The sequence below is a fragment of a genome, unplaced genomic scaffold, assembly GCF_019419815.1.
Source record: "Pyrus x bretschneideri cultivar Hongxiangsu unplaced genomic scaffold, Pyrus_bretschneideri_v1 Contig45, whole genome shotgun sequence".
Lineage (NCBI taxonomy): Eukaryota > Viridiplantae > Streptophyta > Magnoliopsida > Rosales > Rosaceae > Pyrus > Pyrus x bretschneideri.
This window is the reverse complement of record NW_025999779.1, coordinates 2,658,813-2,721,642: the sequence shown is the minus strand read 5'-3', so window position 1 is coordinate 2,721,642 and position 62,830 is coordinate 2,658,813. Positions and strand designations below refer to the sequence as shown.

At 36.0% G+C, this 62,830-nt stretch overlaps 5 protein-coding genes and 1 pseudogene across 7 annotated transcripts; all 6 read right to left on the bottom strand.

The window, feature by feature from the left end:
• Positions 1–11,384: 11,384 nt before the first annotated feature.
• Positions 11,385–31,310, bottom strand: LOC103937540 (V-type proton ATPase subunit G1-like). Of its 3 annotated transcripts, none has more exons than XM_048567702.1 (5): positions 31,292–31,310; positions 13,269–13,296; positions 12,749–12,839; positions 12,111–12,211; positions 11,385–11,862 (listed from the first exon to the last, which is right to left on the bottom strand). In XM_048567702.1, the coding sequence occupies exons 3-5, from the start codon at positions 12,834–12,836 to the stop codon at positions 11,719–11,721; spliced, it is 333 nt and encodes a 110-aa protein (XP_048423659.1). In that variant the 5' UTR covers positions 12,837–12,839; positions 13,269–13,296; positions 31,292–31,310; the 3' UTR covers positions 11,385–11,718. The 3 variants fall into 3 exon arrangements, with proteins under 3 accessions (XP_048423659.1, XP_048423660.1, XP_009345762.1); XM_048567703.1 differs by lacking the exon at positions 31,292–31,310 and adding an exon at positions 20,574–20,604; XM_009347487.3 differs by lacking the exon at positions 31,292–31,310 and having other exon boundaries at positions 13,269–13,413.
• Positions 14,184–17,065, bottom strand: LOC125469803 (DNA-directed RNA polymerase II subunit RPB1-like). The gene is made up of 2 exons (XM_048567701.1): positions 16,799–17,065; positions 14,184–15,555 (listed from the first exon to the last, which is right to left on the bottom strand). Exons 1-2 carry the CDS (start codon positions 16,891–16,893, stop codon positions 15,087–15,089), a joined length of 564 nt encoding a protein of 187 aa, XP_048423658.1. The 5' UTR covers positions 16,894–17,065; the 3' UTR covers positions 14,184–15,086.
• Positions 18,652–20,565, bottom strand: LOC103934822 (probable aquaporin PIP2-5). The gene is made up of 4 exons (XM_009344583.3): positions 20,252–20,565; positions 19,485–19,780; positions 19,250–19,390; positions 18,652–19,039 (listed from the first exon to the last, which is right to left on the bottom strand). The coding sequence occupies exons 1-4, from the start codon at positions 20,550–20,552 to the stop codon at positions 18,920–18,922; spliced, it is 858 nt and encodes a 285-aa protein (XP_009342858.1). The 5' UTR covers positions 20,553–20,565; the 3' UTR covers positions 18,652–18,919.
• Positions 29,360–31,288, bottom strand: LOC103937542 (annotated as a pseudogene).
• Positions 31,311–46,078: 14,768 nt separating the features above from the next.
• On the bottom strand, positions 46,079–46,798 carry LOC125469800. The gene has a single exon (XM_048567682.1). It carries the CDS (start codon positions 46,617–46,619, stop codon positions 46,482–46,484), a length of 138 nt encoding a protein of 45 aa, XP_048423639.1. The 5' UTR covers positions 46,620–46,798; the 3' UTR covers positions 46,079–46,481.
• Positions 46,799–50,189: 3,391 nt separating this feature from the next.
• LOC103937543 (60S ribosomal protein L12) lies at positions 50,190–50,990 on the bottom strand. Its single transcript, XM_009347492.3, has one exon. The coding sequence runs from the start codon at positions 50,901–50,903 to the stop codon at positions 50,403–50,405; it is 501 nt and encodes a 166-aa protein (XP_009345767.1). The 5' UTR covers positions 50,904–50,990; the 3' UTR covers positions 50,190–50,402.
• Between the last annotated feature and the right edge of the window lie 11,840 nt (positions 50,991–62,830).

Genomic DNA, 62,830 nt, shown 5'->3' with positions numbered 1-62,830 from the left:
TAATTACAATTGAAAAATACTTACATGAAGGGACTCGGCCAACTCATCCCTAGGTCGAACATAAGCGTCTCCAAAGACATCGATCTCCGAGAATTTTGAATCCCTCTGAATAGAAAAAGATAAGAAAAATATTAGTACGAAAAAAAAAAATATTACCGACATATTAAATTTGAATATGAAAAGCTTTGTTATTACCTGCTGTTGCGCCTCTATCCTATATGAGATGGGCCTTAAACCCGAATGGTGGAGAAAAGTCTTCTTCTCCCGATTGATCTTGTTGGCTTTCGCCTTCTTTTGTTATACAAAAAATAAACGTATTAGTTCTAATTTAAATGAAATATAAAAAAATCAATAAACATTAGTAAGAAACGTATAATACTTTTAGACTTAATATGAAAAATGTACCACATAACCGGGCTCTTGAAAATTACTACAGAGCCAAACCCAATTATCTTCCTGATCCTTAAACTCCTTTTGCCAACCTTCCTCAAGAGCGATATGTGGATCATCAAATGTCTAAAAATATTGGTGCAGGTCGCTCTTCCACTGCTTGTACCGTTCAGCGAAGAGTCTGTTGACGTACGCCAACATATTGTCATTGATGTCATCGAAATTGTAGTTTGTCTACAATGTAACAAATTAATTACATACATTAAGTAATATAAATATATAAAATTTAAAGGAAAAGCAATAAAAAGGTAGGATACTTATCGACAAATAAGTGCTCACCTTCGTCCTCACCTCATATGTCATTGCCTTCCAAGACTTCCATTGTGTAGGGCAATAGGTTTGAAGGATGTGAGCAATGTTGTGGGCCAATGCACTATGCTGCTCCAGCGTTGGTGCGGCCTGATGTCGATAGTTGTATGCAATCGTGATATGTCCGTTGGCCACCCGGGTGGCCTTCGCCATCTTCAACTAGGGACAAGGTCCCCAGGTATTTTTCTTTGCTGAAAAAAATAAAAATAAAAAACAGTCAAACAAACACTACAAATTATACTGAAATTTCAGCAGAACCTCTGTCAAGCCCCGAACCCGGGTCGGCAATAAAAACTCAAATCCGAATCTGAAACATGAGTTAAAAGTTCAATAAATAAAAGGAAATTGACACGGGTTGGAAAAATAAACTCCTCTTATTAAAATAACTCCAAAATCCTTACAGGGTGTACAAAAGTAACAAACTAAAATCCTTAAAACTCTTATCTAACATAACCTCAGCTCATCTATCACTTGAGTATATGTAAAATAATAGGTAAGGGGTGAGCAACAACCACCGTCGCTCAATGAGTAGAGTATGTAATATGCCAGTCAAGCTTGCCATTTTAATCACACTATAAAATAGGATAATAATAGCAAATCTTTTGCCACATAATTACATATCACATCATCCCTTTACGTGTCCATTATATCCTTCATAAATTGTAACTCACCATGTGACCCTTAATAGCCATCTGCCCTAATGTCCCCGTGTGCAGTTTACATTTATCCTTCTGATTAATGCAACACTAAAGTTCTCATGCTCCATGAACATCTCAAGTAATTTCATATACAATATATATCCCATCATAAAACATTTACACAAAATCCAACATGCTTGACTTCAAATAGATAGAGATTTATAAATAGATAAAGCCCACAATAGTTTGTGGTTTTCGTTTATTGGAAAATAAAAAATAATTTGCAACACATTATATAAACCACTCACCTCAATTATTAGAACCTTGGCAAGACAACCCTCCTAACAAGATCAACCCATCTAACTCCAACTCTAAACTCGCTTTCTTTCTACGTGAACACCAACACTTTGCATGCTCTACATGCTGCCTTATTTCCAAAAAAAAAACATGGAGCAAAGCTCCTATTTATAGGTTAGGGAAGCCGGCAACAACTTAGATGCAATTGGATGGTTTTGACAGTCTCAAAGGCAAGGATAAACTGGTGTCCTAAAATCTTTCCACGCAGCCACTTTTTTATGAAGACTAAGCAACCTATATTGCTTATTCATCAGACCTATAATCCCACGTGTAAGAAATATAAGTGAATAAGCACTTAAACATATCCACCCTTGCCACTTCCAGGTTCCATGTTGCACCATTAATTACCAATAAAATTGGCATCTAAAAATCTAAATAAATATTTATTTTTAAAATACGGGATCTCACAATCTCCCCTAAAGTTATAACAATTCCCAAACCCTGGACATTGTAATGAATAATATATGATATCCAACAACAATCACAACAGTTGAATAAGCCAAATTTGGACCTAACGCACAGTTGCAGTATGTAAAATTTTTTATTGCACTTAATATATGAATAACTAAATTCACAAGGCAATAAAGGGAGTTATTTAACTTTACATTGTTGTGACCCCGAGGCATCAGTAGTGGATGTCGATGTTGTGTCAGGTGTGCGGGGGCGACGATGACCACCTTTGGTGCTAATAGGTAGCGCAACTGAAGAGGTTGATAATGTTGGCGCCTGGGAGACCCGGGGACCAATCGGATTAACCGCCTGGGGTCCATTTGTACAGGAGCAGTGGCGGCTAAAGTAAGAGGTGGGGGAATCAAACTGGGTGCAGTCGTCACCGCCTTACGATTTCTAATAATCAGCAACATCTGCAAGCAATGCCTCTTTCGGAAAAATAAAACGTGGGTTAATGAGTAAGCGTGGGTTAATGATGAATAAACAAATGATAAGGATTATATACCTTTTTATTAGATACATCCAACGATAGTTGATAGGACCAACAAGCAATGCCTCTTTCGGCAAGTGAATCATCACGTGGATCATACTTGTGAAGAAAGTTAGAAGGAATATCATCTCAAACTTGCATAAGACTTGGACAATGTCATAGCGCAATTGATTAACGTCTGTCTTTCGCAACGTTCTTGCCGTTAGTTGGGAAAAAAATCCGGACAACAACATGATTAACTACATAACATCTTCCGGCAATAGATGTCGAATACCCACAGGAAGTAGGCATTGCATAACCACATGGAAGTCATGGCTCTTTAGTCTAGCAAATTTACCTTCGTCAACATTCACATAATGCGTGATATTAGAAGCATACCCATCGAGAAACTTTACAGACAATACAAACTTTGAAAACTTTTTTTTGTCATTCAGTTTCATGGAAAAAAACGCAAGATCCTTTCTAGCTTTATCATTGTCCCTATTCATCCATAAACCACTCCATATGACCATTCTTTCCAAATCAAGACGAGCTTTGATTGCGTTCTTTGTCTTGCCCTCGATATCTAGAATGATGCCCACCAATGTGTCAAATACATTTTTCTCAACATGCATAACGTCGAGGTTGTGTCTCAAGTTTAGTTTCCACCAATACGGGAGCTCAAAAAATATAGACTTGTGCGTCCAGTTCATATGTATAGAAAGTCTGGTCCTACTCATTGTTTCCCGAATGGAGCAAATCCAAATGGTTAAGTTGTTTCAAAATCTGATCAACAAACCATTCTCTAGGTTTGAGGCGATGCTCTGTTTTTCTGTCGAACTCTTTATCCTTTTCCCGCTACTCGTGGTCCCATGACAACCATCTCCAATGACCAAGGTAACAAACTTTTTCGACGTGCCAACCAGATGTTATATTCTCCTTGCATACAGGGCATGCCATATAACCACTAGTACTCTACCCAGAAATCATTGCATATGCGAGAAAATCGTTCACAATCCACATATCTGCTGCCTGCAAAGTGAACATCTTCCTAGTACACTTATCATACGTGCGCACACTGTTTGTCCATAAATCATTTAGCTCATTAACCAATGGCCTTAAGTAAACATCAATTGACTTACCAGGATCCTCAGTTATAAAAAGAGTCATCATTATGTGTATTTTTTTTCAAGCATTTCCAAGGCGGCAAATTATATGGAAATACGAAAATCGACTAAGTGTTGTGGTGTTGGTTTAGAACCCCGAACATATTGAATCTATCAGTGGCAAGTCTCAATCTAATATTTCGGGGATCAGCATCAAACTCGGGGAAGGTTCAATCGAACTCTTTCCATGCCTCCCTATTTGCAAGATGCCTCATCACATCGTCGTCTACCCGTTTTTCCTTATGCCATCTCATGTTGGTGGCAATGTGCGTTGACATATACAATCGTTGCAACCTAGGTTTCAAAGGTAGATAACATATGACTTTTTGTGGGATCTTAGTCGTTTTATTCTGAGATGTCATTCTGAACCTCGACTAGTTGCATACAAGGCATTTATCCAATGCTTTATTCTCTTTGTAGAATAATACAATTGTTTTTGCAAGCGTGAATTTTTTCAAAACCCAATCCTAGACCATTTAACACCTTTTGCACATATCTATGGTCTTTTGGCAAACAATTGTCCTTTAGAAGCATTCTCTTGAAAACCCCCAAAAAGTAATCAAAACACTAGTTTGATATACGATACTTTATTTTTCCGTGTATTAGTTCCACAATGGCCATTAGAACTGATACTTTATTTTTCCGTGTATTAGTTCCACAATGGCCATTAGAACTGAAAAGCTCTCGCACCCCAGGTATAACTCTTGGTTGGTATTTTTTAATAGTTTTTCATATTGTTCGAACTCTGCACTGTCCATTGGTGTAGGCATGTCATCTTCCACTTCCTGATTGGAGTTTGTCGATGCAAATGGAAAAACATCATTTATAATATTCATCACTTGTTCATTAGGATCCATAATAGGTTCAACATTGCCCACTCTTCTGGTGTTTGAAGACAAAGTATTGTCTACTTGTTCCCCATGATGGTTCCATGTATTATAGGTCTCAACCATTCCATTCCTTACTAAATGAAATCAAACATTTTCAATTGTGTCCCTTAAATTGTTGTTAGACCTTCTACAAGGACACCGGATTCTAGTTGCACCCGGGTTGTGTGTATGTGCAAAGTCAATAAAATCCTCAATTCCATCCAAGTATTCATCCGCGCATCTATTCGGGTTTTGTATCCACATTTTGTCTATAATTCATGCAACCACAATAACAGTGCAACAATCACAACAACTTCATACAAATGATATTGTCACCTTATGCCTCTGGTAAGGACCCTATTCCATTCGGGAATGCAAAGTTATGTCACGTAATTTACGGCTACATCAAATTAGATTTCGACGTGGAGGAATTTTGGTAACATCTCGGTACAATTCTTCAAATGGACGAAGTAGATATGAAATACCTATGTGCCACCCGAAGAACGTACATAGATGACACCGAAATCCCCATAACCAAAATCTAATCCTTCAATCATAAACTACAAGCCATAACTGTGCATTTTCAAACTGTCTAAATAATGGGACAGTTCAAGAATCAATTGGACTGTAGTCATGCTTTCACATCCATGTGCGAAATTCAACTAATTCTCAAACGAGAAACTAAGTTTTACTGAAAAAAAAAAAAGTACAAAGTTAATTACAATTAACTTCATTCATCACAACACATATTTGTACGTCACGTAGAAATTTAACAATATAATATAAATATAATTTCACAACACAATATAAACATAACAACGTAATTTCAACATAATTTAATTAATTTTATATTTTTAAAAGATAAAACGAAGAAAATACCTTCTCAATCGTTCTCCACCAATCGCTAATCACACACAATAAAAAAAAAAACATTTATCAGACACACTGAGATAGCTCGATCAACCTAGAAAAGAAGATGGAAGAAGTATTAGATGATGAAATTGAGAGAAAATGAAAGTGACAGATGCCGGATTGAAGAAAAACGAAAGGGAGGAATGCAAAGGCTGATCTGCATTTTACTGCAGTTCTGCCCCTGTAGCTGAATCTAGATTATAAAGTGAACTTTTGGACGAATGATTTTATGCGACGAATACTGTGTTTGTTGCACAAATACACTTTGCACGACTAATATATCATTCTTCACACAAATCTACATTTTTTTTTCTTTTACTTTGTAATTTATTAATGTAAACAAGTTGCGCGACGAATACTATTTTCGTCGCGCAAAATGCATATTTTTATTTTAATTTTTTTCCGTTTTCTTTTTATCTAATGTAAAATTTTATTTTAATCTAAATAAAAAATTCAAACCTAATTAAACATTACCAAATTAATTAACAAAACTAATTTATTATCCCAAATACATATTACAATTAATGTAAATATTAATAGTCATCCACATAACATAAATTTATTAATTAAAATCAAATATAAAGTCCTAAAAATCTTATTTCATAAAAAAAATACAATATTCAACTTCAATCCTTCTCCTTCAGGGCAGCAGTACCTCACTCCGCATTCTACAGCACATCAAACTTCCACTAACGGAAATACTTCTTGAAAAGGTCATCTAGATACTTCCGTTGCTTCTCATCGGTTTCATCAACATCCATATGAACCTACATTAATGCCAATAGCAATACATTAGTAATTTAAAAAATACTAATTTTTAACAAAAATAATTATACATTATTTAATACAAACTTACCGATAACTCCCCCAGCATGGACTTTTTCAACTCCTCATGCTCCTTTTTCCAAGACTCAAACTTGGAAGAACATTCCCTTCGCATCAAACCCCCATTATCAAACCTAAGTTCGGCATACGCATCAACCATACTTTTGTCTTCAAAGTAGGGCATTTGCTTACGTCCGTACCTCTCTACTCGCAATACAACTTTCCTTTCGCGAGAGCCTTCTCCCGAATTGGCCATTACCTTTGAAACAAAATGTGAAAATTAGGGTTTTGAAATTGTGTTTATATAGCACTTGGAACACTTTGCGCGACGAACCACTTCATCACTCAAAATGCATCGTAAATGAGCAGTAAATGGGAGCGGTTGGAAGGCATCTAACCATTTCAGTGAAATTTTGCGTGACGAATATGTGGAAATTTTCATCACTAAAACATTTGGTGGCAAAACAAATTTTCCCGCGTTTTCTTGCGCGATGATAATAAGTATTCTTCGCGCGAAGTATTCTTGCGCGATGAATACTTTCGTCGCATATTTTTTTTCCCCTTTCCTACCATTTTTGCGCGACAAATATATTTTTTCGTTGCGCATGTGCCACTTAGGCTACGAAATAAAATTTCATCGCGCAAAATCTCCTTGTGCAAGCTATTTTTTCTACTAGTGACTTCATTAAAACTATCACTTACACCACCGGTTTATTATTGTCAAATTAACTCAGTTAATCAACCAAAAATTCAAATAGAAAAATGTTAAACACATATAGATGTTTGACATTGAAATTATTATCCAGACTCATAAATATAAGAATAATCACTTGCATAAGAAATGAAAAAAATATATATAAATCTTTCCTTTCCTTTACAATAAACTGTAAGCATGCCCTAGAGTAAGACATGTTTAAACATCCAACTGAAATAGTCCATTTGACAATATACCATTCATTCCAAAATTATGAAAATTTATACCAATTATTTGAAGTTGGGTCGTAGTATAGGATCTTAAACATGCTTTAAACCTACAGAAGTCATGCATGACCGAGAAAGAAAACGAAGCATTATATCATGAGCAAAATTTAAATATTAGTCGAATTTAGCCTTCTCTAATCTCCATTTGGACTGAAATTGTCTCTTTCCAACTTCAATCTATCAACTTCAGTGAAAATATTCCAGCTAAAATTGGCCTCTTGATAAAACTAAGTTTAACAAATTAATAAAACAGCCAAACTAAAACAAAGCATGCAGTTATGTTTTTACTTTCTTTAATCAAATACTTTTACATCATATAGACTAATCAGAAACTCTCTCATTGTACATGTTTGTCAAACAACATGAAACTGATAGCTATAAGGGGAAGAAAAACACTAATAAAAATAAATACTATTTCAACTAAATCTATACCCCCAACAAAACAAACCAAATGCACACTAACAATATCTATAACTATAAAAAAATTAAAACCAAACAGATATAACTAATGCATAATATCATTTCACTAGCAGAAAAAGAAAATTGACCTTTTGCATAGTTGCATTTAAAAAATGTAGAAAAGCAGAAGCACACCACTTATTTAAAAAGACAAAAAATTTATTACATCGAAACAATGACTATAAAGTAGTTAATGAAATCAAACACTCGTCAATCTCAATCACAAATGAACAAAGCTACAACGTATAGGTAAATTTGTAGTAACAACTACTTGACCTAAAAAATTTAAGAGTGCTACTGTGCCTAGTTTCTTATCTCCCCACCCCTCTTATGAATTGGTTCTATTACTCCTTATCAATGGAATTTTTTTCGGTGATATCAAGGGAAAGCTTGAGATCTCACAACTTTTTGAAAATTTCACTTTGGATCCCAGCTGGTGAGGGTTGTTGCGGGTTGGATTTGAACGAGAGAAGTTGTCGCTTGTGCGGTGGGAAGCACCAATACCGAGTAGTGGTCCCCGTAGTGGATATGGAAGAAGAAGAAGAAAAAGAATGGAAGGGGATGCAGGGGACGATCTGGGTAGGGTTTTGCTAGTATTCTTCCTCCTTTTCTTTTTTTTTTTTTTTTTTATTTTTTATCTAAACTTCTTCTTTATATAAATTTAAATTGAATTTATATTTTTATAGATGGATTTTTTTAAGGTCTTACTTTGGGTCCTTCAAAGTCATTTGGCAAGAGGATAAATTTGTAAACAAGAATATTTAATTTGAAGTGGGTGGGAAAATAAAACATGAGAGTGAGAGTCGCAACAATCTAATTTAAAAATATTTTAATAAAAACATGTAATTGACAATAATTAACACTTATTCCTTCTTATCTAAAAATATAAAATATAAAATTAATTTATCGTAACAACTATTTGAAAAACATTTCAATAAAAACGTGTAATTGACAATAATTAATACTTATTCCTTGTTATCTATTAAAATAAAATGACAAGACTAGATTAATGATGCACAAAGGGTTAACTACACCAACACCTTATGAGGTTTATCGAGTTTTCACTAAACCCCCTCATGTTCGAGACATTACACTAACACCCCTTCACGTTTTAATTCACTTTCACATAACCCCTTCAGTCAAAATTCTTCTAATAAATTGACAACTTTACCCTTATAACTAATTGCTTTTTTTTTTTTTTTTTTTGAACAAACGATATTATCTACACTAAGAGGGAGGGGTAGACTTAGCCTTACAATGGACTAGCAATAATATGGTTCAAATTCGCTATTAGCGAGAATTAAACCTAAGACTTCTCATTTACAAGTGAAAAGGAATACCCCTAGACCGTAGTACTAAGTGACCCTAATTACTTAATTAACAATAAAGAAATCTTTACAATTATATATAGAAAATGAAATTATTAAAAACTAAATTAAACATTAAGAATTGTCACAAAATATTTAATGCTTGATAACGGGGTGAAGATCTAGCAAATTACTATTGTTGTAGTTCTTCATCACAGAGTGGAGGCTGCGACCCAATTACCTTGCACAAAATATATATTCTCTTTGAACTCTAAATTTTTATACAGTTTAGTTTCTAAAAGTTTTACATCTACGTTTAGTTCTACCTTATGTTATACCCATTGCACACTTCGCGCCATATGAAATCATCAAACTTAAACGCTTAAACAACGTTCCAAAAGAATCCAACAAAAATTTCGAACAGATTTAGAGAGATGAGGTGTAAATGGAAGATGGAGTCAAATTAAGAGATGTTAAAGTGTTGGATCTGAAAATTGGGAAAACGGGTACGAACGCAAATGACTGTAGCAAATAAGAATCCACAATGCAAATGTGATGGTCTAAAATGAATCGATCTAATCCGCAACGGCTAAGCGATGCACATTGGCTGACCACAAATCTAATTTTACCCACGATGCAAGACTGGCTTTATTCGTTGGATTGTCAACGTCTTCTTGTCCCGTTATATCAGCTTTGTCGGCGAGGGGTGGTTGTTCTTCATTTTTTAGAGTTTGAATTTGTTGTTGAAGTTTAAAAAAAAAAAAAAAAAAAAAAAAAAAAAGAATTGTTGTTAAAGTTGGAGTGGTGGTTTGTGTGGTGGTTTTGGAAAACACACAAAGAAGGGTCCGAGGGGTGGCTAGGGTTGAAAAACTTGCAATGGAATCGAAGGGAGGAGATTTCATGGAGCGGTGGTTTTTCTATTTTTAATGTTTTATTTATATTTTTAATCTTTTTTTTCTATATATATTTATAAAGACTTTTGTATTGTTTATGTAATTAATTATAAGGGGAAAGTTGTCAATTTGTTAGTAGAATTTTGAGTGAAGGAGCTATGTGAAAGTGATTTAAAACTTGAAGGGGTGTTTGTGTAATATTTCAAACGTGAGAGGGTTTTGTAAAAACTCGATAAATCTCAAGGTGTGGTAGTGTAATTAACCCGATGCTACAAATATAGATAAACATATAAAATATACGTAGCCTCTCCGTATGGCTCACCCATATAAAACTGTTATAATGAGCCTCATCCGTATTAGATGACTAACACTCATTTCCAACGAATTTGTGAGAGGCCAACACCCATCTTTCCTCCTATCTTTGTAATAGATGCCTTCAACATGCGTATTTTTTTCCCCTTTTGATTAGAAGTAGTAAGCACAACTCTGGAACCAAGGAATATGTTACTATAACTAAACCAAAAGCATCTAGCCTTTCTACATGTACTCTTGCGCATGCGAAAGACCATTACGGTCGCTATGCGCTCCTAAGTTACATATGTTGAATCCACATATGCTCTTTAGAAAGCCCTTTTTATTATCCTCCAAGGACATGTGGTGGTTGGAAGGAGTGTAGCCTGTGTTTTACAGTAGTCTTTGGGAGGCATAACACAGTGGTGAGTCGCATGAAAGTGAGAGAGAGCGGTGGAATGGAATGGGATATATACAAGAACAAATAGGGTGAGAATAACAAAAATTAAGCAGGGACAAAATTAGAACTACGTTGTGCTTATGAACAGTAAACCAGTTCATTTTGAGATTTAGTTTAAATTAAATTTATTAGGAAAACTGCCGATAGAGAACATAGTGTTTTAGCTTATGTAGTGGTCGGCCTCCCTACAGCGCCCCCACCGGTACGCCTCACTTCGTTCGGAACGAAACAAGCAAAACCCAAGAACATCGATTCCCAGGAACCATGCAACCCATGGTTCCCTCGTTAGAGGATGTCACCATGAGTTTTCAGACTCCACGAATATCGTTTCCCAGGAACCTTACAACCTTACCGTTCCCAATAACCGGCTGATCAGCCAAGTAACGTTCAAAACCGTCTAGAACTTCAGAAACTGAGATGAGCTAACCACATACAGTACCGTGTCGTTGAAAATCTTAGATCAATCCAGTTCTGAATTCTTTGAAACGAAACTCCGGTACAAAATCAAATCCCCGAATCAATTGTTCAAAAGAGACTTGCAGCCGAACTTCATAACAATTGTTAAAATTGCATTCCACTCCTCGAAAAACTTGATAAGTTTTACATGAATGGTGCCAAATGAAGCCCTATTCCACTGACTAAAACAGGATACAATGTAACTAGTACCAAGTTTCACTCAATTGGCCCAACAATTTCTGCAACATTATTTTTTTCTTCCGAAAATGATACACATTAAGCTTATTTTCTGAACAAAATGCTCCACAACTTACTAAATAACCGATACGAGGATACCAACAAAAACACAAGTCCTAGGATGATGAATCAGGCACAAGAATAAAATCCTTGCAAAGAGTTTGAAATTACAATTTATCACCAATGGGATTAGTTTCTCACCGTCGTCACCTGCTTCAGGAGCATTTGCACAACCTCACTCGAAATCCTAGAGCCCTCTGTTGATAGGTGATTGATCTTTTCCGCAGTTTCATATTCAAGACGCTTCACATTAGCACCAGAATCTCCACTGCTCTGCTTGGTCACCACATGAGAGCATGGGGAAATGGCGTAATTAGTACAAATGTAACAAGTGTCTAGGAATAGCTTCGTGATAATAGAAACTGAAGAGAGGGGGGGGGAGGGGAAGACACCGACCGTATGTTCATGCTTGGTATGTTAGTTTTCTAGGAATTGCAAGAAACACAAGAAAATGACATTGGCAAGCACATTGCCAGACCAAATGAACATTGAACTTATAGGTTTCACCAACATATACATACCGCTTGAACTTTCTTCTGGAACTCCGACTCCACATGGGCACGGTATTCAGCAATCTCCCTCTCAGCCTCATCTTTGGCTTGCTTCAGTCTAGCCATTTTAGCTAACAGAAGATCAAACAGCAAAGCACTTAGAAAACAACTGAACAAGCTATTTTTTGGTGTAAAATTTAGGACTTCTCAAATCTAAGCACTTTATGACATCAGACTTTAGAGAAAAACACTTCAAACTCGATACCTCAGGCATAGGTGATGATTTTTTTCCTCCAATTGAGCTCTTGGTGTTTTTCTATAAAATTTACAGTTGTCGGGGTATTTTAAATAATTATAAGAAATTCAATGAGCATATTAGGACTGCACATTCATACATCATTCACCCAAATAACGGTCTCGATTCATATCTTGACAACACAATATATCACTGTTTAGAAAATAAAAATTGCTCTCCAATTAAAATCAAGAACTCATCTTTTCACACAATTTTGCAAGAGTCCAGTAAATATACACTGCAAACAATTCTGTTTGCAAGATGAAAATCCAGAAATTCACACATCAAGTATCTGAATTAAGGGCAGAAACAAACACCTAACCGATCAATATACAAAAGGGACCAATGAGAAAGTAAAACTACGAAAAATTACCACTTCGGGCGGCATTGACGATGTGCTGAGCTTCTTGCTCTGCAGCAAGCAACTGCTGAATTCCACCTTGACCCCTATTGGATGCCATTTTCTGGAAAAAAACTACAGTTGATTAAGACACTGAACAAAACCCAATTTACAAAAACTCAAACAAAATATAACAAAATCGTGAAAATCATAAATTTGAGCCACGAATGGCACATCAAAACAGTAATTGCACATTAAAATTATTCCTCTCAGAAAAAAAATATTCCTTTCCGCTTCTGATTACCCAATTCATACATTTACATTTACACATAATAATTAATCGATCTGGATGCAAATACATAGATCCAGTTATCAGACCAGTATACTGAATAAGTGATTCAATTCACAGTAACTTCAAACAGATCGGAGCTCAAAGTACCACAAATTTTCAAATTTCTCATAAGAATTCAAGAAACTGAAGTAAATTACACATAAATAGATCAAAGCAATTTCACATAAAGCAAATACAGACAGACTAACGCAAATTCAGTACCTTTAGAGAGAGAAAGTGGAAAGAGAGACAGAGACAGAGACAGCGTCGGTTTGAGAAGTGGAAGTGAAAGATTCAGAAGAATGCGGGGGCACAGATGCGATATGTATAAACGGAGATGACGGTGACAGACCTTGTTCCCGCATCCAAACGGTGACGTTAATGCGATTCACAATAGAATTGGGCTTCTGGGCTTATCTGAGCTGTACACGTGTACATCTAATCTCCAAGTCCTTTTTGGTCAAGTAAAAGTTCCAATCTTATGGGTGCACAACGTGAACCTTTTGAAGAAAATTTAGTTGAAAATTGGATTCCATCGTAAAATTAATTGGTAATATGTTTTTTTATTAATGTGAGATTTATTTTTAACACCAACACGTCCCTTCACGTGTGACGAATTTTCAAGCTTAACACGTGACCAACATAAATCGGATAACATATTGCACATGTAGCCATTGAACTTCACACGAGAAACAACTTGCTCTGATATCATGAAGAAAGTTGAGGTCCTACAATAAAACCAATTGGCAATATAGGGAGCAGTCCAACCTTTTACAAACTCATGCAAGGTCTCTCATCAATCTGTGATTAATTCTCAACACCTTTTAGGGTTTTTCTTCATAAGTTGGTGTAAATGCTTTACCGCATTAAGCATGGCTAGATTTCATTACATAGTTCATTACAATAATAGACTAATAGTACATGCAAATACCCGAGGAACAGCTAAGCAAAGTAATAAAATTACCAGGAAAAATGTTCGATTACAAAACTTGATGATCAACTATGAGTTCCGATGTAGAACAAATGTCTTGCATAAAGAATTTATGTATATGTCTATATACGAAAAGTGTACGCAATTGAGTGTAGGTGAAACCAAGTTGGACAGAGAGCAGAGGGAGCATTGAGGGGAGAGAAAAGTGCAGTCACATAGGATCTCAAATTTGGAAGGGTCCCTAAATTTTTGTCATCTAACATCATGTAATAGTGTTCCATATTTAAAATATTATTTTTGTTAGCACTTTAAACCGCATTTTTCACTTCTTATAAGAATGTTTCTTTTTCTTTCTAAATATAAAAACTTGGAGTACAATTAGATATTTTGAGTGTTAATAATAACACCTTGGAAAACGACAGTTTCTTAATTTTATAATATAACAACGTTATATATTCAAGTGAACTTTAAAGTTAGAGGTCTGATGTTTTTATTTTCGTGTTTGGTTATTTAAGATAAAATTGTTTTTGATTATTTAGTGAAGGTTATATTTGTAGCTCTTTTTACCTATCATTGAGGACATTTGTAAATATGCAATCAGTGAGTGCTAAAGTTTGTTTTGATTTTTTTTTTTTTAATAAACAATATTATCTATGCTAAGAGGGTGGGGGAGTGGGCTAAGCCTAACAATGGACTAATAATAATGTGGTTTAAATTCGCCTTTGACGAAAATTGAACATAGGACCTTTCACTTACAAGTGAAGAGGAATACGACTAGACTGTAGTACTAAGTGACTTTGTTTTGATTTAAGTGAATGTTTTCTAGTATCAATACATTATCGTACTTTTTAAAAACTTAAAACTATCTTAAGAAGACCCCTTTACAAATTTTTCACAAAACCTCCAAAATCAAAGACGGCATTGGCAAAGAGGTTCAGAGATCCTCTCTCTTAGCCAATTTTTACTCATAATCTGCTTTTGACTTACTATTCTTCTTCTTCTTGTACACAAAACCTGCCAATCCAACCAAGCAAATGGCCCTAAGCACAAAACCCGCCATTGTTGATTTGTTCTTATTCTAGTCAGAGAGTTATAAGCTTCATCAGATTCTAGCTCATCAAGCTCACCATTCTTATCCTCAGCTCTATAGTTGGAAGCCAATAGGGCTGAGGAGCCAAGTTTGGAGGAGAAGTCAAATCATTAGTATCCAAAAATCGAGAAGATCCCGTTTCAGAAGACAGTGGCGGAATTGGAGCTTGAATTGGACTGTAGCCATAGTAACTTTCAGGAGCCTGAACTTCAATGTATGAAGGAGCATAAGGGTAATCTTTGAGGTAAACGGGGGAAGGGGAAGTAGAGTAGTCTGGAGAGAGAAGCTGGTTGTTTTGAGATTCAGGGGCAAATGTGTCAATGTAAGGTTGTGGTGGTGGTGGTGGTGGATTGTATTCATCTGGATCTGTTGAAGAAGCCAAATAGCCTCTGGCTTCAGGAGAGGGGCTTTCGGGGTAAGAAGATTGTGATGGAGATTGAGCAGCAGCTAGGGAAATCGTCTCATCATCTGTAAGGATGGTGTCATATGTGAGTAGGGGTGGGTTCAAAAAACCGAAAACCGAAAAAAACCGAAAACCAAACCGAACCGAGGCCGAAAAAAACCGAACCAAAACTACCAAACCGAATTGAACCGAACCGAAAAAAAAATCATATATAAATACTAAAAAATACATGTTGCCGTCAAGGTTTGAACCCTTTCCCTACGGGTTGGGGTTGGTTGTTGCAAGCCAACTTGACTGTAGGCTTTGTGTTATTATAATTGTCCAGTAATTTATTTATAGGTTTCTTATGTTTAATGCTTTATAAAATTTCTTAACTTTACAAACCCTAGCTGTCTCACTCCCATTTCATTTCAGATCTCAAACACCTCTCTGTTCCGTCTGCTGCTTCCTCTTTGCCTTTGCTTCCTCTCTTTCTCTCTCTCTCTCTCTCTCCCTCCCTCTCCCTCTCTTTCCTCTCTTCCTCCAAATCACTCTCTCTCCAATCTTCTCATGTCCTCCTTGCGGATTCCTTCTTCCAAACCATGATTTTCCCTCGCCCTTTTTGAGATCCGACAAAAAGAGGAATTGAAAGAGCTTGCGACGATCATGGCTATATCGCTGCAACAAAGGTTGTAGTTTTATTTATTTGTTAGTTCATAGGTTTTTAATTGTATGGTTACCCATTTGAAATTTATGTAATTTAAGGTGAAAAAGTTTGTATTTTTCTCTAAATATGTTTTGGAATTTTCTAGATCTATTGTGGACTTGATTATGAATTTGAATGTGGGCACTGGGCATGCGCTATTGATGTCCGATTATGGTATTTAGAAGAACCCAATTGCTTTTTTTTTTTTTTTTGATTTGCATCGATCAGTTAATTTGTTGAGTTATTTCATGATTTTGTAAATTTTAAAGTTTTTGAATTTTGAATCCTGGCGATATACATTTCCTTGAAGAATATATGTTTATGTATTTGCTTAACTTTTGAAAATTTGAATTCATTCTGCTTGATCACAAGTAGTTGAATTACTTGAATATATTCAGGACTTTGAGGCTCTCAATTCTCTGATATATGAGAACTGGGAGGTTGATAGGTAGGTTACTTCCATTTACATCATTTAAAAATAAAAATAAAAAACCGAAAAAAACCAAAACCGAACTGGAAAAAACCGAAACCGAAAAAAACCGAACCGAAAAAAAATGAACCGAACCGAACCGAACCGAAATTTCGGTTTGGTTTCGGTTTTGGCAAAAAACCGAACCGTTTTGAACCGAACTCACCCCTATATGTGAGTAAGCTTTGTGGGGATTGTTGTGAAGCCATTGGCAAAGAGAGCAATGTGATACAGATCATGCATATTTTGGAGAACTCAGATATTTCCATGGTTTTGGAGATTAGGGTTTTAGAGAATGTAGAAAGTCTCTGCTAGATTGTGGAGATTTTGGAGAGTGGCATATAATATATAGAGAGGTGATCAAAGAAGAGATATTAGTTACCATTGGGAAATGTATTAATTGGTGGGAAAATAATGGGATTCAATTTTCATTTGAATGTGTGTGAGATTGTTATTCTTTGGTATTGAGTAATTAAGTGAATGTGACAACTTTGTTTAATAAACGATATATTTACATTAACTGATGGGGATTAGGTTAAGCCACATAATAGTCGGTCCTAATAATTTGGTATCAAACGAATGTCGAACTCAAGACCACTTATTAGTGGAAAGGAAATGAAGGTGACGACTTTTATATGTGTGTAATGGTGAAAGGGTTGCCTTGTATTCTTGTCCAATTTGTAATGTTCAATTTGACCAGTTAATGCAGATTTAAAGATAATTAGGGCATGACATTAACCCAAAGTATCAATCATGGCATTAACCCATTGAAAGAAATTTACAAGCCCTGAAAGCTACAAATGGAAGCAGGTACAACACAAGGAAATGGCATAAATTTCTACATTTTGTTCTCAACTAAATGCGGAGCAACAAAGTGAACAGTTGGTGGATGAGGCACAGGGGCACCATAAGGTTAGTAATGAGACTCCTTCAGGTTGGGTGAGACCGCCGTTCGGGATTATGAAAGTCAATTGTGATGGTGTATGGGTAAAGGAGTCCGGACGAGGAGGGTATGGATGGGTGGCATGGGATTTCGTAGGGATTTTTAAAGGGGCAGGGGGAGGAGAATTTTCCATGTGCATCTAGTTTAATGGCGGAGGTAGAAGCGGTGCAGGCAACCTTGTTGGCTTGTGTTGATATGGAATTTGATGCAGTTCTTCCATGTGCATCTAGTTTAATGGCGGAGGTAGAAGCGGTGCAGGCAACTTTGTTGGCTTGTGTTGATATGGAATTTGATGCAGTTCATATTGAATCAAATTCTAAGGGACTTGTGGATATGATTAATGGCAAGGTTCAACCAAATGTTGCAATTGAAGCTGTTCTTCTTGATATCCAATATGTGAATAAGTGGCTGCAATCAGTGGATTTTATTTTTGCTCCTCATATTTGTAACACGGCAACACATCTAATGGCCTCCTTCGCCTTACGGGAGGGGGGCCTTTATGTTTGGGATTGTTTTGAGCCAGAATGGTTGTTTAATACTTTGACTTCTGATGTCAACCTTTCAATTCAAATATAATGAAATTCTAACCTTTGGAAAAAAAAAATGCGGTGGTTTGGCTTTGCCATGTTAGATATTGAGAGAGGGGCCATTGTCATTCCTAGCCACACAAATATTGTCTCAATTTAACTACCTATTGTTAGGTATTGAGTTTTATCACAAAAGACTTCGGTGTTACTAAGAGTAAAACCACACACTTATATATTTTACTTTATTTTCTCAATTCCCTGATGTGGGACTTATATTCAACATGGCGGTGCTTCAAATGGTGGCGGTAGTTCTCATTTCTGCCAGTTAGGTTATTTTAGAGCTTTGATTGTTTTGAATTTTATGGGCTTGGGTAAAAATCATGCCTAGTTTAGTGATGTAAGTTTTGTAGTTTGTGCGTCCTGTCTCTGCTTTTATTTTATCCTTTTGGGCTTGTTTTTGTTGCTTGATTGACAATATGTTTTTGCTTATTGTGCAGATGTCTTTGTTCTGCTATTGGAATTTAGCTATGGAAGTGCCAACACAATAATACAATGCATTTGCTGATAAGTCATCACTAAGTAAACGTAATTGATGACACAATAACAAACTCAAATCATGTTATAAAAGGAAAAAGAAATAAAAAAACATAGCAGAATGCAACATTAAGGCACATTTAAAAGGAGTGCCTTTTGTACATAGACAGAAGCTAACACAATTGACATCCTCAACACCAATACAGTAGTAGTAATATACAAATTCCATGCTTCCAGAATAATCCAAAGTTTCTCAGACCATTGAGAAACACACAATAGTTCTCTTAGAAATCATATGTTGGGGGAGCTCCTGAAAGAACCCAGAGCTTTAACAGCTCCTGCTCTCAAGATGTATTGATGATACAGGGCAGCAATGGCAGCTCCAATGAATGGTCCAACCCAGAAGATCCACTGAATAAGTAAAATAATTAGAATAAAAAAAAAACAAAGAAATAGAATTGGTTATGAACTTTTAATCAAAAATAAATTAAATAAAAAAGTAGACAACAATAAAGAGTATTAAATTGTGTTATATTCACAGTTTATTATCTGTTTAGTGTCTATTAGTTTTATTTTTGATTAAAAGTTTGTAACAAAGAGAGTAAAGTGAAATGTGTGTACTTGGTCATTCCAAGCCTTGTCGTTGTTGTAGATCACTGCAGCTCCAAGACTTCTAGCTGGGTTGATACCAGTACCAGTGATTGGGATTGTGGCAAGGTGAACAATAAACACAGCAAACCCAATTGGCAGTGGTGCCAATACCTTCAATTATCAACATAAACAAATCATTAGAGTTAGTAATTACAAATGAAAATCAATTTTGTTGAAACTAAATGCAAAATTAATTTATACTTACAGGGACATGGGAGTCTCTTGCATTTCTCTTGGGATCAGTGGCAGAGAAGACAGTGTAGACAAGAACGAAGGTGCCAACAATCTCAGCACCCAATCCAGTGCCTGTGCTGTAGCCATCGGCAAGCTCATTGGCTCCACCGCCATACTTAGTATAGTAAGAACTTTGGAAGGCTTTCACTAGCCCAACACCACATATGGCTCCCAACGACTGAGCCACCATGTACAATATGGCTCTCACCAGTGACACCTTCCTTGCCAAAAGTAGCCCGAATGTGACTGCAGGGTTTATGTGACCCCCTACATATAACAATGCACATCATAGTAAACAATAAGTTGGATGCTAACTTGGAGATGTTTTTGTGAGTAATGGATCTGGTGTTACTAATTCATTCAAATTATAACAAATAATGTGTAACGGGTGCTATTTATCTAAACCCTAATTATTGTTCATTATCTATATCATTCCTTACTCCTTAGACTAAACTTAAGAATTTACAATTTAAGTGGATTGATAGCACTACGTCAGAATGTCATTGGCGTTAGAGATTCAAAATCAAAGTTTGTGTGTAATTGAAGTGGTATTACTAATCCATCTAATGATAACATTATGGGGACAACTTTAAGTGGATTGGCAACAATGCATTAGCACATGTAATGTTCTAGTTAGATCAACAAATGACTAGCTTAATCTATTTTACTTAATTCATGAAAATAATTAATGGGTTGGAGAAAGAGAGAGAATTTGCTTAAGATTGCGATGAAACCTACCAGAGATGCCAGCAGTGCAGTAAACAAGGACAAAGATCATGCCACCAAAGGCCCAAGCAATACCAAGAATGCCAACACCACCACATTGGTCTCCGTTTAGGGCAGCGTCAGTCTGGCTCTTGTATCCAATCACAGTGAGCACCGTGACGTACAAGAACAAGAGGGTGGCAATGAACTCAGCTATGATGGCTCTGTAGAATGACCATTTCCCTAGCTCCTCCGCATCGATTAACGGCTCCGGCGGAAGGTCCTGGTAGTCCTTGGCTGAGTACCCACCTCCAACTTCAATGTCTTTGCCCATGGCGAGAGAGAGAGAGAGAGAGAGAGAGAGAGAGAGAGAGAGAGAGAGAAGGATGAAAATGAAGTGAGCTTATTTTTAAGGTGGTGATGTTGGAAGAGCCAGTTGTTTGTGCTTGTGATGCATAGAGTGGAGGGTTTGGAGGGGTTTTATATTGGGGGTGGAATTAGAGTGGAGTGGAGTTATGGAATATAAAACTTGATGGGTTGGCCGTCCAAGCCATCAGCTAGGTCACATATTTTCTTTTTCTTTTCTTTGTTTTTAGGCTGCGTCTGATTTGAATTCTTTGAAGACAATTCCAGTGAGGTCTATAATGAATTATTAACTACTGAAGTACAAGATAAATTACTGTTTAAACGTACAAAATTGTTACTTGGAAGTTCTAATTTTATGCACACGTTGTGTTACAATGATGTGAGTTGAGTAAACATATGACATAATATGAAACGAGCTGTAAAATCAATGTTGTAACTTCAAACTCTTGTGAAACCAAAATGCTGGAGCTAATCTCACACTTGTATATATGAGTTATTTCATGTATATATCTAATAGAACATATATATTTATATACCTTAAAACATTATATGCTTGATGATAACTAGAGAATTGTGAATAATTGTCCTAAATTTGAACAACGAGAAAAAAAAAAAAAAAACACAAAATCATTATGAGATACTTGTAATCCTCGTACTGGATATTCATCCTAAACTATTGTACATGATGATTACACAAACCAAAACTAATGCTTAAGATTTAATTATGCCAATTAGCTAGCAAGAAGATGATAATGTAGATAATTATTAAAGTGACCAATCAACCACTGGCTAAGATCTTGAACCATTGTCGGAGTGACACGTGGCCCATAATCTTGGCAACCACTGGCTAAGATCTTGAACCATTGTCGGAGTGACACGTGGCCCATAATCTTGGCAATTGCAAGCCTCAGCCGCCCCAATGAAGGAGGAGGAGGATGTGGACGAGGTGTCAAAATTACGTTATGATTGTGAGTATGGTGAGAAAATTGACAAAGCGTGACTCATGCACCGACCATGCAAACACTACTCACCACCGCCCCATCCAAATTTCCAACTCAGACCCGCCTCACCCTCTGCTGTTGCTCTCAACCACTCATATCCAGCCACGTTTCGCTGCTCTGGCCGTCAGCAATTATTGTTTCCAGATTAATCATTCTAATGGAGTTTAATTCTGATTTTTTTTTTTTTTTTTTTGGGGAAAACGAGTTTAATTCTGATCTTAATCAACATTATCTTGATTAAACCCTAATACAATTACTAAGTAGAAGACGAACTAGAGAAATTAGAATTACGACTCAAAACTATGAAAAAAGGTTATGGCTTATATTAAGACACGTGTCAGATAAAAGAAGGCCTTGTCCAGAACTTTGTCTTGTTATTGAGGTGGCGTCTGTCCTTTACCTGGTAGTGGCGGGCGGAACCGAGAAACTTCACGAAGTCTTTGATTTAAGAAAAAGGCAAAGAACCATATGGATTAGGCAGTTAAACTTTTCACAGTATTGTAGAAATTTCGCGGCCGGTTTAATTAAGCTATATTCAATCTTTACATGCAACGATGAGGTTTCAAGCTCGACTAAATAATATATTTATAGTAATGTTGATAATAAATTATAGCTCGTTGTGATTTATTGAGAGTTAATGACATATTATAAAAGTTTCTTGGTAAGTATTTTACTATTTGTCAACAAAAGAAAAATGGTTTTTGAGCTTCGAGTTTCTTAGTTTTGAGAGCAAAGATTTTGTGACTATTGTGCGTACGTGATTGTACAATATTACTTTCCTTGCCGACATAGTGTTATAAATCTACTTAAACTTTAACGTGAAGGTAGTGTTATACATACACTTATTTTCACTTCTCACACATTCTTTTTAATTTTCGGTTGTTAGATTGAATGAATTGGAAAAGATAAATGACAACAAAATTAACAAGAGTGCGTAAGAAGTAAAATGAGATGTGTGAATAGAACAATCCTAACGTGATTATCTATTGAACCAAACTTTCATAATGTACATCCTCTATGTTGTCTCTTAAAATTTCTTATTCATCTCGGACCTTTATCAAATTATGTAGGTGCAGCCTTTGGTGTAAAATGGTATCTCTTTTTCCTGGAAGCTTTAAGGAAAAGAGTTCCTACAAACGTTTTCTTAACCAAAATCATTCAACAACTTTTATTTAATAGAAAGAGGGAGAAAGAAAGAAAGGAAGAGATAGAGATGAAAGAGGAAAGATGAGAGAAAGCTAGGGTGAAACAGACAGAAAGTTGATGGGAGTGTGAGAGAAAATTTTCATTGTGACCAGTATACGGGATGGTGCATCACGTGTTTTCATACAAATGATGGGATACATGTGTTAAAAAGTTAATAACTTAAAAAATAAAATTTCTCACCACTTATATAAAAACACATGGTATGCCCTCGGTATTTCAGGCACAACGAAATTTTTTTGGTAGTGTGGACCGCGCCTCAGGCATCAGGTTCTCGTTGGACCAGTGCAATGTCTTTTAACATTTTATTATTGTTTTTGTCCTAATCATTAAATAAAGTTTCTTGAAAGTTTTTTGATAAAATTTAAATTTAAAGCTTTCTGTAATGTCCTTTAGAACACGTTTTTAAGATTTGTTTTAGAATTTATACTGAATCATGCATGAAATAACATCTTTAAATATATAGATGTAATGCCAACACAAAATATGAACTCAAACTTAAATTGTTCGGGTTTGGATTCAAAGCGAGGCTTCTTGTTTTTAAGGTTGAAAGGATGACAAAAGTGAGTTGATTTTAGAAAATCCACCCTGCCAATTCCTTTTGATAAAATTCCAATTATGCCTTTGCTTGCACCTTTTCTTTTTTATTATAAACGATATTCTACACTAATCTATACTAAAAAAATGAGAAGTGTTTGAACCCAAACCAACAGTGTATCGGACAAAAATACCCTAACCAGGCAATCCATTTGCTTTACTTACATTTTATCAAAAGAAAGAGAACCAAAATAGCAAGAGTAATAACTATTAAATACTGAAAGAGAAATGCCTAGCTCCACATTTCTCTAATTACTCTATGTTCATATTCTCCTGCAGGAACAGTCTTCTCATATGTAATTGTCACACATACAGTAGTTGTGAGTCATGAGGGTGCCTCAAGAATGTTAAATTTTTTATCAGGTGTCGCTTACCCATCTTTTACATATCTCAACATCTAATGAATTAATATGAATGAAACCCTTCGAAAATTCTAAACATAATATTACAACTTGTAAAACAACGGCATAACTTATAAGATGGAAGCCAATGACATTGAAACTATTGTTAATTTGTTTGGACATGATCTCAAAATTTTAGTCCAACCCAAGTCCAGAAACTTCTACAAACTCGCACAAAAACTGAAAAAAAAGAGAAAGAAAGATATATATATATATATATATTAACAGCCGTGACATGAGAAGAAGATGTTCATTTTTTGGACTCCTGCAGGTCTTTCTCCTCAGCCTCCAGATCCCACTCTTCAGTTATTGTTTCCAATTCAGGACAAGTTGAAGTCTTGTTGTGGGATATCAAAATTGTAGGTGCAACTTCCATCCAAGAGCACAACAATCTCATCTGCATCTGCTTTGCCATTGCAATTATTGATCAAACAAAAAGGCTTCTTAGTTAACTTCCTGCTCAGTGTGATCAGCTGTTTAATTCCAAGCTGAAAGTTACAGAAGTGGCTTTTTACTCAAATTGCTTCTGGAAAGAGATGAAGAGAAATGGGGTTTTGTCGCAGACTGTTGATTAGGGTTTTCTAGTAGATTGTTGAGTGAGAGCTGTGGGATTTTGGGGTGAAGAGAATGAAGATGAAGGTGGCTTTTTATAGGAGAGAAATTAAGTACTCAATAATAATAATAATATGTTGGTGAGAAAAATGAGTGAAGGAGATTACACCAGCAGTTGCAAATAAAGTACGTCTCACAGTCTCACCCACTTATTACTGAAAGGCATGTGAGGAACATGGAAAATGTGGACAAAACAATTCTGATTTAACGTGTTTCTTGGCCCACAATCATAAAAAATAATCTACCTTGAATCTTAATGGCCAATCTATGTGGTGTCCTCCACTGTCCACCAAATTGCTTTAATTCCTGCATACAACAAAAGCCTGTTCCTATTTATGTGTGTGCATTATTTGTTCCAAAATTCCAATCGTTTTTAGCTGATCTTCGACTTCTTACAAACAATAATAATAGAGGGACAAACTTTACTACAAAAAATTTACGAACTGCAGATGCATGCAATGTGATATCAACGAGTAAGATTTGAAAAAATAAATTATGTACTTCATCACCTTCTTCTACATTCATTATTAGAATTTTGGCTAAAAGACATCATTTTCATTAGTGTCTATTATAAAGAGTGGACACTCACATTGGTGGCAAACCTCAATTGTCACCAAACAGCCACTAAATAAGAGTACATGTCCTATGTAGAAGTCTTTATTGTTACATACACCACCAATATTACATTGGTATGTATATGAATAGTACAACATTTTTATATTTTATAGTTATTTCTAATATTCAAAATATCTCATTCTCCCTCTTTTCATTGGCTAGATTTGCAACTAACGTTGGTGCCATTCATACTCATATGCACACCAATCCTATGTGTCTATTTTAGGATCAGTGGCTTTGAAGATATACGCACCAAAGTGGGTGTTAATTACAACATACAACTATCCAAATGGTTATATTTTGAATTGTATTACATGCATTTTAGTAACAGCTCTATACTATATTAAAACACATGTTCTTAATATAAAATTCACATGAAATTTAAATTTGCAAAAGAATTCACATTTCCAACCAACCACACTTTATATACAATGGATTTATCAATAACAAGGTTTGCGCTACATAAGAAAGCATATTACATTCAACGATATTGTCCAACACAACCAAGTACCCAAGGGTGATGACAGTGCATTTTATCCCACCTATGTAGCTATGCACATCCAATGTACATCAATCTAATAACTAACAAAATCCACCCAATTGGTTCTATGCCTTCCCTTTGGCATTTCTAGTATATACATCAAGTAAAATTCACAAAAATGATCATAGTTAACTTTTCACTTATTGATGCCAATGACATTCACCATGCTCCACTGCATCTCTAGTCATCCTTCCTGCCTGAAGTTGCCACATAAAGACACCAGTTTACTATATTGCATATAATACCAAATCAAAAAACTAATATTCAGGGCAATGCTTGGTTCAAGATTGAATGTCAAAATATACAAATCTTTCCATATCCTACAACACTTTCATTTAATCAATACTTCCTATAACTATTACCTTAATCAAAAGTGAGATGCTATTACAGGCATTCTTCGAAGTCTTGGGCGTCTACATCACTTTTAACTCGAACCTTATCATTATCACCAGTTGCATGTTCCACATCTTGTCTATCGCACGGATCATGATTATGTGATGAGGACATATCAAAGAAATAACGTGGTCTCATTTTGATTGCAACGTGCCATTCAATATCTGTTGGATCTTGTACATAGAACACTTGTAGTGCTTGTGATGCAAATATAAAGGGTCACTCACAGACAAAATCTTATTAAAGTTAACCAATCTAAAGCCATATTTGTCTGTTTTTATTCTCTGCCCAGTATTTCTGGAAGTGCCATCAAACCAGTTACACTTGAATAATACCACTTTGCGTTTCATATTGTACTTGATTCCAAATACATAAGTCAAAACCCCATAATAGTCTACCAAACCAGTAACACGGTTCTGGTCATGTGGGCTAGCATAACTTGGAATATCAGACTGTAAGAGAACACCATAGTTTTGGTATTTCCCATTGGATTGTGTGCCTCTTACTTTAAACCTGAACCCATTACATACAAAAATCTTATATCTTTGACACCACTTACTAGGCCCATTAGCAAGTGCCACCAAGTCGTCAGTTGCCCTTGGATCACCTGATTGTTGCAATTGATTAAGAAGCCATCCTCGAGGCAAGAAAGACTATGCCAACACATGTCTTCACTAGTGTGTAGAGACATGTAAAGCCTTTGCAAGCGAGGTGTAATAGGAAAATATGTTAGCACATTCCGAGGTATTCTCTTTTTACTGCTTGGTGCTGTGTCATCTACCTTGGTTGTATATCTGAACACACCATATGTATGACAAACATCTGAACCACTATTATGTTTCCAATACAGCATGCAATCATTTTCACATGCATGGATCTTTTGGTGAGGCAACATGAAATTTTTCAGCAATGTCTTTGTAGTCATCAACTTCTTTGGTAATGAATGACCATTTGGGAGATATGCTTGAAAAGCTGAAGATTAGCTTGCACTGCACTTTCACTGCACCCATATAAGCATTTGTTTTGAAATACTCGTATGAGGAAATCCATTTTGTTCATACCACAACCTGGATATAATTCTGTGTTGGCGTCTTGCATTATGGCTTGAAACTTACGAGTATATGCAGGTATTGGAGCTTCCTGACTGGTATGATTATTAATAGGCATGCCACCCATTCCACTAGGACCCGAGAAATATCTTCAAGCAAGAGGCCTAGTTCATAATGAGGAGTATTAACACCAGCAATTTGTTGTGCAACTTGGCTACTTGGAAGAGGGTCACCAAATGTCTCTCCATGCCATACCCATGGGCCTTCCAAGTATGAACGGTCCATAGCTTCAACAATTAGATGCACTTCGACTTCATTGTTACTCAACCAAAACCTATTCAAGCATTTAGCACATGGACATTTGATGTTGCCATCATGAGAAGATACTTCCAATGAGTTTGAGATAAATTTTGCTAGCCCTATTCTAGAACCCTCTGTAAACAGATTCAAAGTGGCCCAACTTTTGTTCATCTTGCTTGAATATAATCAATAGTTTCCAGAATTGGAACAATAAGGTGCCTAATGATTAAGAAGTCAAGTAAAATATGTAACTGAAACAAATTAAGTAAATATAGTATGTGAATAAAGAGACAAAAATTTACAAACGTAACTACAAAGGAGAGTATAGATTGTACGCAAGAATCATTTGTAACATAAAAACAAAAAATCAATCGATTTTATGAGTGACATTGTATGTATGAGACTTGCAATAGATTTTAGGGTGCAGGGGATTATAAGAAGTTCATATAATTCACCAAAAGAAGGAAGAAAATATTTCATATACTCAATATTGTTGGTCGGGCAATCATTAATATAATGAAGCTTAAAAATGGTGAACAAAAGGGGCAAGGAACTAGGAAGCCGATAAAGAAATTCTTTAGTTGAACCCTAAAACGTGATTAATTGGAGAATCAAACAGATTAAGAAGCATGATAAACAAATTGAACAGTTTGACATGAAAAATTTTGAATATTAAATATAAGAAACTAAAAATTACCTGCTGGAAATCCCCAAAATCACTTCTATGTCTTGCAACCCAATTTGATAGTACGTAACCCAATTGAAAAAAAATAATGAACTGAGGAGCTTTATCTGTTAAGAAATTAAGAGGGCAAGGTATGAGAAGCAGATAACCAGCATCATGCAAGTGGAGCTTCCTCTACCCACGCTCGTTGCCAACTAAACGAAGCTGCTCACCATCTTGCCCGCTACGCCCTATCCGCATCCTACAAATGCTCCTGGTTCGAGGAACTGCCTGACTTAATCATTAATGTAATACTAGCTAAAGATGCTAATAGGGTCGAAGGCTCTGTCCTTCTATGGATTTTGGCTTCTGTCTCCCTTTTGTTTTTCACTTGCATCTGTAGGTTTTCTTCTCAGGAGATTTCTTCTCAGGAGATTTCTTCTCCCCTTGCAATATATATCTCAGCTTTCAAAAAAAAAAATTAACCAACACCACTTCGGTGCCTAAAAAATAAATAATAAAATTAAAATGCAGAAGAAAAGCATTTTTAAGAAATAAAGTTATTTAACATACACCAACAGTTGGTGTCTCCATTTTGAAGGTCACCAATATCAGTAGCATCCAACTATAAAGACACCAAAAAATACTAAGAGTGCTTGCTTTATGTCTGTGGTCACCAATTACAAATGATGTGCAAACATCGGTGTCCTATAGCCATAATTCTATTAGTGATTAACATTTTTGTGAATTTACAATCAAAGTTGAGTATTGGAGTCGCGCCCCAAATTAATTGTGTTTGTAAATGTAAACCTTCAACATCTATTGCTAACCTCCAATTCATCAACACCTGCACTTCCCATAAGCGGCCAAAATGTCCTTTTTTGGGTATCCCTAGATATTACTCTAAAGAATCAATTGAATCAAAATTCATTTCATCAACTAATTTTCATTAGATTAACAAATACACACGGTATTTCTTATAATTGCTTAAATAATCAAAATTATAATTAAAGAGAACTGTCAATTTTTTTTTTTGAATACAAAGAGAATTGTATTCTAGTTAGAGTGTTAGACAATTACCCATTCGCAAAGTGGAGGGATACCCAACAATTATCACACTTACTTTTCAGAAAGAAGATTCCCACTACGAACTATGAAGGCCCCCAATAGAATTTAGCACTCATGACACATTAACTTATCTGTAATTAAAATGAGAGGAATTGAAATGAGTAGGAATTGAAATGAGAAGAAATTGGAATGAGGTAGAATCAGAATTAGAATATTTGTGTTGAAACTATTTACTTAAATTTTCAAGAATTGATTGGATGTTATGCTTTTGGTTATCATGTAAACGTATTTGTTGTACTATTGAAATTTACCTATGGAAGCGCCAACTCAGTAACACAATGCATTTGCTGATAATTCATCACTAATTAAACATATTGATGACACATACAAACTGATCAGATCATGTTATAAAAGGAAAGAGGGAAAAAAAAAAAAGCATAATCCAACATTAAGACACATTTAAAAGAAGTGCCTTTTGCACACAGACAGAAGGTAACACAATATTGACATCCTCAACACCAACACAATAGTAGTAATATACAAATTCCATGCTTCCAGAAATGCAAAGTTTCTCAGAACATTGAGAAAACACAATAATTCTCTTGGAAATCATATGTTAGGGGAGCTCCTAAAAGAACCCAGAGCTTTAACAGCTCCTGCTCTCAAGATGTATTGGTGATATAAGGCAGCAATGGCAGCTCCAATAAATGGTCCAACCCAGAAGATCCACTGAATAATTAAACAACAAACATAAGTAAATAATTAGAAAAAATACGAAGAATTAGAATTATTAACTTTTAATAAAAAATAAAACTAAATAAAAAAGTAGACGATTATAAAAAGTATTAAATTGCGTTATATACACGGTTTATTGTCTATTTAATGTCCGTCAATTTTATTTTTGATTAAAAGTTTGTAACTAAGAGAGTAAGGTGAAAGGTGCATACTTGGTCATTCCAAGCCTTGTCATTGTTGTAGATCACTGCAGCTCCAAGACTTCTAGCTAGGTTGATACCAGTGCCAGTGACTGGGATTGTGGCAAGGTGAACAATAAACACAGCAAACCCAATTGGCAGGGGTGCCAATACCTTTAATTCATCAACATAAACAAATCATTAGAGTCAGTAGAAAGAAATTAAAATCAATTTTCTTGAAATTGCTAACTGCAAAATTAATTTATACTTACAGGGACATGGGAGTCTCCTGCATTTCTCTTGGGATCAGTGGCAGAGAAGACAATGTAGACAAGAACAAAGGTGCCAACAATCTCAGCACCCAATCCAGTGTCCGTGTTGTAGCCATCGGCAAGCTCATTGGCTCCACCGCCATACTTGGTATAGTAAGAAATTTGGAAAGCTTTCACTAGCCCAACACCACATATGGCTCCCAACGACTGAGCCGCCATGTACAATATGGCTCTCACCAGTGATACTTTCCTTGCCAAAACAGCCCCGAATGTGACTGCAGGGTTTATGTGCCCCCCTTACATATAACAATGCACGTCTTAGTAAATCATAAGTTGGATGCTAACTTGGAGATGTTTTTGTGAGTAATGGATCTGGTGTTACTAATTCATTCAAATTATAACAAATAATGTGTGACTAGTGCTATTTATTTATTCAAAACCCGATTATGTTTCATTATCTATATCATTCCTTATTACTTAGACTAAACTCAGGAACTTACATTTGAGTGGATTGGTAGCACTATGTTAGCATGCCAGACGCTAGAGATTCAAAATTAAAACTTTTGTGTGTTAGTGCCATGGTATTATTAATCTATATAATGATAATATTATGGGGACAACTTTAAGTGGTTGGCAACACCGCGTTAGCACATGTACGTGATGTTCTAGTTAGACCGAAAAATGACTTATTAAATAGGTTTTACTTAATTCTTGAAAATTATTAATGGGTTAGAGAAAGAGAGAATATTTGCTTAAGATTGAGATGAAACCCACCAGAGATGCCAGCAGTGCAGTAAACAAGGACAAAGATCATGCCACCAAAGGCCCAAGCAATACCAAGAATGCAACACCACCACATTGGTCTCCGTTTAGGGAAGCGTCAGTCTGACTCTTGTATCCAATCACAGTGAGCACAGTGACGTACAAGAACAAGAGGGTGGCAATGAACTCAGCTATGATGGCTCTGTAGAACGACCACTTCCTTAGCTCCTGTGCATCAATCAGCAGCGCCGGTGGAGGGTCCTGGTAGTCCTTGGCCGAGTACCCACCTCCAATTTCAATGTCTTTGCCCATGGCGAGAGAGAGAGAGAGAGAGAGAGAGGGATGAAAATGAAGTGAGCTTACTTTAAGGCGTTGATGTTGGAAGTCGTTTGTCTCTGATGGGAATAGTGGAGAGTTTGGAGGGGTTTTTTTATGGGGGGTGGAATTAGAGTGGAGTGGAACATGTAATTATTAAACTTATTGGGGTTGGCCGTCCAAGCCTTCTAGGTCACATAATTATTTTTCTTTCTTTGTTTTTAGGCGACCCTACATTTATCTTGTCTGGTTGGAATTCTTTAAAGACAATTCCAGTAAGGTCGCTAATGAACAATTAACTTCTAAAGTACAAGGTAAACTACTGTTTAATACTTACAAAATTGTTATTTATAAGTTCTAATTTGTATGCACACGTTTATGTTATAACAATGTAAACATACATAGAAAGTGATAAAAAGAGAGAATATAAGACAAGATGTAAACCCAATGTCTCAACTTCATACTATTGTCAACTAACTAATCAGATACATGTTTGTGAATTATTTCATGTATATATCCCTTGAAAAAATTATATGCTTAATAAAGGAGTAAGTTGTAAAGATTTGTCCTCGTTATACAAGTGTATGGTGTGCATGTAAAGTTGAAAATTGATTCAATAAGAATAATTTGCACTAACAATAAACAGATAAATCACTAGCTTAAGAACTTAAGAGCTTAAGAGCTTGAACCATTGTCGGAGTGACACGTGCCCCATAATCTTGGCAATTGCATGCCTCAGCCGCCGCAATGGAGGAGGACGAGGTGTCAAAATCACGTGATGAATGTGAAATGGTGAAGAAATGGACAAAGCGTGATGCACCGACCATGCAAACATTATTCACCACCGCGGCACCGCCCCATACAGATTTCCAACTCACAAGAAATTTTTTGTTGTGATGAGAATACGAATGGTATATCACAAGTTTTTATCTAAATGGTGGAAATTTTATTTGTTAAGTTACTAACTTTTTAACACACATATCTCACTATTTATATAACGACACGTGATGTACCATCTCGCGTGACGATCACATTGAAAAATCTCTCCCAACTCAAACCCACCTCACCCTCCGTTGATGCACTCAACCACTCATATCTAGACACGTTTCGCTGCTCTGGCCGTCAGCAATCATTGTTTCCAGATTAATCATTCTAATGGAGTTTAATTTTGTTCTTAATCAACATTATCCTGATTAAACCCTAATACAATTAACTAGTAGAAGACGAACCAGAGAAAATAGAATTCCGACCAGAACTTCGTCTTGTTACTGTTGTGGCGTCTGTCCTTTATTTGGTAGTTGTGGGCGGAACAAGAAACTTGGCGAAGTAGGATTTAAGAAAAAAGAAAACCACCAATTTGGATTAGGGAGTTAAATTTTTCAAAGTATTGTAGAAATTTCCCAGTTTAGTTAAGCGATATTCGATGTTTACTTGCGGAAAAGGATCCTCGCCGGATCTTTTTTTTGGAGATCCGAGGGATTCCATGATCGTGATCTTTTATCGTACATCGTGCGGTCAGTTTTCTTTAGGTAGTGTTTATATTTAATTTTAAATTTTAAATTTAAAATAATTTCTAACCGTGCGATGTATAATGAACGATCACGATCATGTGATCCCCGGATCCCCAGAAAAAGGATCCATCTAGGATTCTTTTCCTTTATTTGCATCGATAAGGTTTCAAGTTCAACTCAATAATATATTTATAGTAATTTTGATATTAAATTAAAGCTCATTGTGCTTCATTGTGAGTTAATGACATATTATAGAAGTTTCTTTGTAAGTATCTCCCTATTTGTCAACAAAAGAAAATTAGAGTTTTCATGAAAAGGGTTTGAGCTAAGTTTATTTTAATAAAAAACCATGCTATAAATTTATTTAATGGAAAAGAATTAAATATTAATGAAAACCTTTTAAATTTTAATAAAAATGACAAAAAAAACTTAATTTGAAGGAAAATGACACAATTTTAATATTAAAAAAAACCTGACGCGCGGGACCCGTGCATCCATCATAGACATTATTTATGAAACTAAACACTATTTATGAAAGTGAACAGTATTACACTATTTATTGGTCTAGTTTGATAAATAAGGCCTAGTTCTTAATTATGTTTCATAAATAGTGCCTAATTATTGGATCCAGTTTAATAAATAGTGTATAGTAATTGGTATAGTTTCATAAATATTGTCTCTTTCTTGGTCTGGTTTCATAAATAGTGCCTAGTTATTGGTCTACTCTTATAAACAGTGCCTAGTTCCTAGTCATGTTTCATAAATAGTATCTAGTTCTTAATCTAGTTTCATAAATAGTGCATAGTCTCATTTTATAAATAGTTTCTAACTATTGGTTTAGTTTTAGAAATAATGCCTAATTCTTGGTTTCGTTTCATAAATAGTGTCTACTTATTGGTCAAGTTTTATAAATAGTGTTTAATTATTGGGTTAGTTTCATAAGGTTTGAAACTTAGACCCTTTCTGATCCTATAAAAGAAATCCGGATCCTCTTTGTGAGGATCCTGGAGATCCGTCAATCTTATCCGTTCATCGTACATCGTGCGGTCAAAAATTATTTTAAATATTTTTATTTAAAATTAAACACAAACAGTACTTGACAAAAACTGACCGCACTATGTACAAAGAACGGACACGATTCACGGATCCCCAGGATCCTCGCCAAAAGGATTCGGAGAAGATACTATTGGCTGTAAAAGCACCCATTGCGCCAAAAACTATGAACTCAAAAGTAATCCTTTAGATCAAAACCTTGAGAATATTATGTTATCAGTAATTATATTTAAAAAACTGTTTTTACTTACCAAATTAAAATTCCCTTACATTTTTTACACCTACAATAATTAAATGTAGCTCTTCATCCAATTTCTTGAGCTTGGGTGTCATCTTGGAGAAATTTTTTCTTGTACCTGTAGAACAAATGGTACATCTTATTATGTAAGTGGTGGAAAATTTTATTTTTTATGTTATTCATTTTTTAACACTAGAATCTCACCACTTGTATAAAAACACGTGATGTACCAACCCGTGTTCCGGGCACATTGAAAAATCTCTCATCATCTTGATTACTATTGGGAAACAACACCACAAAATAAAATTATGAAATGTAATTCAATTTGAAATCTTTTTCTTATTTTAAGCCAAAAAAAAAAAACTTTTCTTTTTTTTTTGGGGGGGGGAGAGAGGAGGGGCGTAACGCGTGCCCAACGCGAGTTGTATATTTTTATGTTTTTTATTATTTTTTATTCTTTTATCTTTATCATTAAATAAAGTTAGTAGATAATTTTTTACTAAAATGCAAAAAATTTGAAAAGCCATTTTCATTAATTTTTTCAAGAAAAATAGGTTGGAGCTTCGAGTTTCTTAGTTTGGAAAGCAAATAATTTATAACTATTGTGTGTACATGATTATAAATATATTACGTACTTTGCAGACATAGTGTTATAAATCTAATAAAACTTTAACGTGAATATGTCTTGAACAAAACATTAACAAAGGTAATATCACTAGTAGAAAAAACACTTTGCACGACGTAGATACCTTCGTCATGCAAAGTCAAAAATCGTTGCCTAAGGGTTGCGCGACGGAACCTTCGTTACACAAAAACCGTCACACCAAGGCAGTGACAGTAAAGTTTGCGTGACGAAGATATAACCTACGTCGTGCAAAGTGGCCTTGAGCGACGCAGGATCTATGTTGTGCAAAGTGGCCTTGCGCAACGTATGACCTACATCGAGCAAAGGGTCTTTGCGCAACTCAGGGCCTACATTGTGCAAAGTTTCCTTGCATGATGCGACCTACGTCGCGCAAACCCTTTTTTTTTTTTTTTTTTTTTTATGTTTTGGTCAAAACTAATTTTTTTTTTTTTTTTTTGATAAATATTGTAATTAAATTGTAAAGAATAATTAATTAACCAAGCAAAAGGTAGATCAATTTTTGATAAATATTGTCATTAAATTGTAAAGAATAATTAAATTGTAATTAAATTTTTGATATATAAGGCATATCAATTTTTTTCAACCAAATTTATAAATCATGTAGTGTGTCACCAATAAAAAATAAGTACGTTAATCCCAATGATTGACAACCGTGTCATATGATTTATAAATTTGGTTTAAATAGATAGTCTTCCTAGCATTACCACTTTCTTAATTTGTGAGTGATTACACACATCAACATGTCACATTGTGTTATATTGTCACTTAAAATTTTTATTCATCTCAAACCCTTTATGAATTAAGTATGACACATCCCGATCCAGAATGTCGACCTGGACTCCGAATCGAGTTGTGTTGGCTGACACTAAAATGTGACAAAACCATGAAGTGTAGTGATGTGAAAAATGCGAATAAATTTAGACCTAAAAATGCCTAAATATAAGAGTGTGCATGTGAGCGGGATTGAACCTAATTCACAAATGATGCAGAGCATAAGTATAGTAAAGGTAGAAAAAGTATTATACCATCGGGAGTACCCCATAACAACGTTTTGCTAGAAAGTCCTCGTCGACACGAAAGCTTTGCCACTAAAACCTGGAGGGTGAGTGGGCCTAAAAATAGAGTTTTGTAAAAAACTTTTCGAAAAAATAATAACCCCTTGCCCTAAAACAAGTATAGTTTCCAAAATATACATACTACTTATAGTATGAAAATACTTACCATAGCCTGCAATATCTCCATAATTCAATACGTCACAATATTCATAAATAAACACCTAACCTCTGATAATCACATAATCTCGCATAGACATGCATATCATATCTAGTGCTCATCGACATATGATGACACACAAGTTCATGCAGAGATATTCTGACATGAACAGGACTGGGTGTAATAAAGATTTACACTCTAGTATTACAATCACATGAAGATTGGTGCTATACGCATCACATACGAGTCGTAATTGCCTATAGCACTCTAGGACATGACTGGCACCTACAATGGATCCAAAGTGAGCGTACGGTAGACGTGAACATAAACGTGAAGCCTGGCCCTAGCCCGAGCAAGTACAAAGACCATTGTAGCATGTATGATGAGCAGTAATATAAATATGATCATACTACAAAAAAAATTTTAAGTCACAGCAATAAAATAATAATATCCGTAACCGTAACTATTTTTACGGCATCACATCAAAATATGCATAACTGTGCATCTTGTAAAATTTATGAAGATTTCATAAATTCCGTCAATGCTCTATTTCTTATAAATGCTAATCCAATCTAGGTGTAACGTAGAAAATTCTTTATCAAATATATAAATAGAAACTAAATAAATATATAGTATTTAAAAGCTAAGACCCACTCAAATACTTGCGAAGTCGTAGCTGTTGGAATGAGGGAAGTCAGAGTCTCCGATAGTAATCGCACCTAAGACCATCTCCCACCCTTGGTCTAAAATCTAAATTTTTAGCCCAAAAATAGCTTTTCTGCTCTAACTATTGTAGCCTAAAATTTTAGCCCCAAATTATTAAAGAATGAATTTAGGCTTTTTTGTTTTTTTAAATGAACTATAAAAAAAAAATTATGTAGACTATCCTCAATTAATTTTATGAACATTTTAACCTAAAAATATTTAAATTCCGGTAAATATTGAAAATTTACTAAATTGATACATGAAACACTATGGAAGAATATGAAAATCATGATAGAGATGCATAAACACAAAATACATGAAACACACAAGACACACAAAACACATATGAAACACATACAAAACACATGATAGAGATGTATAACACACCAAACATGTGAAACACATGAAACATATACCAAATACATACAAAACACATAATAGAGAGGTATAACACACCAAACATGTGCAACACATGACACACACGAAACACATACCAAATACATACAAAACACATGAAACACAAACATACACACATGAAATGCAAACCTTCAATCATCCTCTATATAAGCATAGGTTGAATATCTAACCATCACACAATATATTCACCAATCTTCCAACTTTCGAAGTGTTTTTGTTTCCTCAAGATCATCAATATCTCAGCAATGGGTGATAGAAGAAAGTGTAGCTTGGCAATGCAAATGTCACAATACCAAGCAAGCCTTGCAAATATGGATGCAAAAATGAACAATGAAGAAGCCAAATTTGCAAACTCACTTATGCAATATGAGCATCATGCCGAATCTAGTTATCGTGGTTCTGTCACGAGGCATTCATTTGTGCAACGTGATAAAGAAAAGTGTCATGACCGGATGATGAAAGATTATTTCATTGAATGTGCAAGATATCTTCCTCATGATTTTCAGAGGCGGTATCGGATGAGGAGAGAGTTTTTTGAAAGCATCTTAAACGCAGTTGTCCATCATGACCACTACTTTGCAAGGAAGATAGATGTCGTAGGCTGACAAAGTCTATCACCTCATCAGAAGCTCATATTTGCATTTCAGATGCTAGCTAATGGGTGCTCTACAAACTCAACTGATGAATATTGTCGACTTCCTTTTGCTTATCACTTCCTGGGGACCTTGCAAAAGAAAAAGTTGAGGTCAATTCATCGACACCTTCATTGACATCATTTGTCAGTGCGGCTTCACATTGAAATAATCTTCCCCATTGTTGGTCGGTTACCCACCTCAGACAATCCTTGAGGATGTCCCAAGCATGATCTTAAAAGCTTGATTTTTTGGTGTTACTCTTGTCTTGTAAATTGCCATTACTTTGTCACTCTATGCAAAAAATACATAAAAACAATTAGTTGCAAAATAATATTATGTACATGACAAATAAAATATCAACAAAGAAACTCATAACTTCTGCAACACTCCTTCCACTAGCTATGTCAACCATGGCTCTCTCCAAGCTTCCCTTTCATAAAGTGCATGAGTTGTTGATAACCTTCCACCGATCGTAAACACCACCACCTTCCCTTCGGCCGGCATTGGAATTTTCATGAAACTTATCAACGATTTTACCCCAAAAAAGCTTTTTATTTTGACTCATGTCAACGACACCATCTTTGCTAATAGAAACTCATGCCAAGCATAAAGCAACATCTTTCTCACAGGTCCAATTATGACCTCTAATATGCTCTTTTGCCATCTTGAAAATTTTGGAAATGGGAAGAAATGATAGAAAGAAAAATTGGAAGAATTCTAAGAGAAAAGTGAATTTTGTGTGGATGTTTGAACAAATACATAGGTATTTATGGAGTTTTTGGGTGAATTTTGAGTTAAATAATTTTTTTTTAATCATTTTAGCCGTTGTTAAATTTGGGCCGTTGGATCTGTTTTACCGTTAAATTTGATTATATTCAATCTCAGCCGTTGAATTCAATAAATATATAAATGTAAAACAAAAAAAAAATATTTGAATGTAGGCCGTTGGATCAAGCAACGGCATGTTGATTGCATCCATAGGGTCAAAAGAGTCGTTGGCTTGGCTGGCGCATATGGCCGCAATGCCGACGTGGGGTGGGGCAATGGTGATCTGAAGCCTCGCGCGTTACACGCATCTGGGGCATGACATTGGGGTGTCTGGCGCTCAAACGCCTAGTTTCAGTCGCAGTGGTAGGGCCCACACCAATTTTTGGGCTAAACTTAGGCCAGTATTTGGCTTTGTTTTAGGTTTTAGGTTTTAGGTCCAATTTTTAAGTTGGGTTGGAATGGGTTTGGGGGGGGGGGAATATAAGGGGAAAAATAAGTTTTAGCCCTTGGGTTGGAGTTGGCCCAAGCATAATATTGGGACCCATTAGTAAAACTCAACTTAAACGATTAAATTTGGAGAAATGGATGGCGGATTCGGAATTAATGCGTCAAAATACATTAAGAAGGGTCCCGATAAATTTTGTAAAAAGTTAACGATCAACCCTAAAAGTCAACCGAGACGTTGAGCCGGTCAACTATGTTAAAACTTCAGAATTTCACTAAACAAATGTCAAAAATAGACTTGGGCATCGAAAATAGCCTAGGAAAGTTTCTAAGAAAATTTTGAAAATGTCAACACAAAGTCAACATAGAGAATATTCCAAAGAATATTCCCTCTTCTTCCTCCTCTTTGCTCCAGTCGCCGGAGTTACCATGGGCCGTTGGAAAAATCTCACCGGAAATCTGGGTTTTTGACAAAAAAAATGTGGGCAAATTTCAAAGCTTAATAACCCACTTGTTTCTTAACCAAATTCAACCCATAATATATCAAAACGAAGCTAGGGAAGTGTAGAACATGAATATACCTATTTGGGAACCAAATGGTGGTCAAAGGTTGCCAGAAAATGGTCTGAAAGGTAACTGGTCCGCGAGCAAACTGGGAAACTCGCCGGAAAATTGGAAAATTTTAAACGTCCATAACTTTGTCAATACTTCACAAACTTAAGTGATTCAAAAATGAAAATCATACCTCGGAACAAGACAAACAGATTGGTACCCTTCGCGATGGCTAATATGATGTGGTTTAGTCGGAAAATGGCCTGAATGCCACGGAGGTCACTAAAAACTGGGGAAATTTCAAATGGATATAACTTCTTCAATACTCAACAAAATCGAGTGATTCAAAAATAAAAATATACCTCTCGAAGAGATGAAGATAATTATACCTTTCTCGGTGGCTAACTCGCCATAGTTTGGCCACAAAATGGCCACAAAAGTCGCGGTCCATTTGAGTTTCATCCGAATGATCCGGAAGGAAGTATGAGGTAAGGTTAGGTGTTATGGGTTTGTGAGGACGAGATGAAGCTCGTTGTAATGCCCCGACCCGAAAAATTTATTTCGAAAGATAATTACTATGATAGGCCCAAATTAAACACTTGTTTATTTTCCACCATTTATCCTAATTCTTTTATTTAATTCTTAGTTACTCAAAAAAATCTATAACCCAATTTGTTTACCAAAAACATAAGGTTAATTTTTGAATTAATCATCCAATTCCATTTCTTAGACAAATTTTCATAAAAAGATTAAACCCGGTTATTTTTAAGGCTACATCTGACTCCCATTAGACTGCCTACATACCTTTGAACGGGATCAAACCTTTCGTAGTTTACATTCATTCTTTTATCCATTTCCGAAATATTCTAATAACGGAAATATTCAACATTAGCTTTCACAATTGAATCAAAACACATGGGTACCAATTACGGATTAAAAATATCAAAAACTGCATGAAAAGGCAGCGTCGGCCCATTGGCCACGAGTCGCCGCAAGTGGCGGTCGGCCACCCCGACTTGCCAAAAAACTCAACTATTTTCAAAAATTACCAAATTTTACATAAATGTAGATCCCAATGAGTGGGGTAACTTTCATACTAGTGACCAGGGCCAATTTGGCCTGGAAAAGCCTCAATTTGCTACGAACCCGTTGGAACCCTAGAAAAAAGTGTTCCTTGATTCGTCCTCAAGTTGACTCTGACGCTCCAACATTAATTGGGCATTGTTCCTGAGCTCAAGGGAGGTATTTTGATGGTGAGGATCGATGGGAAGGGTTGCAAAAAACAGTGAATCACCGCTGGGTTACCACCGCACCCACCAGTGCTTTTTCCCACAAAACCAAGGCCCATACTTTCGATTTTTGGTTGAAATTGGAAGGAGGAGGATTGTGGAATATTTTTTTAGGTGATGAGTGGCTTCAATTTGTCAGAAAAACACCAGAAATGGCATCGAAGGCCATGGAAATTGCCGGGTCAGGTGCGGGTCAAAAAAGGGGTCCGGTTCCTTCTTTTTCTTCTCCCTCCTTTCCCCTTCTTTCCTCCCTTCCTGATTGGCCGGTCCCATTCCTCCTTTCTCTCATTCTCATCCAAGCCATCCATCTCTCTCTTTTCTTTTCTTTTCCTTTCATCCCAACCACACACATGGCATATCACATGGCTCCAGAAAATTTGGAGCTTTCTAAAGAAGGTTGAAATTAAAAAAATATTCCTGACTCTAAACGTTAATAACTTATTCGTTATAACCCCATTTCATGAACGGTTTGCACCTTCCTCGAAAGGTCTACGGATTTTAGGAAATAAATTTCCAAATTTCAAACTTCGTAACTAGTTTAATTGAAAGGTAAATTCAAATAAATCAATATAATTTCTTGAAAAATAATATAAAATCTCAATAATACAAATACATAAATTATAATAATTTCCGGTAACCAAATTTTAAAATTCCTCAATTAAATTTTCATAACCATAAATCGATTTATTTTTGTTTTTTTCCACATATTCATAATTATGAATATTCTATTTCATATATTTAGATTTTCAGGGTATTACACTTGTGGTGCTCTTGGTTTGGGCGGTGGTGATCGGAAATTTGTACACCATGTGTGCATAGTGAGGAAGGGGGAAAGAGAGAGCAACGAGAGGGAGAGAGAAGAGAGAGTTACGAGAGAGAGAATTTTAAGTGGAGATGAGTGACACATGGCAAGAGAGTAAAGGAGAGTTTGTGTTGGTGTGGGCCCCACGGGCCAGAAAAATTATAACAAATTAAAATGTCCGGCCAAAAAATTTTAAAATAATAAAATACCCAAAATTCAAATTTCATAAAATACCCTAGAGTTTCATAGTTCCGTAAAATCTTCATCGTAGCTCCAAATTCGATTCCACTTGTGCTTACGCATTCGTACAGTCAAGTACTTTGAGAATAAGGTAAATTAATAGCTCATACATGTCATGAAAAGACTGGCAACGAAAGTCAACAATATCGCCTCTAGGGGCATTTTCGTTAATTCACTCTTTTAAAATTAATAAAATTGTAAAATTAGGAAGGGGTTGCTAAAAAGTAGGTGTAGCCTTTGGTGTAAAGATATTTTCTCTTTTTTTTCTATTCACTTTTAAATGAGAGGTTTTAGATTTGATTTTTGCCAAAGGCGAATTTAAACAACATTATTACTAATCCATTGTGGGACTAAGCATATCCCCCTCCCCTTTAAGTAGATAATATTGTTTGTTAAAAAAAAATTAAAAGAGCTCCTACAAACTTCTTTTTAACCAAAACATTCAATAATTTTTATTTAATGAAAATGACAAAAACTACACAATAACTCAAGTTTTATTAACATTAACAACAACAAAAACTAAAAACTGAAATTGTTCGGGTTTGGATTCAAAGCAAGGTTTCTTGTCTTTTAGGTTAAAAGGGTGACAAATGTGACTAAATTTAAGAAAATCCACCTTGTCAATTTCTTTTGAAATAATTCCAATTATGCCTTTGTTTTACACTTTTTTTTTTTTAATACAAACGGTATTTAACATTAATCTACACCAAAAGTAATGGAAAGAAAATACCCTAAACGGGGCAATCCACTAGCTTTATTTACATTTTATCAAAAGAAAGAGAACCAAGATAGCAAGAGTTTTTTTTTTAGTACAATAGCAAGAGTATTAATACAGAAAGAGAAACGACTAGCTCCACATTTGTCTGATTACTCTATGTTCATATGCTTGTGCGGAAACTGTCTTTCACATGTACTTGTCACATGCAGTAGTAGTTGTCTTCTCGCGCGTAAATAGCATATTGTACATCGATCTAGCTAGCTATGGAGAGAGGATTCTCGCCAGATTTTCTTTATGAGAATTCTGGAGATTTTTCAATCACATCCGTTCATTGTATATCGTATAGTCAGTTTTCGTCAGGTACTATTTATATTCAATTTTAAATAGAAGAATTTACAATAATTTCTGACCATACGATGTACGATGAATGGATATGATTTGAGAATTCTTAGGATCCTCACAAAGCGAATCCGACGAGAATCCTCACTCCTAGCTATGCACTAGAATATCAGTCACCTATGTCATATTATATATGAATCCAGATCCTCTTTATGAGGATCTTGGGGATCCGTGAATCGTGTCCGTTCATCGTACATCGTGTGATCAGAAATCATTTTAAATATTTTTATTTAAAATTAAATATAAACAGTACTTGACAAAAACTGACCGCATGATATATGATAAATGAACGCAATTCACGAATCCTTAAGATCCTGACCAAAAAGATCCGGAGAGGATCCTGTTGGGTCATATATAGCCAAAATCATTTATGCTACGTTTGGATGGAGTGTTTGAGTAGTAGCTTTGTTGCCATTGAGTATAGTTCATTGTAAATATCATATTCTAGTGTTTTATTTAACATTCCTCGTCCAAACATAGCCTTAGTCTCGGCGAAGCTCAAAAATGATTTCAATTAGGATGAGGTGGGAGTCATGAGTGTGCCTCAAGAATGTTAAACTTTTCAGATGTAGCTTGCCCATCTTTTACATCTCTCGTGTCGACAGAATTGCAGAAATCTAGTCAGTTGACCATGTTACTAATCACTCAACATCTAATGAATCAATATGAACGAAACCCTTTGAAAATTCTAGCCATAAGAAATACCTTACAAGATGGAAGCCAATGCCATTGAGACTACACAATCTTGTTAATTTGTTTGGACATGATCTCAAAATTTTTGTCCAACCCAAGTCCAAAAACTTCTACAAATTCACACAAAAATAGAAAGAAAGAAACAAAAAAAAAAAAATATATATATATATATATATTAACAATCGGGACATGAGAGGAAGTAAAATGTTCATTTTTTGGACTCCTGCGGGTCTTTCTCCTCAGCCTCCAGCTCCCACTGTTCAGTTATTGTTTCCAATTCAGGACAAGTTGAAGGCTTGTTGTGGGATATCAAAATTGCAGGTGCAACCTCCATCCAAAAACGCAACAATCTCATCTGCATCTCTGCCATTGTAGTTAGTGATCAAACAAAACGGCTTCTTAACTTCCTGCTCTCTGATCAGCTGCTTAATTCCAAGCTGAAAGTTACGGAAGTGGCTTTTTACTTGAGTGCTTCTGGAAAGAAATGCAGAGAAATGGGGTTTTGTTGCAGATTGTGGATTAGGGTTTTCTAGTAGTGTATTGAGTGAGGGCAGTGGGATTTTGCGATGAAGGGAATGAAGATGAATGAGGTTTTTTATAGGAGTTGAAAGTAAATACTCAATAATTATAAAATGTTGGTCAGAAAAACGAGTGAAGGAGATTACACCAGAAGTGCAAAAAAATGTCTCACAGTCTCACCCACTTATTACTGAAAGGCATGCTAGGAACATGGAAAATGTGGACAAAACAATTCTGATTTAACGTGTTTCTTGGCCCACAATCATAAATAAAAAATCTACCTTGGATCTTAGTGGCTAATGTACGTGTGCATTATTTGTACCAAAAATTCAATCATTTTTTAGATGATCTTCTACTTCTCACAAAAAATAATAATAATAATAAAAAGACAAACTTTACTACTAAAAAATTTACAATGCGAGAGATTTAGAAAAACAGACCGTATACTTTCATCACCTTCATCTACATTAACACTCCTCTGGTGCATTTAAAGTCATAGTTGAATATTGAAACCACGCCTCATGTTAATTATGTTTGTAAACGTAAACTTTCAACATCCACACCCAACCTCCTATTCACAACACCTGGCCTTCCCAAAAGTTTTTTTTTTTTTTTTTTCAAATGATAAATTTTGTTATATTAACCATAGACGGAATTTGAATCTATACCGTCATACAAGAACTCAATATATTTCCACCATTGTGATAAACATCTACTTACCCCTTCCCAACAAAATGTCCATTTTTTGGGTATCCTTAGATATCTTAATCTAAAGAATCAATAGACAATTACCCATTTGACAGTGGAGGGATACCCAATAATTATCACACTTACTTTTCAGAAAGAAGATTCCCACTATGAAATATGAAGGCCCCCTAAGGAACTTAGCAAGCAATCTTCTTGTTTCAAGCTTGCAAATTATCACTAATCCTGACAAGCTGCAGTTTACAGATGCGACATGTTAGGTGGTTATTTCGGGCACGACGCATTATATGACTTTAACAATGTATGAACATGGAACCAATGTGTATATGATTGACATGATTAACACTATTAAACTATTATTACATTAATAAAATAATTACTTTTCTCATTTTCTTATGTATAATATAAGTTATTGTGGTATTTTATGTTGGATATATGTCAATAATCTATGATAAAATTATATATGCTAATAAATAATAAATGCAAATAAGAAATTAACAGAGTGTGAACAATGAAATAATATTGAAGATTGAGGCTTGCACACCGTAATGTCCTTGAAACAGAAATTTCGTCCCTACTCAATGCTTGTAGTTCTACAAACGTCTGCTTCATCAGGATTCAACGATCAAATCAGAATTCTAGCATCGAAAAAATTGACTTCTAGCGAATTTTTATGTGGTTCTCTCAGTAATGATGTTTTGGATTATACAAGAAGAATTTTTTTTTTTTTCTGTATTCTAGATGCCATGCAAATGGATGTATATATAATATGATTATGCTTGTTCGCAACAGGTATGAGGAAGGGATGCATCTGTTGGAAGACATCTTCTCAGAGGGGTGTTTTCTTTCTGCGTTTTTTCACTCTTCAGACTTCATCTGGCGTTTTTTCACTCTTCAGACTTCATCTGAAAAGATGAGTATGTTGGTAAAAAACAATTAATTAATTAAATCCGAAAATAAATAAATAATTTAATTATTAGAGCCCGAGCCCCAAGGCCTATCTTTTGATTATTAATTATAAGCCCAACTTCAAGGGTGAGCCCAATTTTAGTCTACAAAGCCTATCACTCCAATCATTATCTATAAGGGACAAAGCCTTATAAAATGAGGAAATCTTTTGAGAATGACCAATATGGGACAAAGAAATTTCTACTCATAATTTCCAACATTTTATTCTTGTTTTTATATCGTTTTCGTATGGTGATCAAAATGTAGATTCATACGAACACAACACATATTAATGGAATCTGAACATAGATAGTTGTATTATTTTATTATTATTTTGCATCGTCTGAAACGTATAGTTCCATATGGTACTCTTAGTTTTAAATAAACTACGTTTATATACAACAAGGTTGAAACTAATTGCATATTTTCAACAGTAATACGGTGTTCACTGGACAATGTTCAAAGAAGAACTTCCACTGGATTGGATAGGACAGAATTGAAGCCCTCCGTTACCAGAGCCATTGAAGTTCCTTCCCTTTCCAATGGCCAGACCCCGGCTCCAATCACCAATTCCATCGTAACAATCCGGAGCTGCGATGAGATGCATCCAGAGGCCATCCATCTTCAAATTTGAGAACATAAGTTTTCATCAAGGATGAATAACCAAACAATGAAAAAAGTGAGCATAAAAGTTAACTAGTCATCATCACACTCCTCGACGCTCTCTTCAAGAATCGTCTCCAAACTAGGCGAATTCGAAATCTTTCGCGGGTAAATGACCGGTGCCGGAGCCACCTCAATCCATGCATTCAAGTTCCTCATTCGCTTAGCCATTGAAGCTTGAAATTTAAAAGTATTCTCTTCAATGAATTGTGATTGCAAAGAACTAACAGAAAAAGATGACTCTCTTCCTCCTTTATGTCAAGAAAGAAGAGAGAAAGAGCTAATTTACGTTAAATATATCAAACAGAAGGGTTTTTGTCAATAGGGAACTCAAGAAGTTGGGAAATTGGTATGAATGTTAAGGCGTTTATATAGTGGGAAATCTGCAGCATTTCTGGTGGTAATCCGCAGTTCAAGTGGGTAAAGTTGGAAAACGACTTGTAGCACAACCTCAAAAACATGAGGTCAAAAGTCTAATTAAGGCATTGTAACGGACACAAAACTTGCCGGGTTTTTTTGGCAAACGACTTAAAACCTGGGAATAGAAGATACGTGCAAGGAAAATAAGGAGAACCAACCAACAAACTCCCACTGTCTCACCGGATTTTGTCCTTCACTTTCTCATTTCTGTGGTAACAAACCACTGACCTGCGATCGCATGCGTTACACAAGAAACTTCGACCATTCACATGGTCTCCTTTAAGACTTACCTCTTTTCCAAATGAACCTAACCTCGATAGCACATTCATCAAAGCAAGGACGGATCCACATAGGGACCTGGGAGGTCCCAAGACCCGTCGGCGATCCTAAATCACTGCTAGAAATTTTCTAGGGGACCCCTCGTACTCGAGCATGAGGTCTGTGCAGGTTGCAGGTTGCAGTGGCTGTCTTCTTCTTGAAGAAGATGACCATGCACGGAGAAGAAAGAAAATAAGGACCCTTCCAGCCTCTCTCCTCCTTGCTTTTGCCATGGTCTCATCCATCGGTGCCACCCACTTCTCCTCCAACCTTTCTCTGTCGTCTGGCAGGACAGTACATAAGCCTAAATTTCCCCAAATTATTTCAACAACCTTAGTAATTTTTCTTATGGGTGAAATTTCCTACATAAGGTTAGTAAGATGGATATGATCTGTCATGGGTTGGTGAAATTTGGGGGTGGAGCTGCCATGGCTTCGGGAGAATGGGGAGGGAGGCGGTTGGTGGAGGTATGACAGCTGTGTTCTTAGTGAGAGAGAAGGTGGATGTTTGGAAACTAGTAAAAGAGAAAAATGGTGTGTTTGGTTAGAAAGATAGTGGGAGTTTGGGAAGAGTTTTATTTGACCGGTGTTTTAAATTTAGTGGTCCATATTAGATAATCAGTAACTTTGGTACTCCTGTAGTAACTTATGAAACCTCGTAATGGACGCTTTGAATTATGATTTTATGATTTGTAATATTGTTTTGAATATGATTTTTGACCTTTATTATTGAGACCCCCGAATTTAAAATCCTGGATCCGCCACTGCATCAAAGAGATATGACAATCTCTCTAGCTTGCACACCCTCTTCACCATTGTTTTATTTGTGCTTGAAAAACTACTTTATCAGCCCGCTCCTTTTAATGGAGATTCTTAGCGGCCATAGATCAGATCGTGAACTCTTTCAGACCCTTAGTTTTGCTTGGTCGGGGCAAAGTTTCAGCCTGCTTTCCACTGAATATAAAAAAACCTTACAGCTACCTAACAGGCTAACATCCCGGCGAAGAGAGTCGTTATTTGTGTCACATCTTCGAATTCAAGAGAAGGCTTTCCTCTTATCTCTCAAATTATAAGCATTGAAAAAACTATTGCACACACCCCTCATTCGCCTTAATAGAAGGTAATGCAAAAGCAGCTTAAGCCTTTCTGATCCCCCGAGAAGCCCCCGATGAACTTTTATACTTTTCTATTATATAACAGAAAATTAAAAGTATGACAAATCTAAGGAAGAATATCGTAGTTACTGCACCTTGCGTGGCGTCTCCCAGTCCACCACGGCTTGCACGCACCTTCTCTTGCCGTCGCCAATCCAGTGACCAAGGAACTAGACCTTATGCAAAGCACCTTTTTCACATAGAGCGGATTTTCCCTTATGATCTGGAATTGGTCATAGTCTGCCAAGAGGGCAACAAAGCGCCTAAGGATTTTCTGCCATAGTCCTTCATTAAGTTACATAGTTGTTTTAACACCTTTAGGCACTCCCGTGAAACAAGTTCCCCCTCAAGGGGAGTTCTTATTCTTTCATAAGAAAAGCCCCTTTATTAGTAAGGCGGTCCAGTAAAATTTAGTACCTTAACTCCCCAAAGGTAAGAACGGGCATGCTAGAAGAGGGGTTAGTGATAAAAGTTTCCCAAAATATTAGGTAAATAAGCAACTCATGTTGAAGTCTTAGGTCTAGCACGTTGCATCCTTGAGCCCTCCGATCACTTGGTCAATACCAATCCTAAGACCAAATAGTATCTCAAAAGAGTACATGCTGTGAAGATGCAAACTACCTACACCTGGACAGAGATACCCTATGAAGCTTCACTGTTCCCTTGGATTGGCTTTGGGCCTTTCCTAGCGCAGCTTTAGGTGGAATGTGACCCTCTTTCGAGAGGCCCCAACCATCAATGAGATGCCACTCTGAATGAGCTCTAATTAACCTTGTGTCAAAACCTACGAGCCTCAAGTAAACAGTTTCTATGGGGCGTAGGCCTGCCAAAAGGTAACAGAGGCATGTTTCCTCAAGCCAGATAGAGATTGGCCTTCAAGTGCAAAGCCAGAAGGGAGCTTGAGTGCAAGACGGGCATGTCGAGCAAGGACAAAAGTTGTCCTTAGTGATCCGACAGTGCCAAGTGAAAGAACCGTAGCTCAACAGATAAAAGTTACTTTAAGGATAACACGGTGATCTTCCCTAAGAGCTCACATCAATCAGACCAAAGAACTACTGATATCTAAAAATATCATTTCTTGGAATGTCATTAAATATATATCTTCTATATCGTAAACTATCAGATCGAGTGTTACTTAGATGTGAAACTTGCAGACCTATCGGGCAATATCTAAATTGAGAGAAACTTACCGACACTAAAAATACTATTGGCAGTAACGCAAGCTAATATTGTCCTTCCATGTGTTTTAACCATCATACATTACATAGCCTGGTATCACAACAGGTATCACAACATGATGGCTTCCCATGGCGTGGAACTTCTCCACACCAGGAGAAAAAATTGCATATGGAAGACTACCATGGAGAAAAAATTCCCGTTTCTTATTATACCCTTCGGTTGACATGATCACTCAAACCACAAGACAGACTAGTGACCAATGTTATGAGAACTAAAACATCAGCAACAAGATCACTGATAGGATCTTAATGACTTCCCATGGCGTGTAATCCCAACTTCATGATGAACAAATGCAATTAACAGAACATATACATTTGAAATTCGCATGAGGGGAAAACAAGCACAATTGCTACAACTCAAACTTGTAAGCAAAACGTGAAAATATTCTTGGAATCAAATATTGCATAAACCATCTTTCAAACTAGATTTCACTATAATTCCCACTACAAACCCCATCAAGTCAACTGTTTACACTGAAACCATCAAATTTAACATCGAAATGCTAAATCATCCGAGCGTGATGTTAAAGAGATCATATAACACAAACCCTGCAATATTCATCCACTCATCACTCAACAAAAAGCAAAAATCAATCACCACACAATCATTCATGAGCACAAAGAAAATGCATTTCAACATTAAGCAACAAAATCAGGTTCATAAATTAACACTAAGGCATTACAGCTCCGAATTCGACCAACGATTTCAATGCTCTATAGAAATTCATAACTGGGAAACCAATTTAGAATTAAAACCCAAAAATATGAAATTTTTATAGAACCCAAAAACTGACTAACATTATATAAAACCAAAAACATAGCTCATCAGTCCAAGGGAATTTCGACATCACCGTCGGCAATCTCCTGCTGAAGATCCTTCGGGTCCTTGCCATCTACGGTGCACCCTACCGAAACGCAAGTGCCCAGAATCTCCTTCACGGTCCCGGCCAACTCCTTCGCCATGGACCTGTTCCTCATCACCTTAGCAATCTCGATCACGTCGTCCAACGAAATGTTCCCACTGTGCTTGATGTTCTTAGTCTTCTTCCTGTCGCGCTCCGGCTCCTTCAACGCCTTGATGACAAGCGCTGCGGCGGAGGGGACGACGGAGACCTTGGCCTGACGATTCTGCACGGTGAGCTTGACGGTGACTCTCAGGCCCTTCCAGTCCTTGGCAGTCTCCTTAGCGATGTCTTCTCCGATCTTTTTGGGGGAGAGACCCAAAGGACCTATCTTGGGAGCGAGCGAACTGGCGGCGCCGACCTCGCCTCCGGTGACTCGGACGTAGACATCGACGACCTGAGAGGGGTCGAATTTGGGAGGCATGGCTTCTTCGGCGGCGCTTTGGGTTTGGGGGCGTTAGGGTTTTGGAGGGAGGAGGCAGAGTGAGAGTGAAGCGTGTGGCTTTTGAAGAGAGGTTCATATACAGCTAGGGTTTTGTGTGGATTTTGGGGGAGCTGCAATCGGAATGACGGAATTGTCCTTGGGCTTTGTCGGGGTTATTCTGTTGGGCTTTTTAAACATTTTGAGACCCGTGATCCAGTCATTAAGACGTTGGTCGAAGAAGCCCGTTATCCACGGGGCACCGATTTGTCCGACTTTAGCCCAGTAGGTCAGAGACGGCATTCGTAAAACAATTGAAGGAAAAGTTGAACGGAAAGTGAGAGGGGCAGTGAAAAGAAGGTCAAGCGTTCGAACATGGTGAATTGATTCCGAGGGTCCGCACACTAGGGACCCGGAGAGGATCCTGGTATGGATGGCAGCCCTGGCAGGTGTGAGAGTGGTGGCTAGAGATTAGGGATCTTCCATAAAGGCGGTTACTGGTCACTTATTATTAATTTAAGATTTTAACTGTCTGTCTCTTTTTTTTAACCAGGACTAAAAAGACAGAAAAAGACATTGAATCTAGCTGTAAAAAAAATTCGCATGGAAAAAATTGAATGGAAGTATCATCAGTTGATGTGATAATCAGTGGTGGATCCAGGATTTAGTATGGGATGGTTCTAACTTTAAAGCTCCAAAAAAATAGACCAAAATAATATTGAAAAAAAATTAAAAACGACAAAGTCACTATCTGTCTATCAAAATAAAATAAATATTTTTGTTGTCTTGAAGTATAACTACACAACGTGTAACTCTTGTCGTGAATGCGAGACTATCAAAACTCTTGCCATTAATACAAAGACAAACACTGTGTTTGATCACTTGAGTGACAAGTCCTCACAACATGCACTAATAAATAAACTAGGCACCCCAAGAAAAACTTGCATAACTAAACTCTAATTAGGGTTTTGGGATCGAAGAGAAGAATGGAAGACGTATGCAAACTAGAGGCTAAACCCAAATGCCAACAAAGATTATAGGCCCACTGAGTAGCAATCAGCAATAAGCATAGAGGAAGAGGGTAAGTTTAAAGTTTTTTACTGGTTGGAAGAGTTGAGGAATCCCAAAGGAAAAACGAAATGATTACTTGAATGAGATTAGGACTCCCTTGATATTATCTTTTGTTGAAAATACTAGTAGGGTTAATGAATGTCCACAGTGATATTGAAAACATTGGTAGGTTTTTCAATAACCACATAGTAATGTGGACTTTGGAAATGAAGGAGATCGTATTTTTCAAAAGTTGTGTGTTGGAGTTGCTCTATAAATAGAGCACTCCGTGTACTATCAAAATACAAAGTAAGAAAGGAAAGATCAATAACATCATTATCTATTCCTACCTCCTTTATTTGTCATCCTCTTGTGCTATAGTTACAGTGTAATATTTTACACCTGCTTCGCTCTTGTCATTACTAAATGTTATTTCTCTAACTTTGACCTATTTATAATACGTTATCAGCACGACTCTCTAAATATAATCATTTCTCATTTCTCTTCGCCGAAAGAAATCATTCATTTTCACTGAACGAAAAAAAAAAAATGTTTCATCTAAGGATTTTACTGTTCATCTTCTTCCTCTGCCTGAACTGCTGGATATACCCTCGTGAAGAACTGTTTGCACCATGCCTGCTTTTAGTTCTCAACCTAACAGTTACATATATCTTTGATTTCTTGTTTGGTGTAGATATTGATTACTAACCCAGTGTTTATTTATGTTAATTTTACTGCAATCCAAGATGGTGTGGTACAATCGCCCATATTGAATTGCAAATTTAATCTTACTGCAATCCAAGATGGTGCGATATCATGGCCTATCTTGGACTGCAGATCTAATTTTACTGCAAATTTTAGATGGAGCAGTAAAATCGCCCATCCTACCATGCGTATTTAAATTTGCATGCTGTTTAATTTCATTGCAATTTTAGGTGGTGCGGTATAATCGCCCACCCTACTCAGCGTATTTCAATTTTCTTGCGACTAGAGTGGTGCGGAATAATCGCTCATCCTATGTTATGAGAATGGTGCGGTACAATCACCCTCATCATTAATCATGTAAATCTCAAGCTAGAAGTTTCGAGTGCTTATCATTTTAGCCTGAAGATCAAAATGAAGAATTTGTAAGAACCAGAAGTTCTAACACATCTCAGTTTTCTTTCTGAAAAGAAAATGGCAAACTTGGCAAAGCTTGATGTTGTTGCCCTGGATATTACTGGGAAAAACTACCTTACCTGGGTAGTGGATGTCAAGATCCATCTCGAGGCAGGGAATCTTGCAGAAACAAACAAGGAGGAGAACAGTGCATCTTCTCAAGATCTGGCGAAGGCCATGATCTTTATCTGTTGCCACCTTGATGAAGAACAAAAAAGTAAGAACCTAACGGTTGAAGATCCGTTAGCTCTCTGGAAGGCATTAAGAAACAGATACAATCACCAGAAAACGGTGATTCTTCCAAAAGCTCATTATGAGTGGACTCACCTAAAGATCTAGGAGTCAGTGGCTAAGTGCAATTTTGCAATGTTCAGAATTAGTTCCTAGATGAAACTCTGTGGGGAAATCATCACTGAGGAAGATATGCTGAAAAAGACTTTCATCACCTTTCATGCATCCAACGTGTTCATGCTGCAGTAGTATAGAGCGCGAGGTTTCACTGAATATAACCAGCTGATCTCTGTGCTCCTGGTTGCTGAACAAAATAATGAGCTCCTGCTAAAAAATCATCATTCTCGACCTACTGGATCTGCACCATTCTCATAAGTGAATGTTGCTTCCCTCGAAGTGAACGCCACATCCTCTGGTGGCAATAATCATAAACAAGGATGTGGTCACAGGCGAGGATGGTGGAACGGGAAAGGTAAGAATCATGGTGTCCAGTTTCACAACTAGGTTCCAAGGCATAATTTAGGCCCAAGTTTCAAAAATGTAAATCGCCACAAAGGCAAAGCTAATATGAACAATGCTCCCAAAAACTCTGAAGGAGTATGCCATAGGTGTGGTGGTAATGGGCACTGGGCGCGTACTTGTCATACCCCAAAACATTTGGTGGATCTGTATCAAGCCTCCCTCAAGTAGAAGGGTGTCGAGATCACTTTTCTTGAACAGGCTAAACCAACGGATATACCTGATCCAGTGTGTGACTTATCAGGGCAGTTGAACACAACTCACCTGGATGTCTTGGACTTCATTGCGGAAAAAGAGAATGAAGTATACCGATCCAACTAAATCGTTTATGTTTGATGTACTGAATTGTAGTTCAAAACTAGCATTTCAAATTTAATAAAAGTGACATTTAAATTTCCTGTTATAACTTGCTTTTAACTGTGATTCCCTTACTCAAATAGCATGGATAAAAACTATGGTCATTCTCAAAACATGAGAAATAGCGGAGATATTTGTCTTGCAGACAGCATAACCACGCATACAATACTTTGAGATCGAAAATATTTCTCAAGATTGATGCTTACAAAAGTAAGGGTAACAACAATATCAGGGCAATCAGATGTGATTGAAGGCTTAGGGAAAGCCCAGATTATGTTACCAAATGGAACAATATTGTCCATACAAAATGCGTTGTATGCTACTCGACCTACTCGAAATTTGTTGAGTTTTAGAGACATACATTTAAATGGATACCACATTGAAACAAAAAGTGCAGAAAATGTAGAGTATCTGTGCATTATCTCCAATGATATCAGAAACATATATTGGAGAAGTTGCCTGGTTTGACGAGTGGATTGTATTATACATACATAAAGATAGTTGAATCACATACTATCATGAACCAGAAGTTCATTAATTCAAAAGTTTACATGTTTTGGCATGACCGTCTGGGTCACCCAGGATCTACCATGATAGGTAGGATCATTACCAACTCTAATGGAAATCCATTATTGAACATACACATTTTTATCTCAAATGATAACTCTTTCAAGGCTTGTTTTCAAGGGAAGTTGGTAATTAGACCATCACAACTAAAGGTTGATACTGAATCCCCATCATTTCAGCAAAGAATTTAAGGGGATATTTATGGTCCTATTCAACCATCCTGTGGACCATTCCGATATTTTATGGTTTTTGTTGATGCATCTACCCAATGGTCACATGTTTGTCTCTTGTCTACTCAGAATATAGCTTTTGCGAGACTTCTTGCTCAGATAATTAAGTTGCAAGCACAGTTCCCAAATTACCCCATTAAGTCAATCTGACTTGATAACGCTAGGTGAATTTACATCTCAAATTTTTATGATTACTGCATGACATTGGGCACTGATGTTGAACACCTCGTGCCTCATGTCCATACTTAAAATGGTTTAGCAAAAGCATCGATCTAGTGGCTTCATTTAATAGCCCACACTCTGCTCATGAAAACAAAATTGCTAGTATCTGCATAGGGACATGTCATCTTACATGCTGCATCATTGGTTCGATTAAGACCTATAACCAAGCACTAATATTCTTCAGTACAACTTGTGTTTGGACATCAGCCAAACATTTCACATTTACGAGTTTTTGGTTATGCTGTTTATGTACCTATTGCACCACCACAGCGCACTAAAATGGGACCTCAGCGCGGACTGAGAATTTACATGGGTTTTGATTCACCATTTATCATTAGATATTTGGAACCCTTGACACGTGATATGTTTACAACTCATTTTGCTAATTGTCACTTTAATGAGATAGTTTTCCCGTCATTAAGGGGAGAAAATACCGTTCTAGAAGAACGGAAAGAGCTGACATGGGTTGTTCTCACCTTATTTCATTTTGATCCACGTAGCACTCAATGTGAAAATAAAGTGAAAATGATTGTTCATCTTCAAAGTATTGTCAATTAAATGCCAGATGCATTTAATGATGTTATGAAAGTGACAAAATCACATATACTATCTGCAAATGCACCTGCAAGAATTAATGTCCCTGGTCGACAAAATAAAGTGGCAGCGAATGATTCATCTAGTGCACGCTAGAAGCGTGGTAGACCTCTAGGTTCAAAAGATTCAGCCCTCAATAGAGAAAGTCGAGGGCACAACTAAATCCAAATGAAATCATTCAAGAAGAAAAAATGAATGACACATTCACAATTCATGACTCTGTACTTTTAGAAAAAGAAAATGTCATTGATGAGACACATGTACTCGAAGAAACAGAGGTACATGAAAGCAAAGAAATCCCCATCAATTATACATGTACTAATGAATTGTGGGATCGGAATGAAATAATCATCGATGACATGTTCGTATTCGCACTAGCTAATGAAATTATATTAAGTGAAGATCTTGAACCCCGCTCTTTTGATGAATGCAAATAGAAACAAGAATGGCCTAAGACCAACTCCAATGGTGGGCTAAAAGCCAAATTACCCCCCAAAATTTCCCCCCAAACGCACTCCAACCCAAGGGGAAATTTTGAGCTAAATGCTAAATGCTAAACCAATGCCAAATTCCCCCCGAAATTTAGCCCAGAAATCGGGGTGGACTCTAGCCAATATTTATCGGAATTTAAATTTTTTTAGATTAAAATGTACATAAAATTAATTTACGATAGTCTACATATTTATTTTTTTTAAAAAAATTAATTTAACAAAAAAAATAGCCTAAATTCATTCTTTAATAATCCCGGGCTAAAATTTTAGGGTAGAATGATTGGAGTAGAAAAGCTATTTTTGGGCTAAAAGCTAAATTTTTCGGGCTAAAAAATTTGACTTTTAGCCCAACCATTGGAGATGGTCTAAGTGGAAAGATGCAATCCAGGCAGAATTAAATTCCTTGGAAAGGCGAAATGTTTTTGGACCAGTAGTCCAAACTCTGCCTGGCGTAAACCCCGTGGGTTACAAATGGGTATTCACAAGAAAACGCAATGAGAACAACGAGAGTGCAAGATATAAAGCACGACTCGTTGCACAAGGTTTTTCGCAAAGACCTGGAATTGATTAAGAGGAGACATACTCTCCTGTAATAGACGCAATTACGTTCCATTACTTAATAAGTTTAGTGGTTTCTATTAAAACTTAATATGCGACTTATGGATGTCATCACCGCGTATCTATATGAAGAATTAGATGCTGACATATATATGAAAGCCTTATAGGGACTTAAGTTGCCTGAAACAACTAACAAACCACAAGGTATGCTCTCAATCAAATTAAGGCGATCATTGTATGGGCTGAAACAATCTGGACGAAAGTGGTACAATCGTCTGAGTGAGTCTTTGATTAAAGAATGATATATTAACAATGTCATTTGCCCTTGTGTGTTCATTAAGAAATCCAACTCTGGATTTACTATAGTGGTAGTATATGTCGATGATATGAATCTAGTTGGAACCCCTGAAGAACTCAATAAAACTACTGAATATCTGAAAAACAAATTTGAAATGAAAGACCATGGAAAAACAAAGTTTGTCTCTTGGCCTGCAAATCAAGCATTGTGCTAGTAGAATTTTGGTCCACCAATCAGCTTACATTGAAAAAATATTGAAACGATGTAACATGGACAAGGCTTATCCACTTAGCACACCAATGATCATTCGTTCTCTGGACATTAAGAAAGATCCATTCCATCCAAAAGAAAATGATGAAATGATCCTTGGTCCAGAAGTACCATATCTAAGCGCAATAGGTGCTTTATTGTATTTATCACAATGTATTAGACCACATATAATTTTTTCAGTCAACTTGTTAGCAAGGTATAGCTATGCTCTAACAATTCATCATTGAAATGGAGTCAAAGATGTATTGTAATACCTTCGTGGGACAACATATATGGGTCTCTTCTACTCAAAGAAATCCACAAATGACCAGGGCCTTGTTGGATATGCAGAAACTGATTTTCTCTCTGATCCGCATAAAGCCCACTCACAAACTGATATGTGTTCAAGAATGGAGATACATCAATCTCTTGGCACTCAACAAAGCAAACATTAGTTGCTACATCTTCAAATCACTCAGAAATACTTGCTTTACATAAAGCAAGTCATGAATGTTCATGGTTAAGATTAATGATCCATCATATTCAGAATTCATGTGATCTAACTTCAAAGACAGACACTCCAACTGTCATTCATGAAGATAATGCAACCTGTGTTGCTAAATGAAGGAAGGATTCATCAAGGCTGATAAGACCAAACACATATCTCCAAAGTTTTTTAGTGCACTTGAGCTTCAGAAGCTAAAGTTATTGAAGTCAGACAAATCTGTTACAATGAAAATTTAGCAGACCTGTTAACCAAATCTCTACCAAAATGCACGTTTCAGAATATAGTGCAGAGTATCGGATTACGTCAACTTACCAAACAGCTAAATTTAGAAAATGCGGAATCAGAGGAAATATATATCAGGGGAGCATCCATGATACATGCATGTTGTACTTTTTTTACTTCGATAAGGATTTTTTCCACTGGGTTTTTCCTATCAAGGTTTTAACGAGGCAACATAAGCATAACAATCCAAGTAAAGTTGTACTCTTTTTCCTTCGCTATGGTTTTTTCCCACTGGGTTTTTCCGAGTAAGATTTTAACGAGGCAACTGATGTTGATATGTAGGCATCCAAGGGGGAGTGTTGAAAATACTTGTGGGTTAATGAATGCCCACAGTGATAGTGAAAACATTGGTAGGTTTTTTAATACCCACATAGTAATGTGGACTTTGGAAATGAAGGAGATCGTATTTTTCAAAAGTTGTGTGCTAGAGTTACTCTATAAATAGAGCACTCTGTGTACTATCAAAATACAGAGTAAGAAAGGAAAGATCAATAACATCATTATCTATTCCTACCTCCTTTATTTGTTATCCTCTTGTGCTATAGTTACAGTGTAATATTTTACTCCTGCTTCACTTCTGTCATTAGTAATGGTTATCTCTCTAACTTTGACCTATTTATAACATCTTTCCCTTTTTTAAAGTCTTTTAATTGATTTTTACTTTGAAGTGGGTCCTACCTCAGCCACCAGTGTGTATGGATTGAAGAACTTCATATGGAGTCTAAACCAAAAGAATGTGACTAGATGTCCAATCATAATATAAAAAAATGCACGCTTTCCATTTTTTTTTAATGGTTTGGCTCAAAACGGTCTCGTTTTGGCCAAATAATTTGAAAGAAAATGAGTCTTCTTCTTTCTCCTTCTGTTTTGCAGAAGGTGCTTGACAATCATGGCTGCTCTTCTCCTCCACCATAGTCCAGATTTGGGTGGTCCTTAGAGGTTTTCATAGCTACTTTTTTGAGATTTTGAATGGTCCTGGGACCACCTTGGTCCCCTAATAGATCCACCTCTGGTAGTAATACCAGTATTACTCAATAACTTCTCATTGGTACAACACTACGAATATGCTAAATTGTAGTTGTAGTGTGCACTTTGTAAATATTATCTTTCTATTATTTCAGGTTGAATAATTTTTTCAAAATGTCAACTACCCTCTAATATAGATAATATCATTTGTTAAAAATAAATAAATAAATAAATTTTTCATCTAATTTCTTAAAGGCCCCACATCTAAATGCCAACTACCCTCTTTAACTCATCAATTTTGCCACTCAGTATTACGGTCTAGTGGTATTCCTCTCAGTACTACAATCTAGTGGTATTCCTCTTCATGTGGAAGTGAGAGGTATTAGGTTCAAATCTTGTGGATGGTGAATTTGATACCAAATTAGGTTGCCCATTGTGTGGTTTAGCCTAACTCTCCCTCCCTTAGTGTACCCTCTATAATAGAAAGGCTTCTTCTGCAACTAAGGGCTTGTTTGACATTCAACTTGAATCCAACATTTTATACTCAAAAACACTTTTTAAGTTTTATGCATTAAGTACTTGTTTGGTATGACTATTTTTAAAAACTATACTCAAAACCAACTTAAAAATTTGCCTACTTGTTCAAAACAACAAAGGTGAGTTGTTAGAGTTTTTAAACTTATACCATATGCTTCCAAATATTTTATGTGCACTCTATATTTTATCTTTCCCATCTTTCTCTCTACTCTTACACTCTCTTGTATTTTTCTCTCTCATCTTTCTTTTTCTCCCCTTTCTACCTCTCTCATCCGACCCTCTTTCTCGCCTCTGGTTTTCTCTCTATGCACTTTCTCCCTTCTCTTTTTGGATTTTCATATTCGGCTGATATTATCAACTCCACTGTAAGATGAGGTTTTTTTTTTTTTAATTGTTAAATTTAAAAACAATTTGAATTTCTTACTAAACAAGTGTTTAAGTCTTAAAGAAAATGGTTCTTAAAAGATGTTCTTAAAAAATGTATGAATTTTTTTAATAAGATACCAAACGGATCCTAAGATTTCCTCAATTTTCAAAACTACTTGACTTTCACGCTCCGGTAAGGACACCAACTGGGGACTACAAGTGTTGCGATTGGAGCACTTCTAAGCGCAACTTCCATCTCATCCATTAACTCCTTCACCCGTCCTCAAAAAATATCTAAGCTTTGACGTTGGAGTATAAGAACCCAAGATTGTGATACCTATCGCTGTATGTATTAAACAGGGTTGAAGATGTTGGGAAGCAAGCAATACTTTCCCATCCTCACATACAAACATATTCGTCATGATCCATAACCTTCCAACAAGTTTCAAACTTATGGGCTCGGGCACTTGTTTCTTTTCTTATCTCAATCCCCATCACATGGTGGATAAATGGTCATGAACCATGCTTAATCCATCAAATTTCATTTTTGTTCTTCCATGAGATTTGTACGTAGTAACTTCTCTATATAATAGTTATTGACCATCAACACAAATACATACTAAGTCGAGTTAGCAATGTTTCTAATTTAAGGATGTTCTTAACTTTCTTAATTAAGGATATCTTTCCGAGGCTAACCCCATAATGCATTTCAACCAATAAGAACTATCTATGTTTTTTGTCATCACAAGTGTTGAAATGTCAAAGAAACTCTCATTCCTCATATAAAGCAAAAATGAAAATGCAAAATAACAAAAATGATTAATAGTATACTGAAGTGAGAAGTTATGTCAATCTCATAAGCTATTTTAGCTAAAAAGCCAAAATAAAATTTACAAAAAAAAATAATATAAAATAGTTGTTAAAGCTTTTGGTGGTGAGCTTCAAAACTTTTTCTCACAAAAAGTTTACTTTATTTGACAACAAACAGTTTAAGAGAAGGGATAACTGATATGATTACGCGGCTATTAGCTTTAAAGGAATAATAAAATTATTTTGTATTTAATTCACAATATTACTTGTAACCTTTTGGTCATTTTCCTTTAATTTTGATAACGGAGTTAATTTTTTAACCCTTGTAGTTGATAAATATATAGTTTAGATTTGTATACATTATAAATGAAATTTTCAAGAAAAAGGTGAAGTCCTTAGGACTAGGATCACCTTCGGAGCAAACTGAGCAAAGCATCACACACTTCCATTTTTGATCCTGTGGTCAAAAATAAATTTAAATATTGAAAAATTTTCACGCAACACAAGACAAGATGAAAATGAAAGGATAGGATGTCTTGCTCAGATTACTCCGAAGGTTGGGATCTGGAGGTGATTCCAGTCTATGTCCTTATCCAAATATAACATCTATCCCAAGAATCGCAGCAGTCCATAGTTGTCCATCACAGAAAAGCGCAGGCTGATTTATGCTAAGATTACTGAGCTGCAGCAGAACGTTCCTCTCCTTCCACCGCCCATAGCCTACTGGACCTTCTCGAGGCGCGACAAAACGCGTATTTCACCAATAAAATTTGGAAAGTGATGTGTCGCGATATGGACATTTCTTTCTTTTCAAGACATTGAATGGGCCGTGGGGCCCCCCTTGACTTACAGCATGGTTCAAGACTATACGGAAACCCAAGTGTGGCACGGGCTCAGTGGTGCAATTATATGGTGCAATCAGGAAACTTTGATTGGTCCACATGTCGATGATCTATGTGAGGATATTCTCGTCCATATCTACTTAATGGTTGAATTGCGTACGAAAGTTAAAGGCAATTGAAGAATTTAAAATTTGAGCTGCTCTCCAAGCAAAATATTGTTTTTTTCTTGGATCATCTATTATGCAAAGGTGAAGAAATAACACAAAATTAGACTCTATGTGCGTGGTGAAATTCGAACACCATACCTTAAGTAGAGAAAATATTAAAGAGGCACTTTGGATGCGGTCTTTAATTACCAATGTTCTTTGACTGAAACTTTTGTTGTTTTTAGTTTTTTATCGAAGTTCCTGATATTAATGTAATATTGTATTTATATGTAGGCTATTATATTTTGAAATTAAAAATGAAATTTGTAGTTATTTATATCAACGAGATTATAAATAAAACCCATAATTTATGGGATTAAAAATATTAAAGATAAATTATACTCTTCAATATATTGTGTGTATACACATATACATCGGTACGTTCATCAAAACTAACCAAAAAATTATTGTACCAAAACATGGGTACATTTTTCAAAAACACAAATAATAAAAAAAGATATTAGGCTTAATAACATTATTAAATTTCTTCTATTAAACTTGACATGCATATATTCTCAAATCAATGAAATACAATGTTCCCATATAAGTTTAAAAAATGGATTAGACATAAGATTGAATTAATTTTATATAAAAAAAATGGGTACATTTTATATTAAAAAAAGTGTACATTTTTCATATAACAAATTGGTATATTTAAGAATGGGTACATATAAAATTAAAAATTTGAAATTTTTTTTTTAAAAAAATTTAAGGGTACAAAATTATTCTAATTTTATTTTTTATATTTTGGAAATGTTTGAATTGAAAATTAATTAGGAGTTTAATAAGGGTGTGAGTATTAAAACTCTAAACCAATTACTAATTTTTATTATAAAAATTATGTAACTTACATGTGATTCATTAATATATTAATGCTAGGAACTTAAAT

Coding starts and splice junctions, on each gene's coding strand:
- LOC103937540 (XM_048567702.1), bottom strand. CDS start 12,836: ATGGCATCCAATAGGGGTCAAGGTGGAATTCAGCAGTTGCTTGCTGCA. Junction 12,212..12,748: donor CGTCAATGCCGCCCGAAGTG/GTAATTTTTCGT, acceptor ATCTTCTGTTAG/CTAAAATGGCTAGACTGAAG. Junction 11,863..12,110: donor TCCAGAAGAAAGTTCAAGCG/GTATGTATATGT, acceptor GTGACCAAGCAG/AGCAGTGGAGATTCTGGTGC.
- LOC125469803 (XM_048567701.1), bottom strand. CDS start 16,893: ATGGAAATATCTGAGTTCTCCAAAATATGCATGATCTGTATCACATTG. Junction 15,556..16,798: donor TCCCCACAAAGCTTACTCAC/ATATAGGGGTGA, acceptor ACCCCTACTCAC/ATATGACACCATCCTTACAG.
- LOC103934822 (XM_009344583.3), bottom strand. CDS start 20,552: ATGGGCAAAGACATTGAAGTTGGAGGTGGGTACTCAGCCAAGGACTAC. Junction 19,391..19,484: donor CAAGAGACTCCCATGTCCCT/GTAAGTATAAAT, acceptor TGATAATTGAAG/GTATTGGCACCACTGCCAAT. Junction 19,040..19,249: donor ACAAGGCTTGGAATGACCAA/GTACACACATTT, acceptor TTACTTATTCAG/TGGATCTTCTGGGTTGGACC.
- LOC125469800 (XM_048567682.1), bottom strand. CDS start 46,619: ATGGCTAAGCGAATGAGGAACTTGAATGCATGGATTGAGGTGGCTCCG.
- LOC103937543 (XM_009347492.3), bottom strand. CDS start 50,903: ATGCCTCCCAAATTCGACCCCTCTCAGGTCGTCGATGTCTACGTCCGA.